The sequence below is a fragment of the Uloborus diversus genome, unplaced genomic scaffold, assembly GCF_026930045.1.
Source record: "Uloborus diversus isolate 005 unplaced genomic scaffold, Udiv.v.3.1 scaffold_354, whole genome shotgun sequence".
NCBI lineage: Eukaryota > Metazoa > Arthropoda > Arachnida > Araneae > Uloboridae > Uloborus > Uloborus diversus.
This window is the reverse complement of record NW_026558521.1, coordinates 107,290-170,839: the sequence shown is the minus strand read 5'-3', so window position 1 is coordinate 170,839 and position 63,550 is coordinate 107,290. Positions and strand designations below refer to the sequence as shown.

At 32.9% G+C, this 63,550-nt stretch overlaps 1 protein-coding gene across 1 annotated transcript; it reads right to left on the bottom strand.

Moving 5' to 3' along the window:
* Window positions 1–21,336: 21,336 nt before the first annotated feature.
* LOC129233353 (tRNA-splicing endonuclease subunit Sen2-like) lies at window positions 21,337–45,148 on the bottom strand. The gene is made up of 8 exons (XM_054867393.1): window positions 44,936–45,148; window positions 44,660–44,742; window positions 35,305–35,557; window positions 34,071–34,124; window positions 32,815–32,956; window positions 24,267–24,427; window positions 24,042–24,131; window positions 21,337–21,495 (listed from the first exon to the last, which is right to left on the bottom strand). The coding sequence occupies exons 1-8, from the start codon at window positions 45,146–45,148 to the stop codon at window positions 21,439–21,441; spliced, it is 1,053 nt and encodes a 350-aa protein (XP_054723368.1). The 3' UTR covers window positions 21,337–21,438.
* Between the last annotated feature and the right edge of the window lie 18,402 nt (window positions 45,149–63,550).

Here is a 63,550-nt window from a genome sequence, read left to right as displayed (position 1 = left end):
CCTCAACTTGTAAGAAATTATATGCTCCACGCGGTTACATTGTGTAACACTTGACAGGGATCCCAAGATTAATAACTTGGGATCTCCATAATTGCGTAATGGGGCTTTCCGCGATTGCCTACTGCGCAGCTGCATGAGAGCGCCTGGGTTATATGGCTATGGACAGTCGTGAAGGCATGGCTGGAAAAAACCTCCTGACCGAATAGCGGGATAACTTAATGGCATATCTTTTAACCGCTATTCGGGTAAAAGGGCAACTTGGCTGCCCATCATGTATATTGTGTCAGTGAGTAGAAAAATAAATTAGTTTGTGTGTGTTGTGAACATGGTCTCTTCAATTCTCTCCCTCTCCAAAATTTGATTTATGGAAAATGTGACAAAGAAGAAGGGGCGAAAATCTTCTATACTACTTCAGGCAATTGATACCAGAAAAAGATTTTCGAAGTTTCCCATTCTTTTGCAACATGCTTTGTTTAATTTCGCACCTATTAGCACTTTTGTTATTAATGCTTATAACGGTTAAGACCTTTCACGGGCACCTTGTTTATTTAATTGTCCATGATGTATGGGTTAAGTAAGTAAGGTTAAACATAATTACGTACGTGTAAATGTGAAAACTGCACAATCCGTTAGATAGTAAAATATTCGATTTTTTAGGGTTTTGAATTAAAAACCAAATGGTTGGTTTAGCTACTGTTGCTTAAATCATCTATTATTATTTTTATTATTATTTACAACCTCGCTCTGAGAACAATTCGAAAGTTTTGGAAAGATAGTATATCATCAGTTACAAAATGGCCCAGACATAAAATGGTGGCTGAATTTAGGCTCGTCGCTGGCTGTGATTGTCTAACAAGGCCTCTGCAGAACCATGTCACGAAAAACGGTCAGTTAGTCCCGCACGTGGCGCCTCATATATGTCATTAAAAATAATACTTAAAAATATTAATTAATAAGTTTTTTCTGCTTAACAAATTACAAACTTATGTCTAATTACTTAAGCAAAAAATTTCGTCATTGCCCTTTAAAATTATTACTTTTTAATGAAATATATGAACCGTCACGTGCGGGACAAAGGGTTGACTTTTTTGTGCAATGGCCCTGAATCGTTTTCACATTGCTTCAATTCCTTTCTGCAATCTTTGTGATTTAGAACCAAAGAGTAATCATCTGGCTGCAAACCTTTATTGCAAAACGAAGTTTTTTTTTAATTAGCGAAAATATAAATTTGACATTATTATGATTCAGTTTAGACACTAATTAACAAACAAATCTAAACTTTTTGCAGCCTAAGAATGGAGCTTTAGGAAAAGAAAAAGTCATTGAGAACAAGAAAGAGGATAAAGATGTTAAGGAAGATGTAAGTCTCTCCTTACTTATTACTTTTTAAACTTTTTTTTTTTTTTTGAAGTAATCCACTCGTGGTTGACTTTTAATATCTCATAATCGCTGTTATAGGATGAAATGTTGTGTTACTCTTCAAAAATTTCCAAATACACCCCAGATTTGGTTGAGCTGGTGGACGAATATCAAAGTACGTGTTTTTAATTTTCTGCGTGGCTGCATCTAATATTATTTCGCTCACTTGCATGTAACTGTAACCGGAGGTTCAGAACATCAGGGCCTTTGTTATCCGGTATCACACTGCCAATACATAACATATATGACTGTACAAGTAAACTAATAAGAACATAATAAAAACTTGTTTATTACAAACATTTTCATCATAAAAGTAGTTAGTGTACGTATATGAAATATGTAACCTTTAAACTTCACATGGAAACATTGCTAAAAATGTCAATACGTAAATAAAAACTGAGAAATAAACTTTATACAGTAAATATCTAAAATCCGAACATTTACTTAAACATTATGCATTAATAATAATTAATAATAATCTCAGCCCCTCTCCCGCCCCCCGTTTTTTTCTTTTGTTAACATGAACCACTTGCAGGTTTGAATAGACACATGGTGGTGAACCACGTGTCATTGAAAATCACTGATCAAAAACATGCATTATATACTTTTCATATTGTATTGTGCCATTCTATTTTGACTCTAAGAATGTGGTAGATGTAGTTCTAATTTTTCCAATGTAATTAAAAAAAAAAGGGTGCAATATTTTTTTTCTCTTTTAGAAATTTGGGCAGAAAAAGAGTTGGACAATTATTTTGACAATTATGAAGAGAAATTGATCAGAGAAAAAGCTGTAAAAGAAATGGAAGCTTCAGTGAGAATTAGTACTGATAAAATTATGCGGGAGGAATTGAATCGTTTAACAGAAGTAGGCTGCTTTTATTATGCTAGTTTTTAAATGCTATATTTAATACTTACTTTTCAGTTGTTCACAAAAAAAAAAAAAAAAAAATACAGTTTTTTTTTTTATTTTTCATTTTCTTTTCTCACATATTTAAGAAAGTTTTCCAATTTCTAAAAGAAAATCTTTCATCCTTACAGAAAGGTAATCAGTATAAAACAATGTGATTAAAAATCTAGTTTGCAAAAATATTGCATACACGTCAATTTTTTCATATTCAGTTGCTCTCAGATATCTTTTTTTTTTTTTCTCATTCAATAACTGTCAGATGGTTATACAGGGGTGCACATCCCCGCCCCCTTCCTAAATGCCTCCAAAAAAGGGGGGGAAATTCCCATTAAAACACGTTTTCCTAAGAATTTCAATGGTGTAGTCTGCGCCCTGCGCCATGATTACCCTAGGATTACCCCTGGGTCATAATATGACTGAGTGCCCCAGATATAAATCTTCAAGCAATGCTTCGACTTCTTTTGAACACGCTTGGAGATGTGGAGTATCTCCACATCTCCAGAAAAATTATGGTTCAATTACTCGGAATGGCTGTTTTTTTTTTTTTTTTTTTTTTAATATTTTTACTTTTAAGCTCCTTTTTGATATGTGCGTGATGTATTTTTTCTTACCATTTGAAATTAAAAAAAAAATAGTCTTTGACTCAATGCACAAAATTTTATCTCTCAATTTATCCAAACGGAGAAGAGAAAGTTAAGACATTGAAACTTTGTTTAACCTTGCTTTTCTAACTTAATTATCATTTTACTTAAGTACTGACGACCAAACATATGCGCTTCAGTTTCTTATGAAATTGCAGTAGTATTAGAGATGTGACGAGTTGAACAATTAAGTAAATGTATCGTCCTCTACAAAACATGAAAATTATTAAAGATCTACCAGACGGCACAAAAGTAACTTGAGCTACATGTAAAACCCTAGCGGCTAATCCGCTGAACAGATTGAAACAAAATTTTAGACACAGTAGTTTCAGGATATGCGCTCGAGATTGTGATGATTTCCAACACCACATTGCTCAAGGTTACGGTTACAGCGAAATAATTTCAAAATTTTCGAATGTCAATGGTTTAAATGGGTTTTTCCATTGCTTAAATAGATCAGCGTATTGGAAAACATTTGGAACGGTTGGCGTGTGACGAAAAAAAAATTGCCAGCATAAATCATTCGCAAAGATCATTAGAAAAGACTATTAACAACAAAAGAGAAGAGTTGCTTTGAGAAAACTTTGCATAAAGTAATGGATTAGTGATTAGACAGTAGTAGAAGAAGCACCAACCGCAGAACATCACGTTCAAAGCACTACTAGTGGAAAAACTTCTCATAAGCAGTGTGGAAAACGTGTTTCCTCAGTTCGGTGTCCGAATTTGCAAACAAGCAGTTTTCGTCACGTCACACGCCAATCGTTCCGACGTCATTTGTGCTTTTTCAATACGCTCATGAATTTGCGCAACGAAAAAGTGTGTGTGTCGAGCACTGCAGTGCTGCAAAATCATCACAATCTCGAGTGCATACCTTCAAATTAACATATCCAATGTTTTGGTTCGATTGGTTCAGCTACAATAGTGGTTCCTAGTTTTTTGGAGCCCATCCCCCTCCCTCCCCCCCCCTTTTTTTTGTTTCGTTAAAAAAAACCACAAATTGGTGCAAGTAAACATCGATATTATTGAAAATTAAAATGCCTAGTGTTAATTTGAAGTAAAATGTACATTATAAAACTATTTAATCTAATTACTCTTAAACTAAAAAAAATAAATGCATAAAAGTACCTTTATTACGTTTTTTTTTTTTTTTTTCCTCATTCTTTCTTTTACAAAACGAACTAATAGGTAATAGTAAAGAAATTCTTAACTAAGATCATCGATGTTCTTTTCCAAAACAGAAGTAAATTTTTTAGGAAATTATTATTATTATTTTTTTTTTTTTTACATTTTAATCTGGAAGTGTAAGTAAAGTGTAAGAAACACTTCCAGTGTAAAAAACACTAACACTTACAATTTTTAAAAAATGGAAGGTTTGAAAATTTATACTCGTAAACTTGGCAATGAATGCTGAAATACTTCCTTATGGTTCAACCGAAGTCTGAGGAGAGATCTCCTAAACTATAATTTTTTTCTTTTTTACTTGTAATTTCTTGCAGAACTCTGATCAATCGGTTCTATATACATTTTCAATTTCGATATTCGCTGGATTTTTATCATTATTATTTTATCTTTTAAGTACCCTCGGAAATTTTATCGTCCGCTTGAGGTGTCAAGCCACCCAAAGGTTGGGAACCACTGAGCTTCGCTTGTAGAGTGAGTTAGTTTTGGACCACTGTGTATATCTATAGATTTTTTTTTGATGGTCGAAAATGCAAATTTGTCTGATTCCATTTACTTATTTATAGCGTTGGTCATTTATCGTAAAATTTATTGTTTGCATTTTCCCCTAGGCGTTTGAGAGGGATTTAGGAAAGAAAGGCAAAAAAGGAGGAAAGAAAGCGGGCAAGAAAGGCGGGAAAAAGGACAAAGGAAAAGGAAAAGGGAAGAAAGAAAAAGATTTAACTCCTAATAGGTGAGACAAAAGAACAATAAAACCGCCCACATTCTGAAGGAACCCTCCTAAACTTTTAAAGATTGAATTGTTTTATAATGCCTTTTAACTAACGAGAGTTTTTTTTTTTTTTTTTTTTTTTTCAACTCTCAGAATTGCTGATTTTAAGGAATTAGGCCGGAATAAAAAGTAATATTATTTCATGTCATCGTTTTAAAAGTGATCATTTTTAAATACTATGTTATTAATATGCAATGCACATATGGGGAGAAGACGAGGGGCGTTCACCACCTCGGCAGACTGTGCCATTGACATTTTCAAGAGGTTGCTTTTTTTAAGGGGGGGGGACGCTTTATATCATTTTATGGGTGCACCATCACTTTTATGGTGTGGGGGGGGGGACTCTTGTATATATGAAATGGAATAATCATGTTATAGAGTTCAATGCTTTAATAAATAAAATATGTAATGCATTTTGCGCACACTCTAAAAATAAAATCAGTAACCTATTTTGATTACGTATCTATATTTGTGATAAACTGGAAAAGGGCAAGAACAGAAGAATAAACCCGAATGGTTCCAGCAGGGGGACTTTGGTGTCATATTTAAATTCATCAATTTCTCTGTTGGTCCTTTTCGGTACACTTTGTTCGTCAAAGAAATTGACTTGACGCGAACGAATTTCGGAACACAAAGTGTAGGTAAAGTTCTGTCAAATTATGTCCGAAAATAAAAGCTATCAAGTTTGATACAAGATATGTTTTTAAGTTCTGCATTAAAAAGATATGTTTTTAAGTTCTGCATTAAAAATACAATATGTTGATAATTTTGTCTTGAAAATATTGAGAGAAAAACTGAAGTTTAATATTGTTTAACAAACAATCCCACTTTTGAGAAAGTACTCCCCTTCCCTCCCCCGACGATTTTGTGATTATGAATGAAACTACTATATTATTTCATAAATTTTCAAACATTTATAACTGTGCATACGTTATGCTGTTAACCATGCTATTTGTCATTAGAAATTCAAAAAAAAAAAAAAAAAAATCCACGAATGATTCTAAAATTGCTTGTTTCATTGCTCTTAGATATGAAAGAATTGAAACTGATATGGCATGCAATACTATAGTAAAGAATTATTTTTTAGAAAAAAACACGGAAAAGGATTCCGAAATTCTCAGAAACGTTTTTGAAAATTGTTTGGAGAATTCCGAAATACTCGGAAACGTTTTCGAAACTTTCATGAACCACAGCTGCACAGAATACTCAGAAACATTTCTGGAAATTTCGGAAAGAGGATTCCGAAATACTCAGAAACGTTTCTGAAAATTACAGAAAGAGGATTCCAAAATACTCAGAAACATTTCTGGAAATTATAGAAAGAGGATTCCGAAATACTCAGAAACATTTCTGGAAATTATAGAAAGAGGATTCCGAAATACTCAGACACTTTCTGGACATTACAGAAAGAAGATTCCGAAATACTCAGACACGTTTCCGGACATTACAGAAAGAGAATTCCGAAATACTCAGAAACGTTTTTGAAAATTTCATGAACCGCAGCTGCACGATATACTCAGAAACGTTTCCGATTTTTTTTTACAGTGCAGGGGCCACTAGAGATTGAGTATACCAAAAATCAACTTCAGGGGTCTCCATGGGGCTGAGATACATAGGGGTGAAAAACCCAGAAAACCCCAACTTGTTCTGTCGTGTAAACTGTTCCTTAGTCGCGTTTTTTCTTTCGTCTTTCTTGGCGATGGATTTGCTTTTGCTGGCTGCTGACGTTTGGTTTTCTTTGGTCTCCTGCGTCCCGTGGTTTATTGTTGCCAAAAAAATAAATAAATAAATAAAAGATATTAGTAGTTATAGATTTTAAATAATTCCACTTTTTAATTGCTGACAAAAACAATAAAAAATAAAAAATAAATTATTAGTTTTGTTAATAAGTTTATAAAAATGATTTTAAAGCTTCACTTAAACATGCATATATGTGTGAATTTTGTTCATCATAAGTTTTTCAAACGATGTAAGTTTTCGAAGATTTCTTTGATTCAAGTCACGTCATTTGCTTAAAAGTGTAATCCACATTGCTTAAGTTCAGTCTTGAAATTAGTTCGTTAACTTTTATTAACAACACGAACTTTACAATCACTATCAGCTTACAGTGTTTTTGGCCATACTTCAAAAGCGGATTTTGGCTATTGTTAGTTTTTTCGTTGTTTATAATATATTTTCTTCATTAAAATATACAATTTTGCCATGAATATGGCCAAAGTCAGACGCAGAAAGAACAAGAACGCGATGTGAGAGAAAACGTGTGGATGTAGCGTCAGTTCAGAATGCAAAAAGCAAAGAAAATGTAAAAGTCTCACCTTTATCGTGTGTCTTTACGACACACTTTTTTTATTTTTATTTTTTTACAAAATTAAAATATTAGACATGCCGACTTTTTGTGTTATTTATTTTTTAATATATACTCGTTTATTGTGAGGATGGAAGTAAATACCGCTTTAAAAAGGATTGTTAACTCCCAAGGATGTTTTTTTTTAATAGTTCTTTTTTATCTATGTTATTTTTTTGAGACGATAGAAATAATTTTATTAAAAGGCATAAGACGTGAAAAATAGAAATTTGCTAGTATTTTGCTTCCAAAAATAGAAAAAATAAATTGAAAAACTAAAATTCGCCACTCGAAAAATACGACGAAAATATAAACGCGGCACCAATTGCATCATAGGTTACTTTCATCTGCAGCCTTATGGCTTTGTTCTTCCAACAAGTATACGCGTTAATTTTTCTACCTTTCACTTACTATCGTCTGAAAAAAGGCACAAAAAATACGAGCCGGAGTTAATGAACCATGCACAGTGAAACCCCGATTCTACGTTTCTCATGGTACTAGTTTAAAAATACCGTAAAATACAAAAAAACGAAAAATATGAGAAATACATAGAAAATAAAAATTAAATAGAAAAAACTTAAAGTAGTAAAGATGGTTCTTCTAAAAGGTATAATATCTATATTTTACCGGCGGAAAAAACATCATTATACGCATCGTTTTAGATATTTTAACACATTAAGTTGCGAATCCGTACGTTTAGGTAGAAAACAGTCTCTAATAGTAAATTGTTTTTCAGTAATTGGGTTCAAAGTAAATGCAGCATCTTCCAGGAAGGAAAGACTTTTGCACGTTTTTTTTTTCCTGGTCTTAATGAGAAAGAAATGTCTTTCACTGTTTGTAAGCTCTTCTTTGCAATATTGAAAGAATAAAAGGGTTGCGCTGTTGTGCTTTCGGTTCTTCTTGTTCATCTTCATTGGCGAACAAAAAGTGCACAAGAAAGGCTACGGATTGAGCAGCAGCATTTCTGTTTTCATAGATAAACTTTCAACAATTTGGGTTCTCTTTTACAAAGCACGAATGAAACGTATTGCTTGTTTTAGAGCATTTTTGCCCCCCCCCCCCCTCTTTTTTTTTAACTTCCCAGGGAAAACGTAAAATGCGGGAAACTCATAAATAACAAACTTATAATATAGTTCATTTAACATTATTAAAGGGTTGCTAATCTTAGGGAAACAATACAAGGAGCATCTGTGGTGATTTTGAGCAGCATTTTGAAATTTTGCGAAACAGCTCGGTAATTTGCAAAAAAAAAAAATCAATAATAAAAAAAAAACTAAAACCACTTATCTTAAACTGTTTTTAAGCTTTGATAATCCTTTTAAGCACTAACATAAAAATAAATATTGTTACAAATTCTGTAAATAGTATTTATTGTAGCAACGTAATCTGTAAATAGTTTCTCGTAATGAATATACAACCCCTTTTCATTCGGCTAAAGTATACGACCCCCTATTTTCTTTTCTTTTCATTGATAAAATTTGATAACGGTCTACGCATTTCGAGAAGAGGTAAGAATGTTGTGGAAAATTCTTCGATGTTTATAAAAGCGTCCTGCGTGATAAAGAGGGGAGTTTCGATTGAGAATTTGTACTGAGAGTGTGTATTAGCTCTGTTTATAGCGAGGAATTTCGCTGTGTTGTTTTCGTATTTGGAAGTAAATACGTGTGTAACCGTTGAGTTTACGGTGTTAAGTGATATTTGCTTAATTGCTGATGATTATTTTAGCAGTTGTTAACGATTTCTCCTGTACATAGTGTAAATAAAGCTCCTGTGTTTTTATCAAGAACTATGTCTTCATTTCAAGAAAGTGGAAGTCGCACCGAATCCGTTACAATATAAAGAAAAAAACAGCTTTAAACACTATATCACGCTTGAAAACTCTAAGCCGGGAGATGCGGAGCAAGAAAACGTTTTTGCGGAGCTACGGAGTTCCGCTTTTTTTTTGCGGAGCAGTTGGCAACCTTGTTATTAGTATATGAAAAAATTGAGACCTGATGAACAAGTAATGCGGGAAAAATGTGGATTAGGAGACGTAAAATCGAGATTTCACTGTATATATTGTAAAACGTATCTCATGTAATATGTTTCTTTTAAAATATTTCTTAGGAGCTTTGAATCGCTCGTCGAAGAACTAATCAAGGAGAGGATCATCATTAATTATCCGAAATTCAATCTATCAGATTTTGTCGGAGATTACAATTACGTGGGATCAATGAAGCAGTACGAGTGTGATCCGGAGAAAGAGCCCGTCCCTTGCTTGGGAGACATCAGGCGAGTGGTGAATGAATACTGCATCCTACCCATGGGTAAGGCGTTTAATAAAAAGAATAAAATGTCATACTACTAGTAAGTTTTACCAATACGAACGCAAAAAAAAGCATTTTACAATAAATAACAACCGATGATCGAGTATCCCGCGTGTTTCAACTATGAAACTCGCGCTACGGCATGATAATTTGATAACGTGTTTTGGTAATGTTTAACATGCAGGGAAAGGTTTTTATTGTGACAAGCCTGAATTCGATCCGGTAACTTAACTGTTTTACTGATAAGAGTGTGTCATTTCAGGGGAATGAAGAAACGAAAACAATTAACGCAATCTACTGGAGTTTAGAGTTAATCCACTGGAGTTGAGGTTAAAATTTAAACCATCAAAATATCACCAAACAGGCAGTTGCTTCGTTCAAATGTTGAAGAAGAGAAGCGAATTTCACCCGTCATACTGTTTGACCGCGGATTGTATGTAATTTGGCAATCTGCCAAGTAAAGACTATTCCATCTGAATGAATCTAGCAGGGGAGAAGGGAAAATAACGATGGGATTTTGAGCACGCGTTTTATAATGTCAATAGTGCCTAATTCATTTATTGCATTCTCAAAAATAAAATAAGGGAAAACAAAAATAGCTACCATGGAAACAACAAAAAGAAAATAAAATATTTTCATTTCGTTCAGTAACGTAAAAAAAAAAAAAATGGTAAGCTCAAAACTTTGTTGTGAAGAAATAAATCAATTAATTTTTGCCGTGAGAATATAGATCGAATATACTTTTGATTAAATAAATGTTGCTGATAGCAAATTTTCAATTTTACAAAACTAAGGCTCAATAATAGAGAGGCAAAAATGCACATCTGTAATAAAACCCCCAACTAACACCCCTAAAACTAATAGATACGTCCATTTCCGCCTATAAACCGGATATTAGCCTTTCCATGCAATGGATGGTCAGACAGTACCTTGACGGGCGCCTTTCTAGTTTTATAATAATCCTTATATAAACATGTACGCCTTTATTTTATTGATTTTTTTTTAACTACAAGTCTAGCATTACTCAACATGCAGTAAAATCCCGATTGTGCGCGGAACATGGTGGGTTAGCCGCGGATAAGTGATTTCGCAGATAATCCGAAATTAGGTGGGTAAAAACCAGGCTAGCGTATGCAATAGCTTAAAAAGATCAATTACACTGGGATACATTTACACATAGCTACAACGATAAGAGTAAAAATAAAAAATGCATGTATAAGTTAAAACTGGATTGCTCAATATTGCAAACGGATTACCCACAAACGCGAACAAATCGTACAAACAAATTAACTGCAACAGCTCAAGTTACATCAAAAACGCATAGCTGAGCGGAGGAGAGAGGATTTTTTTTCAAGACTGGTCTCGTCACTCGTTTGCGCCTATACGTAGTGTTGATCTAAAAATAGGAAAATAGAGTAAATCTAAAGCAGTAAGTAGTGTAGACTTAAAATCAGGTTTCAATGACAAGTTTCGATGACCATTAGAAGGTTTAATGTCATTGGAAGAGAGGGGGGAGGGAGAAATAAGAATGTGTGTAAAAATAGAATTAGCACCTGCTAAGTTGAAAAGTGCATTTATCTACATTTGGCAGTTAATCATTGCCGGATTTTTTTTTTTTTTTTTTTTTTTATCATAATGAATGGCGAGTCATTCATTCCCATTATTTAAGGATTTGCTTTGCGAATTATCCATAACCCGGATTATCCAGACCTTTGATTCTACGGATTACCTTTGGTTCTAATTTGTCCAGATAAACGAGATTGCACTGTACTTATTTTCACTAATTTTCTTTTTGAATTTTTTCTGCAATATTTTCCCTATTATCTGATCTCAATTTATTAGGTTATTCTTCTTTATTTTTCTCCTTGTCGAGAAAACCTTTGGCTTAGTGTTTTTCTTTCCTATTTTTGAATTCCTGGGCCGATTTTTAAATTTTTTGTTTTGGATTTTTTTTTAATTCTTCGAAATATATATTGTTATTTCATTTATTCTTTCTCTCTTTTTTTTTTCGATGAACGGAATGAATATTCTTTGCTAATGCAGCTGAAGGTTCAACTAACATAAGGTGATTTAACGAGGTGAAACTAAATTACAATTTCTAGCAAAAAAAGGGAGGGGGGAGGTTATGGTGTACCTGCAGAAAAATAATTTTTAACACGGCATTTTAGATTTTTTTTATTGATTTAGCACGGCATTACTTTAAGTTTAGCAGGCCGAAGGTCGATTATCTACTCTAGAAGCTTACATATTTTGCATTGAATAAGCACTGTAAAACAATTCAGAAACATTCCTGGAAAATAATAAGCAGCTGATGTGCCCAATTTCTGCCCGTAACATATCTTGCAAAAACCTGGAACGTTTTCCTCCAAATGTCAGTAACATTTCTGAAATTATTCTTGAAACTCTCTGAAGAATTTGAAAATCTTTCCGGTTAAAGCCAGTCACGTTTCGGGAACCTTTAAGAAAAAATTTGGAAGTTTAATGTAATTGATTAGAACATTTCTGATTCACCAAGAAAGGACCAAAAGCACTAATACAATTATGGCCCAAGCTAAGACAGAACTGCGAGTAAGAACCAAGCATCTCAATCACCTGCAATTCTTACCTTGCAAAGCTGCAGCTATCCAGTGATTTACTCGCTCTCGCTGGGAGCTTAGTCGAACTGGACGGGTCATATAATCGAATTGAAGTCGATACTATAAATAAAAACGCTCAGTCAATCTTTCAATAGGAAGCTGAAAATATTTTTCACAACAGTGAAAAGTCTGCATTCATGCAACTTGTAGCAATTTGAGAAACTTTTTTGCAAAGAGACTTGATTTTACAGGGAAATAGATGAAAACCTGTGAAATCCCGAAACGTCCGCCTGAAATAATCAGTAACGTTTCGGATTTTTTTTACAATGAGGGGTTACTTGTAACAAAACACCAAAACACATGAATGCAATTTAATTTCCATTGATTGTGCGTTATAACCATGTATTCACCGTTAGTACACCAGCCTCAGTTTTTATTGCCTGTGTTTCATTAATACATTTCTGTAAATCAGATAATGAAGGCTGTAGTCCAAAGACGTGATTTTTCAGGCGTTCTTACTGATAGTTGAGAGGGTACTTGAGATTGACGTATGGTAACATGTTTTATGAAAACCTATTTTCAATGTGTTAATGGATTTTTTGAGTTGAATCTTTTAGAGCTAATTTACCTAGCTTATATTGGCACAAAAATCTTTAAATTGATACTTTTGGACTGCCACCTACTTCCGAGGTACTGATTCAACATTAAATGGCTTTCTTTTCTTATTTTAAAGTTAAACTTGATGAACAAGTCTGGGGCTCGTTGCAAATTTTGAAAAAAATTGAATAGAAAGTTTGAAAATCAGCATAGACGATGTTTGATTTTCATGTAAAAATATACATTCCAGGTTCCCCAGCCATACATTCCAAGGGTGCTTTCACCAAATCCGTCCTATTCGTCGGTCCTCACGGGTGTGGGAAAAAATCGCTGATCTATGCCATCTGCAACGAAATCGGTGCCACACTGATGGACCTCTCTGCCGAAAATGTGAATGGCAAGTATCCGGGAAAAGAAGGCCTCGACATGTTGATGCACCTGGTGTACAAGGTCGGGCGTCTAGCTCAGCCTACAGTCATATATATAAAGGATGCAGAAAATTACTTCTGGAGAAAGCAACCAGCAACGAGTATTCTTGTAAGTTGATCGACTCAGTTAGATGTGTTCTTCCGTGAAATCTCGTTTCAAGAATACTAATACAACGGAATATCCGTTTTAATGGAATAAACTGTCAGTCACAATTTAATTTCTATATTACATTGCTTAAATTCCATTACAACGAAATTCTTGTTACAGCGAAGAGAGTTTGTGTTCCCTTGAAGTTTGTTGTAAAGAGATTTCTCTGTACTGCTGTCAGCAGATAAATGATAGTAACTGTAAATGTTTGCAAAAAATTTTTTAGTTTTTTTCATTGTTGTCATCTATTGCACGTTAGCTTTATAGTAGGTCGCTTATTTGGCAAGCAAGTTTGCTTGCTTATTTGGTTTCGCTGAAAAAAATTCTAACATTTCCTAATTGTTAGTGTTGAATTTAAAACGCATTTCTTCAAATATCTCGAAAACTCATTTCTGCAGATACTGCCGTTTATCTGCCCATTGCAGTATATTCTAAATTCCGTAAAGCAACTGATTCAATTTCGTGGATAGTTCAATAAAGCTGGATTTGGTTGTTTTTGACAATTTGATTCATTAAAGCGGTTGATTCAATTAACCACTGATTCAACTACCCGCCGTTCACTGTACTTTTAAATTTTCAGGCGGAAGCAGTTCGTCTGAAAAAAGAACTGCCGAAGCTGATGAAGGCGATCACAAACGATGACAGAATCTTAATTTGTGGAACATCTGTAACCCCATTTGATGTTGACTTGAAGGGAATGAGCTCCTGTTACAGTAAAATAATTTGCATTTACAGTCCAGACCATAATTGTCGAAGAGGTAAGGCTTTTTCTATTTCGAAACATGGTTCACAGCTCTGCTCAATTTGTTTTATGTAATGGTGCCATGCATTGGACGCATCCACGGAGGGAGCTAAGGGGCTTAAGCCCCTCCCAGAAGCATGAAGACGAACCCTCTTGACCAAAAAAAAACCTAAAATTGCGGGGTTTTTTTTAAATTTTATTTATTTATTTATTTGGCCTTGAATTTTAGAAATTTACCGGGAGTGAGCACTCAACCCCAACCCCCATCCTAATTTCATAAAAGATAACTTTAATTTTTTTCAATGTCTTCAAAATCGAAATTTTTTCGAAATATAGGGCCACTTAGCCCCTTCTTCTCCTGTAACTGACCCAAAAATTGTCTAAGATGATTTTTGGGGACTTATTACCGGATCAGAACTGTCGAGTCCTTAACGTCACGAAAAAGGGTTGAAAACCTCGCGTTTCTAAAGACTTCGATTTGGAATATTTTTTTAAGATAATCTGAACTCTCTCTTTATTTATATCAATAACGACAGCCTACAAATGCGGTTTTCCTAACTCATTTCTAAAACATTTCCAGGGAGGGTTCTGAACCTCTCCATTCACCTAGCATTGCTAAAGTAGCCTAAAATTGTATGTTCAAACCTCAACTTCAGAAATTTTCAGGGGAGATCCCAATCCTTTTAGGGAATCGAAGTTAATGAAAAATTGACTACGGTTTTGAAAACAATTTATAAATTTCTCTAGGGGAAGGCCTACCCCCCTCCTTTCTTCCGTCTTCCATTAACATCCCTAAAATTTCTTTTTCAAGGCTTGAGATTCATTTTCGGGACAGTTCTCCCGAAACACTCATCTCCGTCTATTCTCTGACGTCAATAAGAACTCCTACAAATTGCGTTTTTTGCGACTTGTAATGTATTGTAGACTTGTAACTTTTTTTTCGGGCACGGGCCGTTTTAAACTTTATTGGTTCTTCCACTTCACTGATCGTATTTTCTTGCGAAATTTCTAGCCCCTCCCAGGAAACAATCCTGAGTGCGCCCCTGGTGCCATGCATACTTCTCACGGTTAATTTTTCTGTGCATTTACTGTATTTCCTTTTTTTTTTAAATATAAGTAATCGAGAATTGCAACACGTGTTAGTTACGGTTTCCGACTTTTTCTGTGCTCCAATATGAGATCCTCTTCCTTTCATACAGCTTTTGGGTATTTTTGCCAAGTAATAATAACACATTGTACTTTTTTTTTATCGTTGTTCATTTCTTACGTCTGGCTAAAATATCATCTTTCTTTCCACGTTAACATTTTTACATCGTTCTATTCTTTGTAAAATATTCTCAAGCATGAAAATGGTGTTTTATAAGCCCTGCCCTTGAAATCAAGAAAATTCATCACTACTGTGTAATTTATACTGTGATAATGCAGTTATTTTTACTTGATGATCCCACTCATAAGCAATAAAATAATGGGTAGAGAGAGAATACACTGCAGTACAAGCAGTAAGGAGAAGGGAATTATTGGAAACCAGGGACTTAATGCCAGTCAAACCAGTGCACTCTTAGCAACAGGATAAATGCAGGTCCAATAACCTGCATTGATGCGTACGTAGTTGGTTTTATTCCGTGGTTAGAAGAAAAAACGTCATCTCGGCATCTTGTCCCACATGACTGGTGGCAGGAGGTACTGCTTTTCGTTAAAGTTGCTTTTTTCTATTGAAAGTTCCCGCTGCTTTGTTTGGTTTTCAAATTTAAAAGCTGCGTTAAATGCAGACGCCATAGCTTTAAAGTAAAATCGATAATCAAAACACTCCGTTGCAGTTGATGTGGCAATCATTTAAACCTTCAGTCAAATGTTGTAGGTTCCCAACTTCAAAATTAGTTGATGCACTTCTGGCTTGTAGATTTTTGTTTCTTTGGTTTATTGGTGCATTAAATAAAGGATTATAAACCATTTTCAAAGAATGCATAACAGTACTCAGATAATAAAAAATATGAATAAAACTTTTGGAAGTCTAGTGTTATTTCAAATGGTGCCAATCATATATATGTCTGACTTAGATAACAAACAGGTAAATGAAATTATTGGACTAACACGATTTATAACAATTAAATAGCTCCAATGATGCAGGTCTCGTCAGCAGTGAGAGCCTTAAGTACTTAGGTACCAAATAAAATCACTGCCATTGTAAGAAAAGTGGTAAGGTAAATGCACTGAAAATTTAATAAACAGTAAAGAAGCTTTAGGAACACAATTATACACAAAAATAATATAATAAATACAAAGCATACTTCGATTTTAATTCGTTTTTATCTCATAAGTATGACGAAATCTCTACTGGACCCCTAACATGCCCAATTCATAGAAAACTTGCATAGTACTGAAGGTAAATGGCAAAATAAGATTCCATCACATTAAAATACTGCCTGTCTATCAACAAAAGTATTAAAATATCTATCTATCTATCTATATATATATATATATATATATATATATATATATATATATATACAGGGTGGCGACAGGAACTGTGAAAAAAAGTTCCCTGACTTTTCCCTGATTTCCCTGATTAAGTTCACCAAATTTCCCTGATTTACGTTACCAATGATAATGGTTTTCTTTCTTTGCTCTACTTGAAATCCATTGTATGTTTGCATAAAATGCAGTATTTTAAACGTTTTAAGTTGTGTAAAGTTGTTGAACTAAAGATATATTTTAAAAAGATGCTACTTTTTTAATAAAATGGTTAAAAAAACATATCAAGTCAATTTTTTTTTTTGGGGGGGGGGGAACCTACAAAACAGTATATTAAATTTTTCTACAATGGAAAGATTATAGAAAAAAAAACTACTTTACTTTCAAAAATCACTTAGCATAAGAATTTTAAGAAACTATTAAAATTACTCTTAAAAACATAGAACTAAAAAGTAATTGAAATTATTTTGAACTAAGTTTTCAAAGAGTATAATAATTGTTGCAAAAATAACAAGTAATAGTGAAAGAATAGAAGTAATGTAGTTATTCTTATATAACTAATTGACATATTTATGCAAAACAGATGAAACCATTCGACATCTGTTCATAGGGAGTTTTTCTCTAATCAAGAACATAGGTTTTAATGAATGAATACAGCATTTTAACAGTAAAAAAATTAAGATATTTATTTAAGTACACATGTTAACTCTATTTCAAATGATTTCAGTATGTAACAAAAAAAATCTTGGATTGCTTTTGTAACAAACAACTTTGAAATGCAAGAAAAAAAGAGAAGAAAAACAATTAGTTAATTTCAAAATATATAAAAGAAGAATACAACTTGGTTGTAAAATTAAAGAATCACTTCAGTCTGAAGAAGAGAAAACCTTTATAATCTGCGGTGACATCAAATAGTATAACGGCAAAAAACAAAGTTTTTTTAATTGAAAGTTCAATTTTAGCAATTAAATTAAAATCGCGAAGAAGTAATAACTTTTAAGCTTTCATAGTATTAATTCAAAAACCAAAGATTTCTTCTTGAAATCGTGATTACAGTACGCTAATTACTTCGAGACAATGGAATAAAGGCAAAGGAGCTAAGGCATTAATGAAGGCTTTCTCTTTGCCTGTATGGTTGTTTATTTTACGTAGCATTGAAAGCGTAAAAGGAAATTTCAAGTCCCTAGGTAAAATAAACAACCTAACAGACATAAAAGCAATCTTAGGACGTTCATCCTGTGGTTAATAAGTAAGATTCAATACTTTGACGTTGAGGAAAACAGATGCACAAATATGCGGCAGTGTATAATCTCACCTCATTAATTTTACTTTTTTTTTGAACAGTTAATTGGCGGAAAATGCGTAGGGAATTAGAGTACTTAATTTTGTAAAGCAAAAAAAAATTTTTTTCTTCATAAAATCAATTTTCCCTGATTTTTTGTTATTTTTTCAAAATTCCCTGATATTTCCCTGACTTTTCCCTGATTAATAAAGTTCCCTGACTTTTCCCTGATTAATAAAGTTCCCTGACTTTTCCCTGATCTCCCTGATTTCCCTGATCTGTCGCCACCCTGTATATATATATGAAACTTCTTACTGAACTGAACTAATTTGGGAGAATCCATTACTTTTAAATAGAGTTACACTCTACATAATTTTTACAAGAAAATAGTCTGTATGATACTATATAAAAGTTTTAATATGGTTTGTATTTTCAATTCTGCATGTTTTATATTCAAGACGTTACTCTTTGTATCATTATTTTGCATTACATAACTAATAAAATAACTCCTGATTTTTTTTTCTGAAATAATTTTAGCTCTTTGGAGCAAGATGATATTAAAACATAAGGGCATCATTAGCCCACAGTTAGGTCTTGGTGCTCTAAGCGGCGTCTCGGATGGATTCACAGCCCCACACATAAAATATGCAGTGCAACAGGTGAGGATGAAATCAAATTAATCACAATTTTGTATAAGTATCTTTTCAAAAAATGTTGGTAGAATGTTTCCTTTTATATTCAATTAGATTTTATTTATGAGAAAATCTTATCTTTTTCATTGTGAGTTAATTCAGTTCCGTGAATTTCAAACTGACAATGAGTACAGATATAGTTCTTTATTATTTTTCTCTTTACAATTTTATTAATAGCCCAATTAAAAAAAAATCAGTTCTCACATTTTTTTTTATATACCACAGTCACTCAGTCACTAGCACAGCCAAAAATACCTTCTGGAAGAGGTTTTCTGATCAAAAATACCTTCTGTGGGGATTTTTTTGATCAAAAGTACCTTTTGGAGGGGTTTTTTGATTAAAAAAAACTTCTGAAGGGTTTTTTAAAAATTAAAACAGCTCTTTCATATGCATAAACTACTGAATTATATTTAGTAAGTTACCGCCCTATAGCCAGGGCTAAGGCAGAAATACATGAAATACACTGCCAGCTCAGTCAATTCCAGTCGAGGACTGCAGTTTCGTGCTTATTAGCACCCATCAGCCCGACATAGGAGTGACTGAGCTGGAGGTGGAAAACCTCTTAAGGAAGCCAAGAGTGCCAAACAAACTGGTAGCTAATACAGCATTAGCACTGACCAGACAAGTGATTGAACCGAACCATTGCTTCGGTCACTCATCGGACAGTCTCAGCTCCCTTCCACACCCATACAATTGGACTCAAGCTGGAGACAAAATAAGCATCTCCATCCTTCATAATCCCAAACTTATCTCAAAGCTTCACGATGTTCATTTTCAGTGGATAGCATCCCACGTAGACACCTTTGAAAATGAGCAAGCGGATCGCTTACACAAGGAGGGCGGTAGTCTCTCGACATACTCCCCCTATGAACTTACCAACTCAGAGCACCGCTCCAAAATTAATCGTCACCTATCAAAGGAGTGGAAGATCCCTCCTTCCCACCACTGTATGCGGCTAGAGAACCGGGCTCTTCTTTTGATCTCAGCTGTGAAAGAATGACTAAATCAGCAAGTGGATATACGAAGAGTCTCTCATTCTTTGAGGGCAGAAAAACTTTTGTGGTCTGCTTCAAGTGCAGGGTTAAGCAGGCCTCAGCCGAATAAATCCTGGACTGCTTGGGACTTACCAAAGAAGACATATGCTCCCCCCCTTATTGTTATTAATTTTTAAGGGTCAATGATTTGCTGGATCTTGTCTGACTCCGTCAGACAATCGGAGGATAAGAAACAACAATAACAAATCCTACCTGTCAGGGACATATTTAGACAGCTAATAAGTTATTTATAACCAATATTAGGGCTTCCATAAATTTCACATAGTGTTTTTTGTCACTTATAAAGACTATTGTGAGTCAAACAAAGATAGGCGAGAGGAAAAACCATAAAAATGTTTGATAGCCTATATTTAATACAAAAAGTCGATCAGAAAGCGAAGTCATAAAAGCATCTGTTATGCCTGCAACTTTGGATCTAAAAATAATATAGAGTAAAGCAGTTACTTAAAATTAATCGACATAAACCCATGCAAATGATGATTACTATGCAATTAAAAACTATGTCATATCTTTCTTGTCATTGATACAAATGATACCATACACAAAAAAAGTAAATAACATTGTTGAATGTTTAAAAAGTTTTCAAATTCTAATTTGTTTGCTGAAATATGATTTATTGTTGAACATTCTTGTCACATAGACCCTGACTGAACGAAGGCTTTTCCATCAAATGAAATTCCCTCTCGTTGCCTCCGAGTTTATTCCCTTCCTGTCGGATCATGTTCCAATACCTCAAGAAGAAAACGATGAATATAAGGTAAATGTAATTGCTATGATTTAAAAGTTGTTTTGAATTTTCTGAGCATAAAAAAAGAAAAAAAAAAACATTTGTGGTTGACAAGAAAAATGTTTATGTTAATACAACTGTACCCCGAAAGAGTACTGTGAAAGTTACAACAGCCTCCCTGTACTCTTTCAAAAAATATACCGCTGTGCTAAACACAAATTCGTATCTGCACTTTTTATCAAGATTAAATTATTGTCACAAGGTGGTTCTTTATAACTTATTCAACGTTTTGGGGTCATTTTTGAATAAAGTATTCTGTTAAACAATCTGAAAAATTGGAATCTGTATCAAATACACATGGCAACATAAAACTTTAAAAAACTTTCTCATTTTGAGCTCAACTGCAGACTGCAGATACGACTTCTGTGCTCAGCATAGCAGTCATCGGTTACCATACGACATTTAGTATTTTAATTTCTTAAAGCTCCATGCAACAAATGTAGTTTTCTGGAAGTATGAATGCTGAATTGATATTTTTTTGGGCAATAAAAAAATCAATAATGACCATTTTTAAACAGTTTGTGGCTAGATTTTAGGCAGATAAAGCTTTTTTGTTTCAAATCCTTTTTTTAAAGTTACACACAATCATGTGTTTTTATTAATTAAGGGACTGACAATTTCAAAAAAAAAAAAAGAATAATAATGATAAAGTGGTGTTTGGAGTTCAGCAACAAACCTCTTGTACTGGTAATTAATTAAATTAAAAAAAAGAAGATTTTTTATAAATAAAATGTTGAATAACTTTTAACAAAGTGCTTTTCTTTTCCTAAAGATTTGGCTATCTAAAATGCCTCTTCAAAAAAGACGCTTTAAGGTTTTGAAAGAAGAGTCTGGTGAAATTACTGAAGAACCAAAGATAAAAGACAAACAGAATCCAAGAACTTAGAAACATAGTTCATATGCCTGGTTTTTAATGTGTAAAATGTGGATTGTAATAAACAAATACAACAAGTGGGTTTCAAACACAAATGTTATAAAAAAAACTAGATTTTTAACTTTTATATACAAAACAAGGTAACTTCTTTACATATGAATCATATGAAAAAAATATACAAATGATTTATCAAACAGTCACATAATTTTTCTAATCATCATCCAGTGTCTTCTTCTCGACTTTCTGAAGGAACCCATCTTTTAATCAAAACTTCCTAAGGGTGACATTTAATTTTAATTGAAAGTAACAAAGCATTTATAACAAATGTTCAATAAGTTATTAAAGTAAAATACATCTGCTCAATAACCAATCGCAGAATTCTTTCTTGCTTTCTAAAATCAATAATCAAATAACATCCTTTTGAGCAAATTTAAGTTAGGATAACAAGTTCTTAACTTGTTAAGAACAAAAATGAAGTCTAAGTCAATACATAATACTTTGAAGGAGAAAAAAAATTATATCATTTTGCTAAAATATAGGGACTATCTATCAAAAAATATAGTTAAACTCACTTAATATGGTTACTATTACATGATAGCAAGTTGCTTTTAACCAACTTTAATTGATCAAGTTTTATATTTTTTACAAGCATTGAAAGAAAACGATAGTATTAAGAACATAATAAAAAAAAAAGCTTTGAATTTCAAATGAGCTAACTTTGTATCTTTTTCTTTTTTTCCTTGCAAATAGCAAGAGATCAATCATGCAAATTGTCTAGTTAAAGATTTAAGGATTACTGATACTTTGTCAAGTTTTTTTTTCTTTTATAATTATTAAATAATATCACATAGAGTCATATACTATGGAGCAATCACTTTGCTTTTTGTTCTCATCTGACTGTTTGAATTCCTATGATTTTATTTTCCCCCCGCCTCTCTCTGCAACACCACCGTCGACCGGCCTCACGATGCTGCTCCTCTAGCGAAAACCGCCTCCAGGTTGCGTCAATATCCAACACACACACAGATACATAACACACCTACTCACAACTACACATACATATGCATACCTACACACATACGCACATATCCACACACTCATGCCTAAACACAGGCACAAGCACGCCTACACACAGACACAAACACACACACTCATTCCTGCACACACACACTCATACCTGCAAACACACATTCGCACACTTGATTGCGAAAAACATAATTTGAGTTCAAGATGTCAAAATTGAAATTAATTAATTTTTTTAATGCCAATTTTGAGTAAAGCATGATGTAAGTCATTCAATTTTGTTCTATTGATCTTCAGACTTCATGAGCAATGTTTGGATTTCTGCACTTTTGTACTAACTGCAGTTGAATGTAATTTTTAAATATGGTTACAAAGACAAACAGCTTTTGTCGGATGTCTTTTCCTCCATAAGCTCATTTATTTTACATTTAAAAACGGGTTCCTTGTAACCCTGAAACAGGTCTACATAGTAATCTGCAATTTGTGTGCAATTGTATCTTTCATTTTTACTTTTCATGCACAAAGGTGATTTCACATCTTGTTCACTTTTCTACTGGACAAACTGGACTATTACTTCTATATTTATGCTTGTATAATACCAATGCATAAATTTTTTCACACATACAAAAGTAGTAAATTTTACAAAACATTATGCAGTAACTGTGCAATTCAAATCATCCGATTTCAATACGAACACAAGGGTGTTTCAAAAAGAATGACCCGATTTGAAATGCGTATATTATGAAAACTATTGAAAACAGACACTTCAGATTTTTTTTTCATGGATAATAACAAAGTTTTTTTGCATACCAAATTAAAGGTGCTCAATATGTGCAACTTTGGATACACAGCATATGTCTACAAGATAGTTAAATTCAACCCAAACTTTTGCAGCCATTTTCACAAATACTGAAATGGCGGGCAAAGAAAAAGAGAAACTCAAGATTTTCCCATTTCTAACGATACTTTATTTGATAAAAGATTAAAATCTGAATACTTATGATTTTTTGAAATATAGTCATTCTTTTTGAAGGACCCTGTACTTTGAATTTAGGATTAGCATCAGCATACTAAGCAACAAAGAAATTAATAAGGTTCAAAACCAGGGTTCGCTGATATATATCATGATATATATCACAATATATATCCGATATTTATTTTGAAAATATCATGATATTTTAATATCTTCGACTTATATTTTTTATACCATATTTTCAATATGAAAATTATTAATAATAATAATTTTGGTTATTTTTTATTACAAATAACCAAAAAGTTATGTATTAAATTTTTATGATGTATTAATACATGATTAATCTAACAAAGTTATAGAATATTCCTTTTTATTTTATGTTCATAAATATATTAGCAATGTAACAACTGTAATTCATATTAAAAGTGCCTAATTAAATACTAAACATTGGTCAGAAAAAAAAAGAAAATGTCTTTTGACTGTGCACTGACTAATGCATATTTTTTTATTTCTGAATCATACAGCTATGTAAAGGAGAAAAATGAGTAAAACAGCTAATGCTAAATTAACATTACTAAAAATGGATAAAAATGTAAAATGAAATATTAGATATAAGTAATGAAAGAAAGCTTAATTTTAAGTCTACATATTGTAACAATAATATAAGAAAATAAAGAGTAATTTGAGAATGCATTTACTATTTTGAAGACTTTAGTTTGTGCTGATTGAAAATATTGGATATATATCATAATATCTGATATATATCAAAATATTGGATATTTTCGAACCCTGTTTAAAAGGGACATGAAAGTTTGCATATTTACCTCTATTTTATATTCGGAAATGCAAAATGGAGTCGAAATTTTGTTTTCAGACATTGTACTTGGTTTAATAACATACAAAAACATCAGTCCCTTAAAAAAAATTCCATAAATAAGGCATGTTGTTATTCAATAGGTTATAACTCAGCATGAAAAAATTAATAATATAAAATGAAAATACATGAGAAACAAACACAAAGTTCAAATTTCTTGAAAATAACTAATTACCTTTCCTGAGTGAGAGCAAACTCGATTGATAGCAGCGAGAGCAGACCAGGTTAATGGTTGTTTTCCACCTGTGTGTATCTCTTTGTAGTTCTGTTCCTTTAAAGATTTCACTATCACTGCATAAGTGGAGTGGTAGAATGGTGGTCCATCTTTATACAACACTTAAGGAAAAAATGATAGTACAATTTCTTTAATCGATTTTTAAGACAGAGGGAAATACCGACAATGCATATGCAATGAAAAAGATTTTAATGGGTTCATTATAATCCATAATAAAAATAAGAACTATAATAAATAGATCTTGATATATGATTTCAACTAATCTTAAATGTAAGGGATAGTCAGTTTTAATTAATAAAAGAGCCATTGAACTCAGACCGTACTCAACAAAGGTTTGTCTCCTAAATATCTCATGAAAAAAGTAAATTGGAAAACATCAACAATCATTAAAGCAATGGGGTTGTTACCTTCAGTCAAAAGTACTACTTTTAGTCACTGAAATTGATAGAACGAGTAAAAAAAATAACATGGACCCAGAAAATACTTTCACTTTCCCAACAGTTATTTTTTAATTAATTTTTTAAAATGTCTGGATTTTGAAAACAAGACGTGTCTTTATGACGCCACAAATGATGCGATTTGGCGCATCTTTCTACCACGTTTCCACGTTATGATAATTAAGAAGTGAATTAAATATTGCGCTCTACACTTGCTATCAACCATATTGTTGCCAATACACGTGAGTCAAGATGTGAATTAAATATTTTGAACCGTAAATGGCAACACTGAATGGCATTTCATCATTTGTGATGTCACATGACAGAAGCGTAAACAATGAAAACATGCTGATTTAAGTAATTTTTTAAAAATATTAAACTTAAACAAATTATTTAAAAAATGGTCAGATTCTATATTTTTAAGCATGCTCTTTCAGAAAAAAATACTTTTAAAATTTTGGAAACGACCCCATTGTTTCATTAAAATGTTGAATCTGTATGAACATTTTGAATAAAAGCTAACAAACATCAACAATCTTGATATTTGTACAACATTACTTAATTGTTATTTTACATTTTTCAATGATATGAAATAAGTAAATTAAAAGATAAAGAAAAACAGTATTTCAAAATCTTTAAGATTATTATGTGGATTAAAATTAAATACTTATGGTCTGAACTTGTGTTTCCAGAAAATGTTAGAAAAATGGTTCTTACTTATATCAAATGCCCTGAATCTGACAGTGGAAGCCTTTTTTTTTTTTTTAACTTTTTTTTTTTTAAACATCTTTTCTGTTTTTGAGATATACTGCCATGCTAAGCACACATGTGGCATCTGCAGTCAAGCTGAAACTGAGATATTGTTTTTTATAGTTTTGTGTCTCCATGTATGATCCAGGAGCCACTTTTTCAGAATTTTTTTTTAAATATTTCCCGTTCTCAAATGACCATAAAACATTGTATTTAGGTAAAATATGTTACAAAAAACCACCTGGTAACAATAACTCAATTTTGATAAAAAGTGCAGATGTGCTTAGCACGGCAGTATAAACAGCTGACATCAGACGTGGCTCCAAGGGAGGGGCAGGGGGGGCAATTGCCCCCCTGTCGGAAACGTCTTGCCCCCCCCCCCCCCCCCCGTCGGGGAAAATTTTGTATTTCGTCGGGGAATCTGTTTGCTTTGGCGTTTATCGTAAATGAAAATTTTTTTTTCCTGGGATATGAACTCGAAAAACATTAGTAGAAAAAAGTAGAAGTATCTTAAATATTAAAAAAAAGGAAACAAAAAATCAATTCCCTTCGGGGCCACCCACCTTGACACCCGCAATTTAGCCCGAGTACGTAAGTCAGTTAATTGGTCTAAGTCGACACCTCAGGGTGTCGACTTAGACTAATAAAAGAGTACAATCCCCCCCCCCCTTGACTATCCACGTCCCTGCCGAATGTAGTGGTGATTTCCGGTCAGACCTAAGGCGTAGTCATCTGGTTATCAGGTTACGTGACAAATACGTACCAAATGACAACAGCCAGGACGAGACGAGCTAAAGAGACGGGGGGTGGGGGGGCATCGGAGAAAAAAACATGCTTCGGAGATTTTTCCTTTTCTATTACATTTGCTAAACAGCTCTTCAGCATGTCAAGTGTGCAGACACACTGTTGATGCGTTTTAAAATACTTCTCTGGGTAAATAACTGCAATATTATCTTTTATTTTCACTCTGAAGTTACAAGTTCGTTATTAGTATAGTTATTTACAATTTTTCTGATTATTGCTGGATTATTCTTTAACAAAACATATCGATGAGTAAACGATCCTTTTACCTCATACAAGGAAGTGTACTAAATTAGATTTGATTTTTTAGTGTAATGATGTCTTGTCGGCAAATGCTAAACGCATGAAAAAAATTCTTTTGACTTATGTAATAAAAGCAAATACATGTTTAACATTTTAAATACATGTTTCTCAAAAACTTATATTGATCTTGTTTGTAGTCTGCATACTAGGGGATCAGGGGATCATACTCGGGGGCTGCATACTAGGGGGGGGCATAATAGTTTTGCTGGGAATGAAGAAGAAATGAGAATGATTTACTAAACATCGGGTTTGGCACAACTAAACAATCACTGGATTATTAAGCGTCGGGTTGGTATTGCATCGGGTTTGGGTTCTTTTTGAGAAAAATGTCTGGAGGAGGGGGAGGGGCGAACCTTTTGGAAAAGGCCAAATTAAATAAATAAATAAATCATGTGTTAAAGGCAATTGAAAATATACATTTTGCTTCCAAATTTCATTTTTTCAGATGTTATCATGTAGTCGAAACTCAAGTTTCTAACTTAAAGTAAAGCCTGCAATAAGCTGCGCTTAGCCCATACAGCTGTAATTATTTGATTGGAAGAGGTCTAATTCAAAAGTCAACATTGCTCCTTCGAGATCGATCAAACCAACTTCCAGACGTACCAGGGTCAGTTTTGTTCAAGTTTTTTTTTTTTTTTTTTTGCAAGTTATGTTCTACTTTTTTTAAAATATGCTTTTTTTCAAGTGCTAAAATAGTGTAAAAAAGCAGTGCTGCGGAGTCGGAGTCGAACTGATTTTGGAGAGGAGTCTGAATCGGAATGTGTTGGTTAATAATGACAAGAGTCGGAGTTGGAGTCATTTTCACTCAATGCCCGTAACACTGCCAGTGATTGCTGGATCGGAGTGAGAGTTGGAATCGAACTGATGTTAGGGTAAAGGAGTCGGAGTTGAATGCTCTAAAATTTTTGAAGCTGGAGTCGACCATTTTCCCTCCGACTCCGTAGATCTGCAAAAAAGATCCATGTATGGAAATTTTGGGGTAAGACTTAGAATTTACACTTTTTCCTCTTGGTCCGGAAAGTGAGTGCAAACTTAAAATTTGAAAGTATGACAGATTTCAACTGACATGATCAATAAAAAGTTTGAAACTAATGGTTATGCATTTTCGAATTATGAGAAGTGCTTCAAAAAATTTTAAAAATGAAAAAAGGTAGGTATATAGTAAATTTAAAAAAAAAAGAAAAAAACCTTAATCGGAGTCGAAGGCTCTAAAATTCCCGAATTCAGAGTCGGTCATTTTTCTTCCGACTCCGCAGTCCTGCTTAGAACTACTGGTGTGACTATTCATTTGTATAATTTGAATCTCGCTCACTACTTTAACTTTTATTTTCTATTTCAAACATGCTTCGAGGGCCCACACATTTTCTTCCAAATAGTCTGTGATTTGTAAGATGATATTTTTAAAAATCTAGGAATGAAATATGTTGGCGACCCCTATGTAACTATCATGATTATTTATTATTTATAAAGAAAGAAAGGAAGGAAGGAAAAATCATGGATTTATTTTTATACTATTTAATTGCAAAATTTAATGCGGCCCACCGGGCAAATTTCCGGCTGCCCGCCGGTTCCATCAGGCCTAATCGATGTAGACCTTTTATTACCATAGAAAATAATTAAAATCCGTAAAAATTTGCACCTTTTCTAATTTTTTTAGCGCAAAATTTTTATCCATTTCCAGTTTCTATTTGTTATCAAATAAAATACTTGTAATTGGTTTTAGCAAGCAAGGCTCTTCAAAAGATATTCATTTTTTTCTCTTGATTCTGCTTTTGCAATAGCAAAACTTAGTAGTTGTGATTGCATTCCCTTTTTTCGTGTTTTCCCAAGTTATCTCGGAAAAATAAAATAATGAAAGAAAATATAAATAAATTTAATTTTATACATGCTCTGACTCGCGAGGTTCATCTGTACATAATATAAAATGAAGTCTCTAAAAAGCGTCTGTGTGTTTGAACTCGCAAAACTCAAGAACTACCTGGCCGATTTCGCTGAAATTTTCACAATTTGTTCTGCAGACCAGTTCGAAAAAAATTCGATGACTAGTTCTTTTTTCTCCCTCCCCCCCCCCCCATTTAGGCCCAATTTTCACATAAATTCCCGAATTTGGGGGTGAAAAATTACTTGCACATATTAATATTACATATCGTTGGAAAGGGTAGAATTTTCCGCGTTCTACGCAATTTGTTTCAATGCTCTAACTTAGTTACGGCGGGAGTTATTAGCGTTTTTACTTCGAACTCTTTTAGGCTTAGCTGAAATTTAGGCACTATTTCCTTCTTAAATCTATCAATAAAAAGTGAAAGAATTGTCCCACAGTTTTCTTTTTGACACCATTGGAAAAAGCGACATTTTTCACTCCAGATCTAACACGACCTGTGGTCGAAAGTTTAACCCTCTATCTCCATTAGAAAAAAGTTACAAGCGAATGAAATGAAGTTCAAAAATCTGTTCTCTATTCAAGTTTTTAACCATTTTATCTTGCGTTTCCACGGTAACGCTTGTTGAATCCATTGTTCATTTCCATCTTTCTCATTTTCAATTCTTAAACTTATTTTATTTTGTGTTTCTATGGTTACGTTTTTTAAATCCTTCTTTCTCATTTTATTTTAATTTCTTTAAAGTATTTTAATATCTGTCGTCATTGTTTGGGGGGGGGGGGGGGATTTTGCATGATGTTTTTTTTTTCTTTTATTTATGCCTGATTGTTGAATATACGTCACTTGACACAATATTTGTTTTCAAAGTAGACCGAGCAAAACCAGGCAATGCAGCTATTCTTAATATAAAGCTAGGCATAGGGCTCAAGTTTCTTTTGAATTTCTTAACTTAATATTAGTTACTGTTCTTCTGCTACTTAAGATGTGGATTTCTCTGCTCCCCAATAGATATGTTGAGCTAGTGGATGAGCACCGCTATACTCTTGAGCCCTAGAGTTTCCACCACGTAAATTTGTGTGTATAAAAGGTTTGATTACGGAAGAAGGAGGGTGAGGGGGACACTGAATATCTTAATTGGTCATTAACCCCATCACCCTAACGTTACCAAACATGACCTACAATTTTGTTTCTTTAATTTTGAAACTTTTTCGGTTGTGCACCTCGACTCTCACTCCCTACAAAATACCATTACAGATCGACTAAAATCTCGTTTATTGGACTTCAATTTCTTAAAATTATTTGGAGGTGAGCATCCAACCCTTGTCTGCATGAAATCACTGAAGATCAACTAAAATTGCGTTTTCAGAGCTACAATTTCGAAAATTTTCCGGGGGAGAACCCCCGGACCCCCCTTATTTCTGTAAGTGCAATATTACATTCACAACTACATTAATGTTTTTAAGTTTCTTTCACTGCATAAACTCTGTAGAGCACACATTTTTAATGATTTTACATCATATTCAGATTTTTCGTCAAATTCTGATTCTTAGATTGTTTTAGTTTATTGATCTCGCGATGAACCCGCTTACAAATGCCTAGTTTCATGTTTTTAATTTCAAATTTAATTTTATTTTCTTAATTATTTTATTTTATCTATATTAAAATTTTTATCTTTTGCTTTTAAAATTTTTATGGGGAATTCGTGTTGTTAGACGCCAAGAATGATTCTTTATCACCTAAATTGGAGGAGGGGGGGGGGGGAATCTTGCAAACTAAAATTTGGCTATGCCCCCCTGTCGGGCAAGCTTGCCCCTCCGTCGGGGATTTCCTTGCGCCACCACTGGCTGACATATAGCATATAATAGCATATTTCAACGGCTCAAATTTCAGTGTATTAGACAGGATCCTGAAAATTTTCATGCACCTTTTAAATAGTAGAACAAAATTGGGGCTACTTCATACATGGAAATATAATTTAATATAGGAATTGAAAACTAATATGCAATTTAAGAGGATGACCAATCACTACCAGAAAGTCTTACAACCATTACATACAGTGCAGGCCAAATTATTAGACTAAAGGGTTTTTTGACCAACAAAAAGACAGAAAATAGCAGTTATATCTGTCATAGAAGATAGGAGGAAAAAAGTGGCTAAAAAAGAATCTCGTCCCCCAGTTCCAAGAACAATAAAAAGAATATCAAACAGATGCCAGTTAAACTCGAAGGTATTTTGTATTCATACTATTTTTTATGGTATCAAAAAATAAATAAAATTATATATATCACCACCTCAGAGCAATAGTAAGACAATAATAAGATATCCTAATACTGATTTCGGGTGATACTGTGTTATATACAGTGCTGGCTAAATTATTAGACTAAAGAGTTTTGTTTGTGTTTGTACACTATTTGTACTAAAATACTATTTATTTTACTGTTAAAGTACAGTACATACTGTACACTGATTATTACGTTATTTTAGCATAGTTTAATGTTTGCAGGTGGCAGCACTGTCTGCTTTGTTTATGTTCTTTGTTTATCTACCTACCAGGAATATAACCTCAATCAGCTTAAACAGTTCACTAGTTCTTTTTATTAGTGTGTTCTGTTATATTCAAAGTTAGTTTTAGGTAATTAATGAGTATGTGTATGTGAGATTTATATAATAGTGAGTATAAACAATTTTTTACCTCCTTTTTTAAAAAGTTAAGAAATGGTGTAAACCTTGTGAAAAGTATGCCAAAAAGACTTAAAATGCTCATCAAGAACAAGGAAATGCATACTAAATATTAGATAATTATTTCACTGTTCGTTAATGTGTCTATAGTTATGAAATTAATAAAGACTTTGCTTTTAAAGCAGTCTTAATCTAATAATTTGGCCAGCACTGTAACTACCAAGACTTATGCCACTGAAATACACTATTATATGCTATACAATAGACCCTCATTTTACCCAGTTTTTTTAAATGCTGATTTGATAATAAATGGCTTAAGATTTAACATCTTTTTTTTTATGTGAATGAGTTTTGACTTTATTCAGAAGTGACATTGCAAACAGAGAAAATTGTCTCCTTTTTCAAAGTTCAAACTCTTGAGATTGCAAGTAACACACAAAGAACTGCGTTTTAGGGTGCCAAGAAGTGAGCTTGGGTCACTGGAGATATTTCTTGCAAATGGTTTTTAGAACTTCTTTTCTTTCCAGAAGTAAAGTTATTAAACTCACGCAATTCAGATCTCACTGAAGAAGATTTTTTAGAAGTGACAAATCAGGGTAGTGATATCGATGACACACAGGCAAAAACTTTCACATTGGAAGTTTTGAGCCATTCCTTGACTATGGGAAAAAAACTTTCTGATTTACACATTACTCAACAAAGAATTTTAGAGCAAAGAATGATTAATCACAGCCAACAAACTATCATAACCTGCTGTTTTTACAAACAGTAAGTTTATTTGTGTCTCATTTACGCATTTTGGGTTATGTGTATTGAAATAATTAAGTCTTAAATTTGTTACATATTTATCCATCACTAAACTGAAATATTTTTTTAATCTATGGAACTTCACCTCTATTTTAACATCTATTAAGTTTCAATTTACCCTATTTTGATTTACGTTCAGGCCGACTGGTGGTATGATGGTTAGGCGCTGGCCTTCTATGCCTGGGGACCCAGGTTCTGACCTGGGTGGCCAGTCAGTGGATTTTCGAGATGCAGAAAATCTTCAGCGCCCATGTCGTATGATTATGTGGCATGTAAAATATCCCTTGGGTATTCGTTTGGCTTAGAATATCCCTCGGCTAAATTAAATTCCTAGAGCAATTTCGCATCAAATGAGAGCCCAAGTGCCTCCATCTGGTGGAAACTGGACGCCAAAAACACTACTGTGTCATGCATCAGCGCCTTAATGGTGCCACACAAAAGACTGACGCATTGTTAGGGAGCGCACTAGGTCTGGTTATGGCCCAGCTGCCTCTTGAGGTGGGTCTCTAATACAGCCCCATTGGGAAGAAAAAAAAATACGTTCAGAAGTTTGCAAATGATTTAGCAATCAAGAAGTATGCAAATAATCTATTCTTGAACCCAAGAAAGTGCATAACAAATACAACAGATGTGTAGGTCAAAAACTTGGGTAAATGCAATTGAAATTAATGGAATAATTTAACACAATCACACTCATAATAAATGAATGTAAAGTTCTTCCCTGACATTTTTTAAAAATCTACTAAAGAAAAATTAGGTTTTAGAAAGTATTAATAATATTCTCTTCAAATTATTTCTATAATACACTTCACTGAGATTCATATAACTCACCAAAGTCAACTCCATACTTGAGCCCACTTTTCACAACCCATCCTTTGCTTCTAAAATGATGGTAAGCAGTATACATGACAGGAAAATTTTGCTCTGGATATAGGTTACAGAACTTATTCCACAATTTTGTCAAATCTAGAGGCTAAATTGAAATGTCATTAGAAGTTTAAAAGTTGTTGTAGTATTATAGAAACAATTTTAAAAGAGTAAACTATAATTAATAGAATAGGAAAGATTGCAAATGAAAGACATTGTAAATACAAGAGCAAAGATCACCAAAAATGAAAGCAATAAAAATTATCTTTAAATGATTGGCATTAAAATGTCTGTCTTCAATCAAAAATATTAAAACACTAGAGCATCATAAGCAAAAAGACTTTTTCAAGACTTGAAAGTAAAGCTCACCAAATTCTACACAGTTCAACAATTTCATTTCAAATTGTCTTACACTGCTACATTATTCCTCATGACTCAAAGGACAGTGTTTATGCTATATATAAAAAGGAATATTTTTGTCTTTAACTCCTGCTGTTGATAAGTATCGTTGGGGATTATATCCAAAAATCCACAGTGTAGTTGGAATTCAAGATTTAGAGATTATCAGGATAAATTATTCGAGATGAAGATGAGAAAAATGTTGAATTTATGCTGCATATGCCGCAAAGTTGAACATTTTTGCCGGTGGGTAGTTTTTGAAATGGGGCAGGTTTGAGATGAATAGGTTAAACTTCATTCGTACCATTTAAGAGCAAATTTTAAAATTTTACTTCAAATAATTAGTTTTAAAAAATTCATCTCAGAATTTAAAGTAAAAAATTAATTACCTATCTGTGACTTCAGATAGGAAACAAACATTTGAAAAGGCTACTGAATGAGGCAAAAGAACTTTTAATGCTTTTATAGCATTTTTGCTGATCCTTGAAAATTTTTAATTAAAATTTTCTTCAATATATATGAACACAGTGAATCTCTAAATGCATTAAATCTGTACATACCTATCACAAATGAAGTCAAAATCTTTTAATTCAATACATAAAATATATTTCATTGATTTATCTTGCTTTAAATTTGAATTAGTCAAGACTTTTTTTTTTGGCAAATTAAGAAGGCAAAAAAACGTGTGAATGGAAATTTTCTCTGATAAGATGAGAATCAAACAATTAATGTACTCAACAAGTGTAGAAGACATTATAAGGTATAAATGCAGAAATTGCATTAAACATTTTTTGTGAAAATAAAGAACATAAAATACATACCTGGTCTTTATCTTTGACAACCAAACAGCCCAATCCATATGAAAGAAAAAAGGCCTGAAAAATGCATTGAATATTATTAAAGGCATTGAGCTATACTTGGAAATCAATTAGTACAAAATATTTTCACTAGGGTGTTTTTTTATGTATAAATATTGATGTACAATGATGTATATTCAGATTGAGTTTGGAACATCTACCCAACTCAATGTATGTTTCAACTGGCAATGTCAGGGTTTTCTTTTTAAACTTAATTTTATTAAACTGGTATAGTTGTTACTGCTGCTATTAATGAAAAAAATATAGTAATACATTAGTTTAGAAGGAACATCGGCCCTAAGTTGTAAAAGAATGTGTCAAGATCGAAAGTTGCCAGCTCGCTATCTTCCATTTACAACTAAAGTTAGCACAATAAAATATTTACATTGCACTTTTCTTTCTTTTTTTTTTTTTTTTTTTTAATTGCAATTGAAGAGATCAAATTATTAAAAATTGTAATCACCTTGGCGTGAAAGTAAATTAATGTTATCTCAGAAGTAGTTTTGTACATTGTTGAAGAAGTTTTTGAACAATAATTTGAATAGGATTGTTGAATTTTGCAGTTGATTTGATATAGGATTTCCAGAATAAAAACAATTTTTTTCTGAATAATTTAGTACCCAGTGAAAGATGGATGGTGGTATGATTTTTAAAATTTGTTTTCTAAATGTGAGGAGTATAAGTTTTAGAAAAAATAAAGTAGTTGTTACATATGAAAGCTGAGAATGAATGGCAAATATTTGAATAAACTAAGCATTCAAAAGAAAAAAGGGTGCTAAGGAAATTATCAAGCCTTGAATTAGATTTCATTCATAGTAAACTGTTATGAGTGGAATTGATTTTTTTTTTGAGCAATTACAAATTGTTTATTGTTTTCCCTTGACCGTGTTGAATGACCTTTGAGTCTTTAATTACTTTTTTATGCTTATAATGCAGGCCTTCATGTGCCTTGGAATTGAATTATTTACAAACGACCATCTCGACTTTACACAATCCTTTTTACATGAAAACAGTATCCAGCATCCAGCCCCTGGCATTCATTTGAATTTTGACGTCTTGAATTCATATTATGGTTGTTATAAAAGCCATTAGAAGAAACAAGAAACCCAACAAGTAGGGTCCTATTACAATTCATGTTTTCAAAAAACATAATTTGAATTCAAGAATGCAAAATTCCTTTTTTTTTTTTTTGGCTTACTTCTTCAAAAGACAAATGTAAATGCTCCTCTTCGGAAGATTCTCGTGGCTGCTCGCTTTTTCTCATTTCAGATGAAAGAGATTCATTGTCAGATGTTTGACTGCTGGAGTCGGACAGAACAATTTCAATCTCTCGTTTTATTCCTCGACTTCCTTCTCTAGACCGACTATCATCGTCAGAGTCAATGACTTCTATTTCTTCGTCTTCGGTAACTTCTTTTTCTGTGCTCCTTTTTTCCTCAGAAGCTTGAGTTCTGAAACAAATGATTAATTAATCCTAAATTAATTATGAAATTCTTGGAAAAATTATCAAATGTTAGTGCCCTAAAATAAAGGAATTAGTGCAAACAGGCACAGAACAGCACATCCAGGTACAAAATACAGTACAGTAAAACCCCTCCTGATGGACGCCCCTCAATTACGGACAATATAATTCCCCAATTCTAAGGCAAATAAAATTTTTGAAACCCCAGTCCTGCGGACACCCCTCTATTGCGGGCAAAAAAATTTGTCCTGTTAGTGTCCACATTAGAAGGATCTTACTGTATAACTTCGATTTAATGATTTAATCAATTTAATGATGCATTCCAATGATCTGGATTTGACTGCATTGAATGTTTATGCTCCTCGATTTAACAACATCCTTGATTTAACGATAACTTTTTCCACTCCCTTGACAATCCTTAAATCGGAATCAGACTGTAAGTGAAATATTTTGCAACACAATAAAACTCTCCTGGAGCAGATACCAACAGGACAAACATTTTTGTATGTAAAAGAAGGGTCTCCCCTGGACAGGAGTTCTAAATTTCATTCATTTATTTTATTTATTTATTTTTTACCCTCAACATAAATATTTTTATATTATACAGGGTGTTCCGTTTTACCCTGCAAGACCTTTATTTTTGTAACCATTAAACCTAGAGATATACTTCCAGTTGCAAAAATTTTCAAAATCAGATGCAGAGTTAAGATATTGAAAGTTTGAAGTAAAACTAAAAATAAGTCAAAAAATACAAAATTTAACTTTTTATACAAGTCCCAGGTCCCCTAACTTATGTTTAGGGAAAAAAATCTCCATTAAAAAATAGTTACAACACAAAAAGTATGAAATTAGTACAACCAATATTCACCGAGATATGAAATGCAGCGCAGCGTTTTGTGGCTTACACCACTTTACACTCGCCATCAATAAAACCTTTTAGGAGAAAATATAGCGGTTAACAATGGTTTAAAATTATACGTGTGCATATAGTGTGTTTTTTCAAATTGTTCAAGGTTTTGTAGTGTGTTTTGCATATCATGACATTATATTTGCATTTATTTTGGAATAGCAATGAAAAATATAAATACTTACTTTATTTACTTTGACAACCTGACATTCCTCTGAAAGGGCGATAAGTACCAATCTAATCCTTTGTATGGTCCCTCAAAACAAACTCGAATATCTCCTTGAGTTTTTGTGTCAGTAATAGTTTTCAATGGAGATTATTTTTCTAAATATTAGTTAGAGGACCTGGGGCCTGTATAAAAATTAAATTTTGTAATTTTTGGCTCATTTTTATTTTTGCTTCAAACTTTCAATATCTTAACCCTGCATCTGATTTTTAAACATTTTTGCAATTGGAAGGACATCTAGGACTAATGGTTGCGAAAATAAAGGTCTTGAAGGTTTAAAACGGAACACCCTCTATACTTGAACGCCTGTATAACTTTTTAATTTACTAGTTTTTAAAATATATAGTAAAAATAAAAGCTGTTTTATCAGGCTATATTGTATCAAGTTGCATTGCTAAACCTTGATTGATACACCTAACAACAGTAAATTTTATGATTCATCACTGTCACAAAATTTTACTCTGACATATCTTCTCCTTTCAATACAATGTGACGAAAGCAACTTGCTTTTGCTTCAGTTTTAACTCCACTCCAAAAGTAACTTACTCGGCTGATCCCATCTTAAATATCAACTTTCTGTTTTGACTAATCCGCTACTAATTTTTGCATTTCTGGTTTTATTGATTGCTAGGTTTCCCTAAAAAGGATTTCTGCAGTGCTGGAAATTCTGAGCAAACCATGATACCTTTATAGAAATCATTTTAATTCTCTTACCAGTGCGGGCGCTCATTATGAAAATATTTCTTGTATATTTAAGAATTGATAAGCAATTCGTGACTGCTTTTCGATCATTAAAATCAGTAAGACAATTTGTTGAAAACTATCACACTTAATAAAATTTAAATACAATTTTTTTCCTTGATTTGTACGGGAGAAATGAAGATGCTCAAGTTCTGGGAGGGGTTTCAACCCTGAATCTATTCCAGAGGCTGCATCACTGTCAGGTACTGTATATGTTGTGAATGTCAAGAAGAAGAACCATTTTCTGATCATTTGTTTACACAATGAACCAAGCTTGTGACGGGAAAGAAGAGGTTTAGTGCAATCCTAAGTTTTGGACACCAAATTTAATGCACATCTACGGCAAATCCGATAGTCAAATTAAAGTATTTAACTCCAAAATGCCCAACACTGCTTAACATGAAAATTTGCTTAGAGTTATGCCTAAGACCACACTTCTTACTTTTTGCTGACATAAAATGGTAACGTCAAATTTTTACACAATATTATTGGTTAGAATTTTTAAGTTGTCCCAAAGGGAACAACAGTACAGATTCATGACAATGCAGGTGAACATACCAGTAATGTAACACATTACTTAATGTAACAAATTGTAACACATTACTAAAAACAATTTTAAATGGCAATATCTACAACATATCCACTTATAGACACATAAGTGCAGGCCGTGCACAGATACACTTGGTGTTGTGCAGATACATTCAGTGCAGTTAGGCAGTGTACATTACCCAATTGTTAAAATTCTCCTTCTTTACTTTTACTTTGTTTTAAATCAATATTATTTATTCAGTATGTTAATATAGTAAAACCTTAAATGATTTAATCAAAGCCATTGCATCACATTACCGAGTTTTGATAGAGTGGTTACTTAGAAGTTAAATTTTAAATTGCCCCCCTCCTCCCGTTTATAGCTTAAAAATGTTTTTAGAAACTCATTATAGTCTCTTGTAAAGGACTATATAAGTTTGCAGATACTTTTGAGATGTTTATACAGCTACTTTATATTTTTGTCTTACTATGACTTTACACAATCCTTTTTTATGCAAAAACACAACATCCAGTATCCAGCGCATAACATCCAGCCCCTCGCATTCATTAGAATTTTGACGTCTTGAATTCAAGTAATGATTCTGATAAAAGCCATTAGCAGAAACAAGAAACGCAACAAGTAGGGTCCTATTGCAATTCGTGATTGCAAAAAATATAATTTGAATTTAAATTCTCAAAATTCAAATTCCCCCTCCCCCCTTTTTACTTTCTCAAAAGACAAATGCAAATGCTCCTCTTCGGAAGAGTCTCGTGACTGCTCGCTTTTCTTGTTTCTGATGACTTCACGTTTCACTTTGTCTGACAATCAACTAGTTTCAACACAGTTGTTAAATTAAAAATTTATGAAAATCCATTCATTTCTTTGCAAAAACTTTGGAAAAACTATTTTGTTCACTTTATTTTTCATCAGGTTTATGAGCAGCTGCTGCTTAATATGTTTTTCATATAAAGAGATTGTCTTTAGATTAGAAGAAAATTTTCTATCAAGACTTTTTCTCTCTTGGTCTAGAAGATGTAATGAAAAACAGTAAAGTTTAAAATTAAGACTTAAAAAAAAGTTTATACAAGCAATTACAGTTCGAAAATATCATGATATTTCTGAAAATATCCGATATTTTGATATATATTAGATATTTTCAATCAGCACAAGTGATTTGAGGATGCATTCACTATCTTCAAAATAGCAAATGCATCCTCAAATCACTCTTGATTTTCTTATATTATTATTACAACATGTAAACTTAAAATTAAGGTTTCTTTCATTTATCTAATATTTCATTTAACACTTTAATGGAGTTAATTTAGCATTAGCTGTTTTAGTCATTTTTCTTCTCTTAGCTATTTTTACACAGTTATATGATTCAGGAATTAAAAAAAAACATGCATTAGTCAGAGCAGAGTTAAAAGACATTTTCTAATTTTTCTGACCACCATTTAATACTTAATTAGGCACTTTTAATATGAATTAAAACCATTACATTACTAATAATTTTATGAATAAAAAATTAATAAGGAATATTACATTACATTGTTATATTAATGATGTATTAATACATCATGAAAATGTAGCACATAACTTAGTGGTTATTTTGAGTAAAATAAAGGAACAATGTTACTACAATTAATATAATTTTTATATTGAAAATATTGTAGTCGAAAAAAATACATATAGAAAATATCAAAACATCAGGATATTCTCAAAATAAGTATTGGATATATTGTCGCATCAGAGCAATAGTAAGATTTCTTAGCGTTATTCCTAAGATTACATCTAACTAAGAAGATATCTAACTGTTGCTCTGAGGGAGATGATATATTGTGATATATAGCGGCAAACCCTGCAAGTAATATAAAAGCATTTGATAAGTGAGTGTCCTTGTACACATATAATCCTGAATCTAGAATTTGCAGTTTTAAACAAGGCAGTCATAGGGGGGGGGGGCGAATTCAGGAGGTAGGTGGGGCTACTGCCCCGGGGCCTCCACAACAAAGGGTAAGTAAATTTTTTACACAGTAAATTTTTTACAAAATATCCTAACTTTCACGAGTTGAAAATATTGGATATATACATATCAAAATATTTGGATACATATATCAAAGTATCGGATATTTTCGAAAATATGATGAGCTTTTCAAACCCTGATTAGGTACCTCCACTCCTTCGTTGCCCAGGGGCCTCCACACTTCCAAATCTGGCCTAAGGGGGGGGGGGGGGAAACGAGCAAGGCAATTGCTCAGTGCACCATAAAATGAGGAGGCACCTCAAAGCACCCCTCGTTTTGAATGAACACGACAACATTCACTCATCGTATAAAATGCCTCGATTGTATAAAATTAGGGGCTTCTTGCGGCGCCTACTCATTTTGTGTATCATAGATACACAGTCATAGACACACAAAATAGAGAATCATTGTAATGATTCTCTATTTTTTTCTAGGACTAGTGATGTAAAATACCCGGGTATTTATTTTTAGGGGTAAATACCCAGGGTATATACCCGGGTAAATACCCAAAATGGGTAAATACCCGGGTATTTATTTCAAAAATTTTTATTCAACTAAAATACTTTTCTGTATACAACCAACAATATACAAAACAATAAATTTTTGCCCAAAAATTGTATTTTGATCACATATTTAAAGAATTATTGTGTGAAACAGCTTAGCAATCTAATATGATATTCACATTAAATGTGTTGGATATGCCTGATCAATGTCGATAGCCAAATTTCAGATATTTAAAGCCGTTCTACAAAAAGTAAAAAGATTAACTGGTTACAAAAAAAGCAAACATCAATTTTTTAAGGTCCTAGTCTTTTATAACGTAGTAATATGTCTCTGCATGACATCAAAATGTAACGAAATGTCGCTCAATTTATTATTACTATTTATTTACCTATATCTTATGCAGAAATTTCCTCCAAACTTAGTTCAATTGTCCAGGTGTATTCTGTATCACACACACACATATATATACACACACACACATAATATACATAAACATTTAAAATTTTTAATCTTTTATTTTAGGATTTATGTTTAAAAAAGAAAATAGTCACCTTTTAATACCACCTAAATTTTTTTTGCAAAATGCGCAATTATTAGGGGATTTACCCTGCCTTCGGAAAAATACCCCAAAAAAATATTTACCTTCCCACCCTACAGGGGAGCAAATGCAAATGAGCAAGGCAACAGAAAAGAATATTTTGCTTTTTTTTGCTTATTAATGTGAAAACTGTTTCTATATTTTCCATGTTATCACTTAAATATCAATAAAATAAATAGCACGATAGTCTTAATAACTTCTCAGTTTATTCTTCCAAACATCCCTCATGCTTCCTTTTTTTTCATTTTGGATATGACTAACCTAGATTGTGATTTTGAAATCCTGAAGTTCATAATGAATTGCTTATACTTCTCCAATTATGACATTGAAAAGAAAGATTCTTTGGTTCACCATATGTTTCTTTCATGATTTCATCAAGTCTTTCAATAAAAAAATATTATAAACTGTGTAATACATATATGTATCTATCAGTTTTACCAATTATTTCACATTTAGATTTAAAAAAAAAAAATCCCATTCACTTTTTTGCAATTTTTGTAAAATACCCAGGCCTTGGGTAAATACCCAAAAAATATTTACCTACCCGCTGGGTATTTACCCGATCCACATCACTATCTAGGACACAAAAATATTCCTCTCTCTAAGTCTCCAAAACATTCGTTTCCTTTGTATCATTGAAGCAGATACAATTTCTGAGAATATAACTGTTTAGAATCAAACAAAAGGCATTTCTTCTTTGTCTAGTTCTCACCAAATTTGCTTGAATTCTACCCCTGCGTGCAGTGACATAACCAGAGAAAAGTTTTAAGGGGCACATTGAAAAAACAAAAAAAAAAAAAAAATTTTGAGCAAGATAATGCTCAATCCTGGTTTTCACAAGGTTAATCGCAAGAATGAAAGAAGGTCAAAAGGTGTCTGGTCAAAATCTTGAAACTTTTAGTTTTAAAAATGCAATTTCATCCATAAATACGCAATTATACTGCCATGTGAAGGTAAACAACAGTATCTGCAGAAATAAATTTTCGAGATATTTCAAGAAACGGGTTTTGGATTCAATACTAACAATAGGGAAATGTTGGAATTAGAAATCTTTTTCGCGCCCTTTTTTTTCAGTGAAAATCGAATAAGCGAGCTTGTATAATAAAGGCAATGTACAATAGAAGACAAAAATGCAAAACGAAAAATTTGCAGTTACTGCCCTTTACCTGCACACGGCAGTATAGGCCATGTTTATTGACGTTAGGGTAAGGGATTGAGCTAAGAGACTGTTTCCAATTGATTATTTTTTAAAATCGATTGAAATCAATTCTTTCTCCCCCTGCCAGTTTCAGGAATAGAAATTTCAAAAACGCAACTTTAGACAAACTTTGAGGATTTTAGAAATAGGAGGTTCTGGAGCATTTCCCATGAAAATTGCTCAAAAAATTTAAGCAATGTTTTACATTCAGGGGCTATTCCACTTAAATTTCTTTGCAAGTGTTGATTAAAAAACCCATTGCTTGTGATATTTAAGAAAGACGGCATGGGGACCCTTGCACAAATATCTTCTTAAACTCAAGTGTTAAAACGCAATTTGTAAGGCCATATTTTGTAACATTAGGGCCAGTGATTTTTCGAAATTGGAGCTCCAAAAACGCAATTCTGAGAGATTTTCAATATTGTTGAGTATTTGTGGGCATCTCCCTAAAACTTAAAACTATTTGATTAAAAAGAATGAAAGCTTGTATTAAGTTGAACAAGTAAAACCAAAAAACTCTTGAAAAGATTCATTGGATGAGTCCAGATCGAAATTTAATTTTGATGTAATTTACTTCGATAAAAACATTTTCCATTTACAATCAGCAAATTATTTATTCGTGTTCTTAGTTTGACCAATATGATTAACCAGTTCAATTTTTATTGTTTGTTTTTTATCCAGTGAGATAGCATTTTTACTAGATAAATAACACATCGTTCAATAAGTCCCGAGACTAACCCATAGATGGCGCTAGTAGTACCAAACTAGCCACGTTTCCCTAGAGACATAACCTTTACATGAAACGTGTAAAAATTTCACGTCGATTGAACAACAAACAGCAGAGTTATAGAGGTTAGAGTAAAGTGATTTTGTTATTAGTTTGAAAAATGGAAAAAAGCGAGTTTCGCGTGTTAATTAAACATTGTTTTTTAATGGGTAAAAACACCGTAGAAGCCCAGCAATGGCTTGAAAAACATTACCAGGACTCCTGTCCATCCAAATCAACGATTTGTCGTTGGTTTGCTGAGTTTAAACGTGGTCGTACGGACACAAATGATGCGGAACGTTCGGGTAGGCCATTGGAAGCCGTTACACCGGAAAATGTGAGTGAAACGTTAAAAATAGTAATGAAAAATCACAAAGTGAAGGTCCGTGAGATTGCAGAAATGATACAAATATCATCTGGAAGCGTGTTTAAAATCCTTCATGAAAAATTGAGCATGAAAAAGGTTTTTTCAAAGTGGGTGCCGCGATTGCTTTCAATGGAGCAAAAACAGCAACGAATTGATGACTCAGAGAGCTGTTTATCGATATTCAATCACGATAAAAAAAATTTCCTGCGCCGATACGTGACCATGGATGAAACGTGGATACACCATTTCACTCCGGAGTCGAAACGGCAATCATCTGAGTGGCGCATGGCTGGAGAAAGCCGCCCAAAGCGTCCAAAAACGCAGCAGTCTGCTGGCAAAGTCTTGGCGTCTGTTTTTTGGGATACAAATGGCGTCATTTTCATTGACTACCTGGAAAAAGGCAAATCCATCAATAGCGATTATTATGTTGACTTGTTGGTACGTTTGAAGGAGGAGATTGCGGCGAAACGACCGCATATGAAAAAGAAAAAAATCCTTTTTCATCAGGATAATGCGCCATGCCACAAGTCCATGAAAACAATGGCAAAAATTAATGAGTTGGGCTTTGATTTGCTTCCCCACCCCCCGTATTCGCCAGATTTAGCCCCTAGCGACTACTGGCTCTTTGCAGATCTGAAAAAAATGCTCCAGGGAAAAAAATTCGGCTCGAATGAGGAGGTCATTGCCGAAACAGAAGCCTATTTTGAGGCAAAGGAGAAATCCTTCTATGAGCATGGAATAGAAATATTGGAAAGGCGCTGGAAAGATTGTGTCACTCTAAAAGGAGATTATATTGACGAATAAAAATGATTTAAAAAAAAAATGTTGTTTTCATTGTTAGTCTCGGGACTTATTGAACGATGTGTTATTTTGATTTTGACATTTCCATTTTTTGAAAAGTTTTTGGGGCATTAATGTTACACAAATATTAGAAACAGATTCATCGCTTGTGTTTTAATTTGCATAATGCATAGCCCTCTGATTGTTCTGTTCATTAATATGTAAAAAATTCAAGTATGTATTTTGCACTGGTGTAATAATAAACTTGATTTTTCTGTGTGTATAGAGGGGGGGAGGAAACTTTCGCTCAAGACACCATCTGCTCTTCGGACGGTCCTGGTTCTAAATGAATGTGGAATTAAAAATATGAAGGTTTTTTTTCCTTGTGCTTTTCCAAATTAACACATTAAATCTGAAATACAACATTGTGAATGTAAAATATTTTCATTTACCTATTATGGTCTTTGAAACCTATAGCTTGTTCATAGCAAACTTTTGGAGCACTCTTTGACAACGATCCTTTGCCGAAAAAGCCCTGAAAATGTAAACAACATTTTAAATAAATCGTCTGATGCATCATCAAAGAACTGTTTGCTCTCATTAGCAACAATTCATTGAACAAATGAACCAATTCGTTATCAAACATGATGATTAAAAATTAAAAGTTTATACGAAAAATAAAGAATTTTTTTTATAAGATAGAAATAGGACTGTGCGTTAATGCCCACCTTCATGTAAATTTCTTTCATACTTTCTTTGTCTGTGACAATAACAGAATCCTCTTTTAAATAGCCTATAAAACAGCTCCATTCTTTTTTTGAATTTGAATCTGAAACACTACCTTTTAGAATTGGGAAAGGATATTCTCGAGGAAAATTTCTCGTTTTCTTTGCAGAAGGCTCCAAAAGAGCAGATGATATTCCAACCTCCTTGGTCGCCATGCAATTAAAATGCAAAACACTTAACAAAATCTCTTATCTGAAACAAATGAATAACGCTAACAGCAGTGACCAAAGACCGAATCAAAATTATTAACGATTCACGCTTGGAAATTGTAAACAAATCGGTAGAACATTAACTAGCACAATTCTTCACTAGTACTCCTTAATCAACGCTATTCTTCACAATGAAGTTGAGAGGTTGCTGTTGCTGAGCGGACACGATTTACGTGACGTCATTGCTGGTGTTAGACGGTTTAGGAAGTGTCGGTAACATTGGGCGCCCAATATTCCCGGTCAAGATGGTTGTGTTCTGGCGCACAAAATGCTTAGTTCCCAATGTTCCCGGCGCCCAATCTTCCCATTTCGGGTATTAGACATCAATTCTGATTCACGCGCGTTCATTAATAGCACTTGTATTTTAAAAAGACGTCGTTTGAAAGCAAAGAGTTCTATAATAGGGTAGAGGAACGACTCGTATACTGCTTCCATTGGCCGCCATGACCAAGCACGGAGACCGGTTTGAGAGAGATTAGAGTGGCAAGAACGGTAGTTTCGTTATGAAACGTAATGAAATTTAAGCGGCGATAGATGTTTTTTACTGCTTCAAATTGCTGATATTTTTCCTCGAATGCAATTTCAAATGAAAATAACGATGGAACCTGCTGGGAATTTTTGTCAGATAATTTGAGGTTAAACTGTATAAAAAAAGTTTTAATGAATGATGTATAAAAACATAATGCACTGACAGAATACAGTGGTTTTCAACTGATAAATCGGGAAATTTTTAATCAGTACTCAAGAACAACAAAAAACTCTACGTATTTTATTTAACAGATTATAAAATAGTGTTTAAATTGTTGGATCTTACTTCGTAACAGGGTTGATAAAAATCAGGATTTTTAAATATATATATATATATATAAACTCGGATTTTTTTTTATTTAAATCTTTTTTTTTAAATTTAAATAGAATTTTTGATATTTAAATGTAATTAAAAATAGTATTTGATATTAACAAGTTAAAATGCCCAAGTTAGTTGTTAAATTAGATAATTATTTTTCTACATATAGTTAAAAATTCATAAAATCTAAGTTTGAGTAATTCAGAAATCAGTAAAAATAATTACACATCAGAGCTTGATAAAATCTTGCTACAATATAAAGTCCCATATCCATATGGGTGTATTTCCCAGACATTTTTTAACAATCAAAATAAATAACACCTGTCTTTTTTCTAAGAAAAAAAAAGGAAATAATGTGGAATTGCATAAACTGAGCAAGAACAAAAATAGCGTAGAACATTGAATTATTTTCTTTTCTTTTTTTTTTTTTTTTTTTTTTTTTGGAAAAATAACACATGCACGAAGAAAAAAAGGAAACCACATGCTTCTTGCATTTTAAATATTTTAATAAAACTCATCAAGGACTGGAAAGAAGACTGATTTTTAGTATTCTTATCTTATAAAACGCATGCATATTTTTTTCACTGTTTCGACTTACTGTAAGTTGGGGAGGATTGTATGTTTATTTTTTAGTGAATAAGTAAATAGCTTAACTAGGGTGGTTCAAAAATACATGTAAAAAAAATTTATTCTAGATAACAAGACACCCCTCAATATTTTTAGAGTTGTGATAGTAATATACCGGAAGAATTTTGACTTTTTATTTCAACTGAAAGAGGGTGCTCAACTCCCTCCCCCAAACGTAAGTATTGGGAGGGGCGTTAAAAATTACACAGAACTGAATTAGCCTACTATTAGTAAGTCTAAAAAAAGGGGGAAGGGCCCTGGACTCTAGCTAAAAAAAAAAGTTTTTTTTTTTTTTTTTTTTGAACCACTCTAAGCTTAACTCTTAATAGGTACATATCCAATTTAATTTATTATTTTTAATTTCATCGAAAGGTAATCTCGTTTCATATATTACGTTTCATATAGCTCGTTTCATACTTTGCAAGATCTTTCTTTTTTAATGTTAATTGCTACTATGATTTTTTAAATTTTTTTCTTCGGTTTCAATTAAATTTATTTAATAACTATGAATTTTTTTTTTTTTTTTTTTTTTTTGTTTCTTTTAGTAAGATTACTTATAATTAATACTTGTTTGTTCATTGTTTTTCTAATAAAATACTTTGAACTGCATGTCCATCAAACTCAGCCTTTTGAACTTTTAAAAATTTTATCTTTAAGAATCATGATTTTTGTGTTTTTTTTTTTTTTTAAATCAACTGATTTAAATCACTCAATCCTGCTTCATAAGAAAAAATAAATAAAACTTTTATGTATCATTTTTTATTTACAATGTCACATTTATTTTTAACAAAACGAACAGTCTGTAAGCTGATCCTCTAATTTTAATAACATGAAACAAATTTATTTGAACTATTTATTACTTCTGTATGTTGTGTCCAACAAGAATGCTGTGTTGCCTTTGAGTAAACTTCGGACAGATTTACTAAATCACATTACCAATAAAAAGTTAATTGCACATATTTCACAAGCCATCTGTTTTCATAGAGTTCGATAATAGTTTGAAACATATTTTTATCAAATGCAAAATTATTTATTTTTGTAAACACTAACACAAGCATGAATCAAGTTTTTTTAAATTACTCATCTAAAAATTTTTAAACTTTGATTGAGTGCGGTTGCTCTGTTTGTGCAATCATATGATGAACAAGATTTCACCATTTTAAAAACATAAACAAAGGCGAAAAGCAGAATTAAAATCCTTTTGTCGACTCGAACTCAATGCAATGTTCTGTATTCTGCCACTCTAATTTTTCCCCTTACTGGGACATGGAACTGTTGCCAGATTCAGTCTCTACCCTATTATAGAACTCTGTGTTTGAAAGTTCTTTCGTTAGAAAAGCGATATCAAAGAATGATGAACAATTCATTTGGTAAAGAATTCCTTCTATTTTTAACATCGTATTTTCCTTATTGTTAGCCTTTTTTGATTATTCATCAGAAGTTGAAGTTGAAAACGAGTCTATGACTGTAAATAATGAGAGGACTGCGTAGGGATAAGGCCTCGCCTCTGTTATTCATCAGAAGAAACACATATATTTCGATCGTTAAATTTATGCAACGATTATAGATTCACAAGCAAGAAATTTTGAATTTTTTTTACTTATAAAATAATGTCAGTGTTGGAGGTCGTTTCGCTTAGTCGAAAAAGAAAAAAAAAAACTTTTTTGTGTTTTGTATTTTTTGTTGGCTATGTCATTAATATAAGGAACAGGAATATATATTACTTTAAATGTTGCTATAATACGAACTATGGATTATATTATTAATTATCATTAAATATTCCTGAATTAGATATCAACTTGTATGATATTGTCAGTAAAATGAATCTTTTTTTGCCTGATATTTAAAGATTTATAAAAAAGAAAACAATCGCACATGTTTTTTCATTCAGAAATCGAAATGTTTAGATTTAAATACATTGAAGAAAAACAAGAAAAGCTTTAAAGGCCTGAAAGATAAATTTTGAAAATTTTCAAAAACTATGGAACCAGGTGCAGATTGGGTCTCCCAAGAGGAAAGCACAAATCTTGACTACCAAAGGGCGAAAAAAAAAGAAAGAAAGAAAAACCCTTTCGAATTTTCAAAATAATTTGAATTCTAAAATTTTGAATTCAAATTACGTTTTTCGCAATCACGAGTTGCGACAGGTCCCTACTCATTGGGGGCTATTGTTTCTAGACTCAACTTCTGTCCCCCCAAGCCTACCCCTCCTCCTGGGCGGTTACGTGTGTATAGTTGTGTGTGTGTGTACAGGCGTGTGTTTATGTGTAGGCACGCGTGCGGGTATGTGTAGGCTTGTGTGTGCGTAGACCTATGTGTATGCACGTAGGCGTGTGTGTATGTGTGTAAAGGCTTGAGTGTATGAGCGTGTGTGTGTGTGTATGAGCGCGCGTGTGTGTAGGACATGGACGCCATCGACCAGGAGAAACGGATTCCAGGAGGCAGTGCTCGGAGCCGCGCCTGCAGAGGGCGGTGGTGCTGGTGTGCCTGGTCCAAGCTGAAAAAGGAACCACAACGCCAAGGACGGTCAAGTGAGAACAATAAGCAATCGTGATTGCTCAAAAAAAAAAAAAAAAACCCGAAGGTGCACTGGTTCGAAAAGGGGAAAAACCAAAAGCGCACAGGGTTGAGGGCGTGGGATAAACTCAAAGGCGAACAGATTTGGGAGTGAAAAAAAAACGAAGGCACACAAGTTTGAGGCCGGAAGAAGAAGAACAAAACGAAGCACACAGGAGGTACAGGCAGAGGCTTATAGACTACATGGTTACAGGGAGCAAAAAAAAAAAAAAAAAAAGAACGATGGCGCGTAGTTTTGAGGATGCAATGAGAAAACAAAGGCGCACAGGTTCGAGGGTGAGAAAAAAAAAAAAGAAAGTGCACAAATCTCGGGCGTCATTCAAGAGCGCAAATAAAATTTAAAAAAAAAAAAGAAAGAAAGAAAAAGAAATTTGAGGGTGCAATAAAAAAAAACGAAGGCACTCGGGTAAAAAATCGAAGGCGCTCAGGTTCAAGAGCGCAATAAAACCGAGCGCACACGGGTTTAAGGGCGCAAAAACGAAGGTGCATAGGTTTGAGGGCGTAGAAGAAAAGAAAAAACGAAGGCGCACAGAGAGCGTTCGAGCATGCACAGACGGGAGTGCGCATGTGTCCCTCCCGCCTGTGCACGCTCGGGCCAGCTCGCCCCTGTAGGGAGCATGTACAAAGAACAAAAGTAAAAGGCAATTAGTGCTTTAAATAGAGCGAAAAGATATTTTAAATAATTGCATCCCCAGGTTTTTGCAAACCGAAACAGAAAAACTTTTTCACAGATCATCTTTCCAAATACCAACAATTTTAACGATATAGAGATTTTAACGATATTCAATTACGCCGATCGAGCGATTGTCAAACCCAGCTAATCAGCTTTTGTTCTCATTAAGATCCATTTGTATAGTCATTAAGTTGTATGAAGTAGAAATTAATTATATTAAACGAGAAAAACATTCTATTGCGATACCTCTCGGTGTTGAATTGTGCCAAAAACTAAATTATTGAATTTTCGTCGGTTTTTTGTATGCGAGAAAGATTCCAAACATAGAACATCTGAAAGAGGGTAAAAATGAGTTAAAATATTTCATTCTAGTCATATATGTAGGTCAACTTAATAAAACACATTTTACTTAGTATTCTTTTTTTTTTTTTTTTTTTTGAATCGTCTAATCAACAAAAGCGGTAATCCCGTGATTTTAAACTTTTGTAGGAGGGGTGGGGGGGAATAGTTTACATACTCAATGCATACTGTACAAACAATTATCAAAACACAATACTACATATGTATAAATACATTAATAGGGCCATTCCACAAAAAGAGTCAACCCTTTATCCAGGACGAGACTTCATACATTTCATTAAAAAGTTATAATTTTAAGTGAGAAATGACGAAGTTTTTTGTGAAAGAAATCGCAGATAAGATTGTAATTTGTTAAGCAGAAAAAAAAAATTTCATTAATATTTTTAAGTAATTATTTGTAATGAAATATATAAGGCGTCACGTGCGGGACAAAAATGGCCGTTTTCCGTGGAATGGCCCAATATCTCAATGCCAGGGGAGAAATTGCATTCTCTTGACCCTTCACCCCCAAATAACGTACCTCATATGCGGAGGTTTAAGAAAAATTTTGCATATACGTATAATTTCATACTTTCTATAATCTGTACTTTATAGTATGTGTGTAGAAACCATACTTCTATTGCTTTAAAAATTTGAGATACATTTTAATAAAAATATTGTTCAACAATGACCGTTCAATTTTCATTTAATGGCTCAAATACATTTTAGCATGAAATTAGTTAAAAACAGTTATAATTCACGTTCTAACTACCTTGGAATATTCGAACCAATTTTATCTGATACAAAAAATAAATAAATACATAAATAAATAAATAAAATTATAAATAAATAAATAAAATAAATAATAATAATAATAGGGGTTTCTATCGTTATTTAATTCTAATTTGCGCGATTTTTTTCACCCTCATATATGTATGTAAAAATGTTGATTGAAATTGGAATAAAGGAATGATTAATGGTTAATTAATTAATTTGATCATAGAATATTGCATTGTTATCGGGTCTAAGGTAGCATACCAAACTTCAAAATAATCCGATCGCAGGAAGTGGACGAAAATTGAGTTGCAAGACTCCGCTCCGTTACATAGATGAAGCTAATAAAAAGTGTTAAAAAGCGTGTTGTAAAAATTATTAAATAAAAACAAAAAATTCGACTGCGTGAAAACTAAAAAAACTAAAACGAAAAATGTATAAGCCCAGTAGTTTGGAATGTTATTGAGTACTACTGAATAACTACATCATTGAAATAGTTTTATAATCGTAGACAGATAAGAAAAATCATACATTCAAAAGCAGAATAGAAGGATCAACAGTCGGGGCCAATTCCTTTTTGATTCAAGGAACCCCGTAAAATTTGAATGGGCCCCGGCTGTTGATCCTTCTATTCTGCTTTTGAATGTATGATTTTTCTTATCTGTCTACGATTATAAAACTATTTCAATGATGTAGTTATTCAGCAGTACTCAATAACATTCCAAACTACTGGGCTTATACATTTTTCGTTTTAGTTTTTTTAGTTTTCACGCAGTCGGATTTTTTGTTTTTATTTAATTTTTATTTGAGATTTTTTTGTTAATTTTCATTGACTTAGTTATTATGATTATAAGACGATACATTTCGCAATCTTGTCATTTCATTGAGAGAATTTGTTTATATCGTGAGGTTTATTAAGTAACTTGCGGTGGTCTAAACTACTGATAATTAGTTCCTCTAGGGACCTAACTCGGCTTAAAGCTACATGTGCTTGATCTTTGGCAAAAATGCGCGAACTTAAGTCAACTACAGCACAGCTATATAAACAGCCTGTATACAGTAGCTCTCAAAAGTGTTCGTACACTTTTAAATTTTTTAGTAAAATCGAAATAACGCAAAACTGAATTCGAGTATGAAGTCCAATATTTTTTCACATCATTCCTATGTCATTCTAAATAAAACCCTGTAGTTTTTTCAAAATATTGATGGATCTTCTTTTTGAAATGGGTCACACTCTCAGAAATGGACTTTCAAATTCGACGAAATTTTCTTCGTTTCTGACGAAATCGCTTCCAGGGATATGCTCCGAGCGAACATTTCGTCAAATTGAGGAAACTGCTTTCGTCTCTGGTTTGAAGATGCGAATTTCGTCAAATGTAATGAAATATTTCTTCATTCTAGTTTCGTCAAATCGATAATCATTTTCGTAGTTTTGAGAGTATTAGTTTCGTCAAATTAATTTCGTCACATTTGAGCATGTTAATTTCGTAATTTCTTGAGTTTATCTATTTCTTTTATTTTTCTTTTTTCTTTTTGGAGCTGATTTTTTTTATTTTATTTATTTATTTATTTATTTATTTTTTGAGAATACAGACGAACCTCGTTAATTCGAACACGCTTAAAAGGAATTTCTTCTAAAACGGACTTTTTTGTAATCCCTGTCCCATTATTTATTGTTTTTCGGATAAGACGAATTCTGCTAAGAATAATCGATTTTAATGATCCATTAAAGTTCGCTTTAACGAGGTTCGACTGTATTTTATAAGATTTAGTCAAATCTTTACTTCAGACTCTTACTACCATAATTTCCCACTTTGATGCGCATAGTCACACTCACAGGTCCGTCATTTACGGGGGGAGGGGTCATTCATGGGGGTTGACCTCCCCCCCCCCCCTTGATTTTTGAACATTTATGTCTTTACGCACGAAAGGCCATGGTTTTAGTTGATTTTCTATAAAATTATTGAAGAGTATGCATCTTTTTCCACAATTGGAAAAAAAATCGAAATGACTGGCCTGCACTCCCCCCCCCCCCCGGCTAAAGCAAAAGGCAAGTATTTGTTAAAGAAAGAGGCACATATAAGATGTTAAAAAATATTTTTATTAATGTAAAAATACAAGCATACAAATTCATTAAAATGTAAAAATAATTATTGCAAATTCAAGTTAAAGAACAATGTGAAATTATATCTGGGAATTAGGGCTTTGCGATGCATCGATACATCGTAAAATACCGATGTACAGGACACCCTACATCATTACACCGGTTTAGAATAAAAACCTCTAAACCGATAGATCGGTGTGCTCCACAAGTTTGCTTGCATCCAAGCATTTTTTTTATCCAAGCAAAAGAAAAAAAGAACGGAAACCCACATGTTAGTCCGGCCCCATAGACTCCCCATGGTATCTAACTAAACCCCCATAAGGGGGGCTTTCCTGCAAAAAATCTATTTTTTGCCGGATCTTTTCCAAATTTGGCACAGAGGTTCATTCTTGATGCTCAGGAATACTCATTGAGCAGTTTTTGTCCCGCTATGGAGGGGGGGGGGGGGAACAACCCTCATGGGGGTTCTCCTTATAAAAGTCAAGTTTTTGTCGGATTTTTTTCCAAATTTGGCACAGAAGTCCTTTGATGCTCGGGAATGCACACACAATGGTTTTAGTCCCTCCATGGGGGGGGGAGGGGCACGCCCATGGGGATTCTCCTTACAATAACCAAGTTTCTGTCGGATTTCTTCTAAATTTGGCAGAGAGGTCGTTTGATGCTCGGGAATTCAAAGGGTAGTTACTACTATTGTGGGGGGGGAGGGAACCCCATGAGGGTGCTTCTTATAAAAACCACGTTTTTGTCGAATATTTTCCAAATTTTACACAGAAGTCTTTTAATGCTCGGGAATTCAAGCAGGATAATTTTCGTTCTTCTATGGGAGGGGAAGGACAACCCCCCCCCCCCCATTGGGGTCATTCTTATAAAAACAAGTTTTTTGTGGGATCTTTTCCAAATTTCACGCAGAGGTCTTTTGTTGCTCGAGAATTCAAGCAGGGTAGTTTCCTTCCTTATATGGGCGGGGGGGGGGAGCAACCCCTATTGGGGTTCTCCTTATAAAAAGCAAGTTTTTGTGGGATCTTTTCTGAATTTGGCACAGAACTTCTTTGATGCCCAGGAATTCTCATTAAGTAGTTTTCGTCCAGCTATTGGGGTCTTTTTTTTTTTTTTTTCAAAAACCAGTTTTTATAAGATTTTTTTACAATTAGGCACAGAATTCCTTTGATGCTCGAGAATTCCCCCGTTTTAGTCCCGCTATGCATGGGGAATCCCCCGCGTGGGTTTTTGTCGGATCTATTCCAAGTTTGGTACATTTGTCCTTTGATGTTTGTGAATTCCCATAGGGCAGTTTTCGTGCCAAATTTGGGAAAATTCTGACAAAAGCTTGGATTTTTGCAAGGAAAACTCCCCTAATCGGGGATTTGCCGCCTATAGCTGGAAGAATAATTCAAACTACTTCAACTACTCGCAATGTAAGTTTGGCGATGCATCACGATGTAAAACCTCCTACATCGTCCAGCCCTACTGGGAATATAGAAGTGCTACTTCCTCAGCAGACATTGGGTTCTGGAAGAATAAGACATAGGTTACTTTTATGCAGAGTTACATCAATATTTGCTCATGAGAAAATTGCTGGGTATTTACTTCTTCATTGCATCGCATAAAAAAAAAGATTTTTATCAAACTAATACCATAAATTTTAAAGAAATAGTGCAATAAAATGGACAGCTTTAAGTTTGTATATCTTTGTTCGAAAATTAGATATAGAAAATGAAATTAGATAATCTTGAGGAAAAAGCTTACCTTTTTCTTTTTTCAATCGATTATTTGTCTTATTAATTTTGCTTCTATGTAGAATGCTTGTTTGGCAAAATTTATGTTTAATACAGGAAGTGTATTATTGCATGCAGTGCATACTTCATACTTAGGAGTACTTTGGTACATACTTCATACTTACCTCTCTGGAACTTCAAGGGGAATTAGGTACTTTATATAACATAATTGATTATAACCTTACTAATTTACTAAGATAGTTCCATAAGCATTAATGCAACCATGGCTAACGCTAAGACAGAATTGCAAGTAAGAGATTCAAAGGTATGTAATGAAAATAGTGACTAGCGTATCGAGCAAAGTTTGCTAGTTTTTATCATATACTTTTTATTTTCCTTTCAATTTTTCAATTGAAATTTTACATAGACATTTTACTTTGTCTACAGCTAAAACCATTGCTCTAACTTAAATTTGGACTTACTAGTAGTTCATCTATGAAATGCTTCTGAAGGGAATTCCCTTTTTTTTTTTTTTTTTTTTGCTGATAATTCCTTGAGGCAGCAAATATGGCAATAAAATTAATGTTGCATTTATTTCAGCAGTAGAAACTATGTATAATGGAAAAATTCATAATTATCACAAATCAGGTAACACAAATTAACATATAATTTAGCGTACTAAATGTGAAAATAAACAAGAACGCTTTATAATTGTTATTATTTTCAAACATGCTGCTAACTTACTTTTTTTTAAATCAAAGTTACCTTCAATAACTTATTTTAAATTTGGGAAAAATTGGAAAAATATTGAAAATATTTAGCTGCAAAGCACAAAGATATAGTTCTTTATGGAAATTAATATTTTCTTTCTAACTTAAAATGCTTTGTATTAAATTAATACTTACTTTACTTCATGTTTTATTTTGCAAGTAAAACCATTCAAAAGAAAAAAGAAAGAAACAGACTCAACAAAAATGAAGTATTGATAAAACATAAACAGGAGACAGCTGTAGAAGGGAATGACATTACATAAACAACATGGGGTGCGACTTTAATAAGTCCCATCAACGAGCCTAACAAAAAAAAAGGGGGGGGGGTATCATTTCCGAACCATAAGCTGATAGCCAGTTTGCATTTATTTTTAATTGCATTAAGCGCTTTTTTTTCCTCGATTTTTATGGGCTTGTTTAAAAGGTTGCTAAGCAATTATTAAAAAATATTTTTTATGAACAATTTTGTGAGATAAAGTTCTTAATACTTTTTGATTATTAATTTCTTCAAAATCATATTTTATTTTGCTCTTAAAATATTTCATGTAGTTTTGTTAAGAATTAACTATAGAAGATCTATTGTTTACTCATTCCAAAATTAATCTTACCTAATGGGTAGAGCAATATTTCATTGAAAATGATAAGTGTTACGTACACTTTTGGGAGAGAGCTACTGTATAAATTATTATTGTTTTGAATAAAATATTACATGTAGAGTAGAAGAAGAAAAAAATACCAATACTTAGAGAGGGGGTGGGGGCGGTATATTTGTTTAAGAAAATAAAAATGCAGAGTAAAAAAATTTTGAATTATTAAACAAAAACACTTCGTTCACCAGAATTATATTAGTAAAATTCATGAAGAAGAATGAAAACACATAACCATGTAACATACTCAACGTTGAAATTAAAATCTTCAAAGTTCTATGCTATTTATCAAGGCGCTGTATTTATTATCTGCGTTGCTGTAGCTTCGGTGGAATTTTTTATGCAAGTTTAAATTCGTAAAAATGCTTTGGTCATCTTTGTCAGTTGTCTAACGGGGGGGGGGGGAATAAAGGAATAAAGGAAGTAGGTTTTCGAAAACAAATGTCAACAAACACACATTTTCATTTGCAAATAAAAAATAACGCTAGTTAAGCCTAACGTGGAGGTGACTCAAAGTTAGTTTATACAGAATTCCAAACCAAATCGAACAGTTCGTTTTCAATTTTAATGTGTTTTAAATACAACAATAAACACAACACTAAAGAAAAAATGTAACAATACATAGAAGAAGGCACATTGCACGTACAAATTTTAATAAATACTAACTTTTTTTATGAATCCTTTAGAATAAAACTGCCGTAAAATAATTTAATGAGAAAGTACAAGACTGAAACGAAAATTCCCAGAATGCACTGCAATGTGACGAAATCGGGACGAAATTATTTCATGAAAAATTTGAGATTTCTGGTTTCGTCAAATATCACGTGATTCGGTGACGAAAGGATCGTAGAAAATAACGAAACAGTGCTCGAGGATTGCCGAATCGTCAAAATTGAGCGTTTTATTTTTGACAGTGCAAAAAACGAGAGACAGAGAAATATTACGCCACAAAAGTCTTCATAGACTCAAATATTTTTGAATAAATTCATGATTAAAATTTATCATATGTCGTTTTTTTTATTATTTTTGCATTGTGTTGACCCTTAAAAGTCATTTGGCTTTAATTTTTTGTTTATTTATTTCTTAATATTGTGCTTATTACTTTAAAATGGCTGATATTCGAAAAAAAAACCACAAACACACATTCGAAATTTGAATATTTTCCTCACATTAGCGGTAAATTGGTTTGAAATATCTCTAAATTAGTTAATTTATTCCATTCTATAGTAAAGTGCTTGATAAAATGCTTTAAAGAAAATAATCGGACCGAAAACAAGGTAAGAAAAGGTTAACCGGCGAAGTTGACAAAGCGTGATCGAAGATTTACAGTTAAAAAAATTATGAAAAATACGTATTTGATTGCTGTAAAAGTATCTGCAAAGTTACATGAAAATTTTTACACTTAATTTTCACCTAAAATTGTTCGCCAAGTTCTCTGATTAGCTGGATTAAATGGAACCTCTTCCCGCAGAAATTTTCTTGGCCGTGAGAAAAACAGAAAGCTTTCGCTTTTCGTCGCAAAATATAAATGATAAATAAGCTCAAAACGTTTTAGAATTACGTCTTACTTACAGATAGAAATGAATTCAACATTTTTGGTTAAATTGTTGTATAATTGTAAATAGAAGAAAAAATTAGGAACTTAATCTTAAGAACTTAATTGGGATCAGTTAATCAGGACGGTGGAGGTGTTTTAGTGTGAGGGTGCATATCAGCATCAGGACTTTGTAGTTTGTAATTTTTTGATGAAATAATGAATCATGCTGTTCCTTTAAATATTTTAAAATCCAATTTTGAACTCTTAGCCAAAAATTTGGTTATTGGAAACAACTTTGTTTTTTATCAAGATAACGGTAAGAAGCACACGGTTTTCAACGTTTGCGTCTAGTGCCTCGAAAATTGTCCTAAAGTTTAGAAAATACCCCTTCAATCTCCAGATTTGAACTTAATGTAACATATTTAGAGATATCTGGAGGCTAGATTACGAAAATGCGGCTTTGAAACGAAAATAGAGCTAGAAACAGTAAGATTCGGGGTGAAGTTGAACACTTATTGAGCAATTACGGAAAAAAAGGAAAGAAAAAGGAATGAAATCTATTCCCAGACGTTTAAAAGGTGTTCTTGATACTGCATGATATTCTACTAAATAATAACTTAATAAAAAGTTAGATTATTCAACAATATATAGACATTTTTTAAAGTGTACGAAGACTTTTGTAAGATAAAATTTCCGGCACTTTTTGGTTTTTGATTTTTAAAAAATTAAGTTTTAGTATTTTTTTAAAAAATTTCATGTAGTTTTGTTGAAAATTGATCATAGATCTTATAATTAAATATCTATTCCGAAACATTAATTCTAACCAATGGATAGAGTCCTATTTCATTGAAAGTCGTAGGTGTACGAACACTTTTGGGAGCCACTGTACATGCAACTCATAATGAAGCGAAATCGGAAACGTCGTCAGTCACATCTTTCTCGCAAAATTAAAAAAGCCTGTCAAGAGAGTACACGTCGCGAAACTCAGTCTTTTTTGAATCAAGACTAGAGATGAAAACAGTCGGAAAAAAACAGGAAAATTTCAGAAAAAAAAAAGCGGTAAAAAAACCGTTTTTTTTCCGAAGAAATAAATTTCCACTTCGGAAAAATTGGGGGAAAAAAATGAATTTTTTCAACTTTTCAGGGTTTTAATTGAAATTTTAAGCAAAAAGTGGTTAGAAATTTCTCACGCTTGAATTCTGATGCAATTTTCTCTCCCCCCCCCCCCCCCGTTTTATGTTAAAATACTGTCTAACATTAATGCAAGTTGTTGTATAACAATATAATTTGCAAATACTTTTTGCAAAAAAACTTAAACCAATAACTTTAAAAACGAATTTATTTTCCTTCTTCGTGAAACAAACAAGCATAACTTTAATTACAAAACTATGTTTCTGCTGATTGCGCGAACCAAATGTACAGGGTGCGGGGGGGGGGAAAAAATGGGCAAGCAATTTCCCAAGAAACTCTATTAAAAACAAATAAATTAACAAAACACAAAAAATAATAATAAGAGAAGACCTTTAGCAATCAATAAATTTAATTGGCTTCAAAATAGCAGCCTTTTGTAGTAATACAGAGATGCAACTGCTTACTGAAATTTTCATTCAAGGGCAGCAAGTCCTTTAATCAATCCTATTCCCTATAAAGCAATTCGCTTAGAAAGTCCAAACTTATGTGTAGTTTAGGGTAGACCATTGACTCTGAAACAGGCCATACAGCATAATAAATGGGATTGAGGTCGAGCGAGTAAGAGCGTCCACTCTAAAGATGATATCATGTCAAAAACAATGCGCCTTGCACCACTCTTGTCTTTTTGGCCATATGAATCGGTGTGGAGTTAAAGGAAAATATCCCGTCTACAATGATGAAGTGCTCTTAGGCCCACAGAAGTACAATAACTTTTAAAATGTTCTTCTGGTTCACTTTTTGATTCATTTTACGGCCCTCATTCACAAAAAACTGGAGATTTTTTGTCGCTTGTGCTGATTCCATCTCAGACCAAGCATGACTTCGGGTTTTGGCGATATCTAACACTTTTTAAGGTGCTTGGAGTGTCTGCAGACCAAATGCTATGGTTCTGGGGGATGTGAGCCGGTTGAACGGTAAATCAATGAAAGGTATCTCTTCCAGCGTGGACTTGCGGCCCGTCTCAAACGTTTCTGGCATCTTTGGAGTCATACGAATGCCTGAACTTTTTGGAACTCGTAAAACTTCTGTTTGAGCTTTTTTTCCCCTTAATCCCACTTTTCGGTCAAATTCCCACAAACGACTGCTCTCGTAGAAACCCAAGGATTTCATTGAACTCACTTTTGGATGACCTGACGATTAACTGAAATGTTCACTGTTCGTTTTTGTACACATTCCCGACTATCATTTCCAAGCCACTTGAGACGGCATGCCGTTTCAAATATTGTTTGTCGAGGGACAACAAGCAAGGGTCATTCCATACAGATTCAACGGATGAGTGCGCTCGACCATTTTTAATTTTTTTGAAACTCATATCCCAAAAAGATGCATATGAATGATGTTTAAAACCACTTTTCTTTTTTCTCTAACCGTAACCCTTGATTTTTTAGAGGTCATGAAAAGTGATTTTCGCAGTCAAAAATGGGACTTTTAGACTTTTGCATTTTGGCCAAATTCTATTTGAATTACATTTATGGCAGTTAATTTTACGCTTTGATGTTAAAGTGCAAAAGATGATAGTCTTACATGCTGAGTTACGTGGCTGTAACTTAATAATTAAAGTAATGGCAACAGGTTAAAGTTTAAAGTCAAATGTAAAATTTTTACTCATTTCAAAGGGGGATAACTCGCGTAGGGGACGGAAACACAAAATGAAATACAGCAAAAACTAGTCACTGGAACCATTCTAATAAAAAAATATGTAACTGTTGCTGTGTGTTTGCTTACCCTTTATGGGTTACAGCCCCTCAAAGATCAGAAAAATGACAAAAAATGACATTTTTAGACCCCTGTAAACCATAAAGGGATGAAATTAAAAATAAAATTTCTTAGCCAATTGAATATTCCATTCAAGTACTATACATGTTGTATATTTTGTTTTGTGTATTTGGTTTGTAAAAAAGATACAGGTCTTTGAAATTGAGCAATTTCGTTAGTTAATTTACGCAGTAAAACAGAAATAAAAAGTGTGAAAACTTCATTGCACTTTCTTAAATGGCCTATATGATATATTATACTGAAAAAACATATTTTAAGTATTAAAAAAAAAACTATTTTAATTTGATAACTTAGAAATATTTGGGCATGAATGAGTAGTTCATACTTGATTGACAGCTTAAGTAGTTAATTTATAGACTATCTACGTAGACAAATTTTCAAAACACACTAACATATGCTCTGTACATTAACATATCTAAATTGCCTTAAACATATGCAAAAACATTATATATACAAAATTTAAATTTTAAAAAGTGCGTTTTTATTTCTTGTTTGAGTGTAGTTTTGGAGAAATGAACTCACCTAGTAGTCCTATAGTTGTAATGGTGACTCAAGTATTGGCGTTTTGAAATACTTTACCAAGGTACATTCATAATTTGATACTTTGAAAATGTACTAGGAGCAAAACAATGACAGGGGTTCTAAATTTAGTGATCAACACAAGCTATGTAATAACTTTTTTGACAATAATGGGCATTTTCTTTTGATAGTCTTTTTAGCAACACACTATTCTTCATACTTATTGCTAGCGGACAATAATTTTACAGTGATAATATTTAAATACGGTGGCATAAAGCAGTGATTAAATGTTGTATTGGGAATTTTATTTGCAGAGTCAAACCTTTCTTGCAGCATTTTTTCAGCTAGTTTAATATACTGAATGCTCACAAGGATACATGCAATGTTTAGTAGCAAAAATGCAAAAGGTATACATTTCTGTAGGAATTAAAATGTGACTTCAGTAGTTCTTTGCAAGCTAGTCTTAGTAATATCAATTCCTTTTACGGTTCTTCTGATTCTGTTACAATGTCCATTACTGTGTGATATTGCATAGAAATGCCATTCAGCTCTCAAGTTGACATCCCTTTCGTGATTACACAAATTAAGAAAGTTATTTCTATTTTTGTTGTGTATTTGAGTAAACACAACACATGCTGTGTCACCACCAGAACTATAGTACTACTGTGTGAGTTCATTTTCTTAAAACTACACTGAAGCAAGAAATGAAAAACGCACCTTTTTTTCCCTTTCAACTATGTAGATAATGCTTTTGCACTTGTTTAGGAAAGTTATACAAGTTAATGTACAGAGCGTATGTTTGTATGTATTGAAAATTTGTGTGTAGATAGTCTATAAATTAACTACTAAAGCTGTCAATCATGTATGAAATACTCATTTATGTCCAAATATGTCTAAGTTATCAAATTAAAATAATTATTTTTATACTTAAAATATCTTTTTCCAGTATAATACATTACGTAGAGCACACTATACGTAATTTAAAAAAGTGCAATGAAGTTTTCACACTTTTTATTTCTGTTTTAGTGTGTGAATTAACTAGCAAAATTGCTCAATTTCAAAGACCTGTATTTTTTTTTAACTAAATACACAAAACAATATCAAAACACGTATAGTACTTGAATGGAATACTCAATTGGCCAAGAAATTTTATTTTTAATTCCATCCCCTTTTGGTTTACAGGGGCCTAAAAATGTCATTTTTCTCAATTTCTGATCTTTGAGGGGCTGTAATTTATAAAGGGTAACTAAACACACAATTACAGCAATATTTTCTCATTAGTGTGACTCCAGTGACTAGTTTTTGCCATATTTCACTTTGTGTTTTTATCCTCTAAGTGAGTTATGACCCTTTGAAATGAGTAAAAATTTTACATTTGACCTTGAACTTTGGCCAGCTGCCATTATTTTAATTATTAAGTTACAGCTACATAACTCAGTGTGTGAGACTATTATCATATGTACTTTAACATCAAAATGTAAAATGTTCTGCCATGATTGTTATTCAATTAGATTTGGGCCAAAATGCAAAGGTCTAAAAGTCCCATTTTGACTAAGAAAATGACTTTTGATAACCTATAAAAAATCAAGGGTTAAGATTAGAGAAAAAATAAAAGTGGTTTTAAACATCATTCATATGCATCTTTTTGGGATATGAGTTTCAAAAAAATTAAAAATGGTCGAGCGCACTCATCCGTTGAATCTGTATGGAATGACCCGCAAACGAACTGTCGTTCTACTTAGTTAAACAACTTAAAATAGCATGTATTTTGCTTAAAATTTTAAGAAAACCGAAAAACAATACATAAACTAGGTAATACATTGTAAATTATTTTCTAATAAAGTGAGAGACAAAAATAAATTAGGCACTCATTAAGATGAAATTACCTTTCTTCCATTCAATGATACAATTTTTGTCCGATATTTTTTTTTTTTTTTTTCCGCACCCTGTATACTGCTGTGCTAAGCAAAAAAAGGGGAATTTGCAGTTGGGCTCCAGCAGGGATATTGTATTTCAAAGTGTGACTCTTCCATATATTTGATTCAGATGTCTTTTTTTTTTTTTAAAGAATTTTTCAAAACAATAGTCCTTGATCAAATGACCGTAAACATTTTATTTATTAAGTAAAATACGAAAGAGAGAACAACTTGGTTATAATAACTCAAATTTGTTCAAAAGTGCTGGTATAACTACTTTTACTATTGTGCTTAGCACGGCCGTATGAATAAAGTGAAACTGTACTTTAAGTTTTG

Excerpts from the sequence above, each read along its gene's own strand:
- LOC129233353 (XM_054867393.1), bottom strand. The coding sequence starts at position 45,148 with ATGGCGACCAAGGAGGTTGGAATATCATCTGCTCTTTTGGAGCCTTCT. Across the intron at positions 32,957-34,070 it reads TTGTCAAAGATAAAGACCAG|CCTCTAGATTTGACAAAATT; the intron begins GTATGTATTTTA and ends ATTTCAATTTAG. Across the intron at positions 21,496-24,041 it reads TTTCCGAATATAAAATAGAG|GAAGTTTTGATTAAAAGATG; the intron begins GTAAATATGCAA and ends TGTCACCCTTAG.